General features: G+C 52.4%; 2 protein-coding genes across 2 annotated transcripts; both read right to left on the bottom strand.

Annotated features, from left to right (window-relative positions):
* Nucleotides 1-43,606: 43,606 nt before the first annotated feature.
* On the bottom strand, nt 43,607-49,739 carry TMED3 (transmembrane p24 trafficking protein 3). The gene is made up of 3 exons (XM_021680607.1): nt 49,501-49,739; nt 48,022-48,270; nt 43,607-44,303 (listed from the first exon to the last, which is right to left on the bottom strand). The coding sequence occupies exons 1-3, from the start codon at nt 49,669-49,671 to the stop codon at nt 44,067-44,069; spliced, it is 657 nt and encodes a 218-aa protein (XP_021536282.1). The 5' UTR covers nt 49,672-49,739; the 3' UTR covers nt 43,607-44,066.
* Nucleotides 49,740-58,355: 8,616 nt separating this feature from the next.
* ANKRD34C (ankyrin repeat domain 34C) lies at nt 58,356-59,960 on the bottom strand. The gene has a single exon (XM_021680608.1). The coding sequence runs from the start codon at nt 59,958-59,960 to the stop codon at nt 58,356-58,358; it is 1,605 nt and encodes a 534-aa protein (XP_021536283.1).
* Nucleotides 59,961-70,862: the final 10,902 nt, after the last annotated feature.

Raw genomic sequence — 70,862 nt, forward strand, 5'->3', positions numbered from 1 at the left:
GCTGCAGGAGCCCCCCGCCCCCCGGACCCACCTGGCTAGTTAAGGCCCCTTTATCAGCTGGTCTCATACTGTTTAGCTCAGTGTTGCCCAGATACCACTCCGAGCTCCCGACCAGCCTGTCCCCACGTCACGGCCCCATCCCCACAAAGGGTGCGGACAAGGATCTCCAGCAGAAGAATCTCACCATGTCCCAAGCCACAGCCCGGCCAGATGGGTCACCTTAGCACTAACGTCCTCCTTGGTTGGAACATACCGTCTCTTTTGTAGGGGGCTGGCTTTCCCCGAATGTTCACTGGCTCTGAACTGGGTGCCCGTCCAGCTAGCTGAGACCCGCAGTCGGTTGACCGGCTGCTACTGGAAGGAGGGGGAGGACCTGTCCCCACAGAACGCACGGTGCCTGCAGGCTCCCAGGGCATCTGGCACAAGTGTCCTCTGTCTTCCCAGGGCTACCGGCCTTCCCAGTCCATTCCTCCCACTGGAGGAGAACGTTCCTGCTGCCTGGGGCAAGGGGAGAAGGTTTGCATGGTCCCGCCGGGCGGGTCAGACTCCCCACTGCCCCAGCTTCTCCCACCGGCTGGTCCCCTTCTCTGGGCCAGCGCTCACCCGTGTCCCCCGGCTGCTCCTGCTTCTGTGTTGGACTCTCAGGGCCCCTCCCAGTTCTAGACCGAGAGCATCCAGTGCTTCTCACAAGGGTGGCGGCACAAAAGCCAAGCTTCACAGAGGTGTTTTTAAAAGCCAGCTTAAACCTAAACATCTTATCTAAATAACATCTGTTTGGGTCTCTTACCCGGCTTTTCTGCGTGACTTTGGACAGTTTCACCTCCCGGATTCCATCTCTTCTCGGGCAAACGAAGGATCTGGCGAGAGGCTCTTAAGTTCTTTCCATCTGAAATCCCGTACTTACACTTTCAATGCAGCTGTGTGACCTCCACAGCCAGGCTTCCTACCCCCAGCCTCCCCGCCCTTTACCTCCAAGGAGAGCCCGCGACTTGTCCTGCCCCTCCCGGTCCCTGCCTTTGCCCCTGGTTTGGGGGTAAAACCTCACTAACTTGGATGACACTAATACAGAGTGTAGCATAATCCCACGACTGGACCAACGTTTATCTTTGTTTCCGTGGAACGTGCAGATAAACGGGGACAACGGTGCTGCCAAACCCGTGTTCAACATCCTTAAGAAAAAGCTATTTTTTAAGTCCCTGCAAGCAGTCCAACACATGCATTTATTGATTTTATTTTTTAAAGATTTTATTATTTATTTATTTATTTGTCAGAGAGAGAGAGCACAAGCAAGGGGAGGGGCAGAGAGAGAAGCAGGCTTCCCATGGAGCAGGGAGCCCGATGCGGGGCTCGATCCCAGGACCCTGGGATCACGACCTGAGCCGAAGGCAGACGCTTAACGACTGAGCCACCCAGGTGCCCCACCCCCAACACGTGCATGTGCATCTACCAGGAACCAGCTTTTAACCCAGAGCATCAAAAGCAAGTAGCCTGGTGGCCGGGACGCTCGTGTGCGTGAAGCCTGGCTCCTTAACTGCAGCCCCACTGTGTGCCCGCAGCACACTTCTGAAAATGGGGAAAAGCCCGCGCCGTGCAAAAGAGTGAGTGGCCCACGCTGAGGGGGGACTTGCACTCCGGGAACTCTGGTCCTGCAGCAGCGAGGAGAGAGTTTCTAATGGCAGCCGATGGAAGGGGACACGGAGGAGGCGAGGGAGAAGCCGGCCCGCGCAGGCGGCCTGCGCTGCCCTCGGCCAGACGCCCCTACGTCATTCCAGCAGGAAGCCTCTTGGCTCTGGGCGAGGATCCGACTGCGGGATCCCCACGTAGACGATGCCGCGGCAGGTGCAGTGGGTGCTCTCGCTGAGAAAGGCTGCGCGGTGAGGAGGGATTATCCTCTGGCGGTTAATGAGACACAGGCTGCAAAGGTCCCTGGGACTCATCTGCAGTTTACGACACGGATGCTCGAGTTCACAGTTTCCTAAATTGTGTATTTTACATTCTTGTTATGGTTAGAGAGACTCAGCTGCACCGTGTGGACCCAAACATATTTGCAGCCCAAACCCTGGTGTCCGGGGCGGGCAGAAAAGACAAAAGCGGGGGCGCCTGGGTGGCTCAGTCGTTAAGCGTCTGCCTTCGGCTCAGGTCATGATCCCAAGGTCCTGGGATCGAGCCCCGCATCGGGCTCCCTGCTCGGCGGGAAGCCTGCTTCTCCCTCTCCCACTCCCCCTGCTTGTGTTCCCTCTCTCGCTGTCTCTCTCTGTCAAATAAATAAATAAAATCTTTAAAAAAAAAAGAAAAGGCAAAAGTGGCCCCCGTGTGGAAGCGAGCTTGCACAGAGCACCTGCCCGCCCCGGGCGCACCAGCCTTCTCTGCAGGAGGACGTGGCCGTGCGAGCCCACGGGAGCCGTCTGTAACACGCATGTGCTGTCTGGCCGCTGTGTGCCTACGGGGACACCTTACAGTTTCCCGGGAAGACGGGGATGTCCCAGAGTCCCCGGGGAAAGAGGTCGTTGGCAGCCGGTGCTCCACGCCACCCTCTATCCAGACGGGGGGTTGGGGGAGTGTACATCGTCCACGAACGGGCTCTCAGACTGTATGAACCTGGGTGTGGACCCTCGTGGGCTAAGAAAGCAAACCCACGACGTCCCTGCGGGCCAGCCGCCAGGCCCCCAGTCTGTCCCACCATGTGAGTGTGCGCCAGGCAGGGGTACGTTGTTGGATTTATTCTCGCCTTTCTCATTTTGTATCCCCCAGTGTCTCAGCTTATTTCCATCATGGGTTCCCGTCCCCATCCCCAGATTGGCCTTGAAGATCAAACTTCACGAGGCACTGGGCCATCTCTCTGCAGCTCCAAAAAGCTGAAGTAAACGACCCCAGCGGAGACTGTCACCACCGTCGGCAAACTGACTGTCTCCCAGGAAGATGAGACCGGCAGCTCCCGGACGCAGGTGCCCATCTGGCACGCTGGGGACGTCCAGGGACAGGCAGCCAACCCTGGCTGGCCAGGATTTTTGGCCAAGAAGTCTGTCCCATCACAGATGAGGCCCTCCTTCCCAGATGTGTAGGCAAGAAACGGGCCAGAGGCTGGAGATTTCACTCCCAGCTGCCAGATTCTGGGCTCAGCTGAGAATCCTAAGACTGATTTACAAAATGTCAGAGGAGGAAGCCAAGAGAGACATTTCCCAAAAGCTGTCCATAATGATGCCGTGGCAGCTTCATCTACGACAGGAAAAAGTTTCCAGGGTTAAGGGGAGGCGTTTGGAAAGAGCGGTACGCCTGCTTACAGGGCGTGTCCTTCAGCCACTAAAATAAATTTAACAAGAAATCTGAAGGAGAAACAAGACTATCATACGCTGTATTTAAAACCACGAAAGGAATCCTGCATATTACCACTGCCACAGAATAAAACACCTCTGCGTATGGACAAGGATTGGAAGGTGGGGAGCGGAGGATAGAAGTTGTCAGTTTTTTTCCATGACGGGGGTGGGGGAATGGGGTCCCCGGGGGATGGGCATTAAGGAGGCCCGGGATGGAATGAGCACTGGGTGTTACATAAGACTGATGAATCACTGACCCCTACCTCTGAAACTAATAGAAAAAAATAGTATGTATTGGAAAAAAAAAAAAAAAATTCTTCAAAAGTATGACCTTACCACAGGGGGGCGAAAGGGAACAACTTAAAAAAAGACATTTTCCTGCCATGTCATTGTGCCTCCGTTTATAAAATCCCCGGAGCTGTCTCCAGGACTGTAATTAAAATGTGTGTTTCGTGTCTCTTGACCTTTGTGGGAGCTTCTACGGCTTTCCGGCTTTTTCTTCCTTTCCTCCTCTTCCTACGGCTCTGACACACATGGACGAGAGACCCCGGAGCAGCGTGGAGGGAAGGCCCCGCGGCCCCGGAGCCGGGTCTGAGCACGTCTGCACTGCCTTGTCCCCCCGTCTGCAGCCCCATCGAGCACAGACCTTACCCAAATCCATCACAGAATCTTCTAGAACCAGGCCCGCTGTGCAAAGCTTTTCTACCACTGCTAATGATTTGGGTTTGTGACTTTGGAAGAATTCCACCACCGAAGGTAGAAAAACAGTAAGTAATTAAATCCATTCCCAAATCATCATGACAAATGTGACCAGGAAATTGCTAGTAACAGGGGCCGGAGTCCGGCAGGCAGACTCCTCATGCTTTGGTGCATAATGGTGAGAAGCTACATTTGCTGCTTTATTAAAAATGACATGGGTCTGATCAAGGCACCGACTGGCCGGAAGAGTGTCCGTGGCTCCCACCGCTGACCATGTCAGTGACCCCAGCCCCCCAGTCAGGGCCTTCCCCAGGGGAGCCTGCCGGTCTCTGGCCGTGCCCGTCCCCATTCCAGCCACAGGCAACTCGCTTCTCACGTGAACCCTGTCTTCCCACCCTCCGCCCACTCCGCTCTGCCTGACCTTGTCCCACCATCCCCCGTGTGAGGCCCCTCCTGAAACCTCACTGGACCGAACGTCGTTTCTCCATTGAGTCCCCATCCTGACGTGAGCAACCTCGAAGATTCCATCTACGTTCTCAGGCCCAGTGCTGAAATTTGTGACTTAATTTTCTTAGACTTGCTGGAAAGCTCTGCATTTTACCATGGATGGGACCGGCTCAAGCTCTGGACCCCAGTGTCACCCCAGTGTGCTGGCTTGCGCCCCTCTTAAGCACCCACTGACACTGTGCTCTGCCAGGAGCTATAATGATTGGTGTCCTCCGTGTAATCTCCCATCCCACCCAATCTGACTGGGTCTTACTCAACCCCTGAACCCACAGTGCCCCCACGGGCACCCATGGCCACCCAGTAGGTCCTCAACAAGTGTCTATGAGCTTGAAGACGGCAGGTCCTAGGAGACCATGCTGCATCTCCAATCTCGCCAGGATCTCCCACTCTACAGCCCCCCACCCTCGTTCTCATCCCCTGCCTTACTGTCCCTGCCCCCTACTCCAAACCATGTCCCACCCAAACTCCACACAAAGGCCCTCCCTGCTGGATGTGTCCCCGGTACGTCTCTCGCCTACAGCCTCTGTCCTGTCCCTCCGCCTGCACGGTGCCCGTCCCCACACATGCCTGGACGCGTCCTCCCCTCTCTGCACTTACCGTCCATCCAACAGAATTTTTGAACACACACTATGCTCCAGAGGGGTGCAGACAGCAACATCGAAGGCATGCAGAGAAGTCGAGTTGCTTGCTGGGCATGGGTTCGGTGCACAGGGATCTTAACGTGTATGTCAGGGCTCCTTGTGCAATCACAGACGCTGACTTTGGCCGTCTTACGTGCACATGATTGACTTGCCAGTGAGCTGGGGTCTACAGCTACGGCCCTTCCCTGAGTCCCAGGATTGTTAGAAAGGATGAAAGGATTCAAACAATGAAATTCAGAACCACGAACAGCCCAGGATAAAGCCCTCGACTTGCATGCTGCATTTCTATTGGCTGCCCAGCTTCTTCGAGGAAGAACTTACCCTCAGTGGCGGCCCAGATTAGCCTCCCCTGGCTGGGAAGGATGCAGGCCCACCTGCCAGAGGTGGGGCGCTCTAGGCAACCATAACGTATATCGAATAGGTCCTTAGTTCTGCTTTGCCTCTGCTGGCTGGGCGACCCCCCGTGAGTTAGCCAACCTCTCTGAGATTGTTTCTGCACACAGGAGTTGATTAGACAGAATTATGAGCTCTGGAGTCCTGCAGATCCCTCTGCTTGAACAACCAGCAGCACTCAGGTCTCACATCCAAAAGACAAATACACAGAGGATGCTTCAGGGTCAGGGGCCAGAAAGACTCGGGTACCATCTTCCTGTCAACACATTCTGCATGAAAAAGGCAGGACGTGTTTCTGGACAGTTATTGTGATGGACTCAGGAAATCACAATTTAGATTGGCTCTCTTGCCAATCATTGCTTCCGAGCTGGTGCTGCCGATTTTCACGGTTTCGACCCTCCCTCGTGCTACGTACCATCACCCACAGGTGCTCATCTGTGAGGACACATATAGGTCTCACAGACATCCGACGTGTTCCCCACAGTCTGAAGCTGAAATCTATGGGAAATCATCAAGCATCGTTTCATATGTCCCACACAGCAAGCATTTCCTGTTAAATTAGGCTGGTGATGGAATTTATTACATCAGCTGAACCAGTTTCCACGTGAGTGAGGGACGGACTTTGCATGGTGTGCGGGTTGTCCCTGTGGGAGCCAGCGAGAAGGACCGCGCCTGCTTCTGACGGACAGACCTGGCCTTTGCACACTCGAGAACGACCTGAACCAGAACGGGATGGTCCTTTGTCATTTCGCTTAGGTTGGCAGAGCTAGTATGGTTAAAGTCTTGTGTATAACATCACACGGGCCATCAAGGAGGGGAACACTATAGACCATTCTAAGCCTACAGAATCATGGGCGAGAGATACAATGGTATGTTTTTGTTTCTGGAAGGAAATATATAAGCTTCCTAGGTCTGTGGGCTAATTTAATTTTAGGCATTTATGTCTTTAAGGAGCAGGGGGTGTATGTGTATAAAATGCATAGGGTGCAGTGAAAAGTACAAATCCAACTGAGTATAGCTCTTATCCAAATTCAGTCCTAAAACTGGTCGCCAGCTACTTAGTTTCTCTCTCCAGGGGCAACTAAAGTTACCGATTTCTTGTGTAACCCAGGGCTTATCCAGCTAAGAACAGCAAAATGATCAATCCAAAGTCCCAGGGCAAGTTGTTTGCTGCTGCTGGACTAGGACCCGGGCTCCTCCCCTCCACCGGACCACCTCTTCCCCCATAGTACGGGCTCGTCAGCAAGCCCCAGGCAAACGAAACACATTCGCTTCTTAAAATGCAAACCAAAATTTCTCATGAAACAGAAAGCAGAGGGCAACGTTCGAAGTGCTTTCATTTGGCTGAACGTTCAGTAAAAGCTGCAGGATGTCCGTTCCACCTATTGCAACGGCGTGGTTTATAGACGAGGGAACCGAGGCTCACTTGGGAAACCGACCTGAGCAGACCCGCGGGCAGGTGCTCCTCGCAGTGCTCCCGACCTTGTGAACACTGCGGCTTGCCCTCGCCCCAGCCCGGCGGCCATCGCTCGGTTCACCCGGCCGTATCTGGGGCATTGCGGCTGAGTTATAATGGAAGCTGCAGGAACACATTGATTTCCTATAATGGTTTTATCTATAGAAGCTTGTGAGGACATCTTTTGGCTACAAGATTTGGCGTGGAGTATCTGAAAACCTTGAGGGAAATGGGATGCTCCAGAGTGGTACCTCCCAACCGTGAACAAATAAACCTTTGCTCCTCAAGAAAAGCCTTCCTCTGCACCTGCAGCCTGTAACACCTTGACCCGTCCTTATCACAGGATGCATCACCGAGTTGGAAGCGGTTGCTAGGCATTAGGGACCTTGTTCCCTTCTGAGTAATGCAAGGTAGAGGCTTCAGGAAAATGCAATCACAGAATCAAGAGAAGCGATGCACTCACAAAGAAATCTATACAATGTCAAGTTCTCTCCTATCTTTCTAATTTAGCTCGTATGAGGACAACGTAATTCCAGAGACCAACAGGGAGCTTGGCAGCCAGATGAGAAAGCAAACCCAGCGAGGTCGTTCACCCTCCCTCCCCTGCCCCGGGAAAGATCTGAGCTTCAAAACCCTGCCTGCGGCGAGACTACGTCCTCTCCTTTTTGAATCTCATGACAAACCTGGGAGGCAGGAATTCCCACCACTTCCATTTTAAGGGTGAGAAACACTGAAGCACAGAGAAGTCAAGTGACTTATCCAAAGCCACACAGCAAAGGAATGACAATCCCAGAATTAGACCCAGGTACCATCCTTTCTGAGTCCCCCTGCATTTCCCACCCTTCTCCTACTGCTTGGCACAATCCTGTCTTCCTTACACTCGCTAAAATGCAGGCATCCTTGAACTTCCTCTCCTGGCTCACTTCTATTTTCTCCCCTCAAACGCTGTTGTCAGTCCCTTTTGCAATGTCAGATAGCAGCTCTTTGCAGATGCCCGGTCCCTCCCACGGCCCCAAGCCTGTGTCTGAAGCTCAGAGCCCTCCTCTGCACCCCTATCCCAGACACTGGGGTTCTCTGAACAGGTTTCCAATAGGAGCCAGCAGAAGCAGGTGAGGCCAGGGCTGGCTGGGAACCGGGTGCCCCAAATCCCCCATGATGGCCTGCAAACCAAACCTGCACGAGCAGGGCCTTGGTGGGATGATGTGGACACACAGGACTTCACACACAAATGTTCACATGGGAACAGGGCCCACCGAGGTCTCCACGCCATGGAGCAAACACTGATGCTTCCCATTTTTACGGCAGCGCGCAGCTCGCCAGGGGATGTGGTATCCGTGGTCTTCTTCGGTCTTGCCCGAGACCTCACAGAAAACAGCAGTGCCGGGTCTGGTTCTCTACCCCGGCCCGCCTAGTAACTCCTGAGTTGTTAGGTCGGGCAGGTGTCAGAAATCCAGAATGGACTACCCAGCGGCTGCAGGAAAAGGCGGGTGCTGGCAAACTCTCTGTAAAGGGCCCGATAGTAGATCTTTGAGGCTCTGTGAGCTGGAGAGTCTCTCACAACGATTCAGCTCTGTTGTTTTGGCCTGAAAGTGGCTCTAGGCAATACATACACAAATGAGCAGAGATGCGTTCCAATAAAACTTTATTTACAAAGACAGGGGGCGAGGCAGGTTTGTTCTGCAGACTGTCATCTGCCAACCCAGGGCACAAACCCCTGCGAGACCTGCCCCCACCTCTGCTCCTTGCCTCCGGACCCCCAGCATGGCCAGAACAGGAAAGCAGGCTTCCTCTTCTGGGAAGAAGCCCTGTAGGTACTCAAACGTTTCAGGACCTGGGGCAGCACCTGGCCCGCCGCGGGAGCCCCTGAACAGCCCCTCGCCCTGACCAAGATAGTGAGTTAGAAGCCGACCACCTCCGGGGTGAGATGGTAAACCTTAGTGCCTCTTCAACAGATGTCAGAAGTGCAAGGGCGGTGGTCCTCACCACATCTGCTCTTCAATCCACCTGAGTGGCTTCTGTGAAAGTTGGATGGGTTCAATGGATGCGGGCAGACTATTATGACCTGAGCCAGACCATAGCCCAGTCACAGTCGCTGTGCTGAGTGTGGTGTCTTTACTGGGAGAGAGACACACAGCCTCAGCAACCGGGAAGGCTGCTAGAGATCCGGCAAACACGTCCTTCTCGGGCCCCGTCAGTAACAAGAATGAAAAGCAGCTCCCCTTCACGTGGGAAGGACAGGAGGGCACGCACACTGCTGGGGGGCTCTCCTGTCTCAAAAGAACCTGGAGATCTTGATCGTCCTGGCATTCACAAAACGTCAGGACGGCGTCCTGTACAGAGGACATCACACTAACGGGACCCAAGGAGCAGGGAATGGAGCTTATTTTAGATTCTCCACTGATGTGTGTTGCCAGAATATGGGGGAGAAAAATCCAGGGCAATTCAGAGTCTGGTCACACTGGTGCTGTTTCCAGGCACTCAGTGGTCTGAGGCTTGCCAGGATATCCCCGCTAAGGTGCACTTTGCACCCCCCCACACCGAGAAAGATGTTCTGTAGGCTTCTTTGGATTTTGAAAGCAGCATATACAACAGCCCCTAGGAATTACTCCAACCAATTTATCAGGCATGCTGGGAGGCTTCCAGTTTTGAGCAAGGCGAGAGCAAGAGGATTCTCTAGCAGATCCAAGGGTGCGTGGACACCAATTTGCCTGGAGCTCCTATCCCTCGGGCCGTATGACTGGAGGATCGGATGGGGCTGGAAGGATCTGTGGAAGGATACTCTGTGGATACCTGGCAAGCCCTACAGGAGAGCTGCCGCTGAGACCCCTACAACTCTAGGTCAAGCTCACACTGGCTGCAGCAGGGGGCCACTTGCCCTTGGAAGGCACCTTCTGGCACAATGCCAGGCATGCCTGAGCAAGCACGAGCTGGTTTCTCGGCTGCACAAAGTCACAGCGGAAGTCACAGATTCAGAATTGGGTCCAAGTTGGTTCAGCGGTGGCCTCAATGGGAAGCCCAAACCCCAAATCTCTCACCTTTGATGCACCAGTGCCTCCTTCTGGACTTGTACCCCCGGCCTGCAGCAGGGAGCAGAGGAAGCCTACCTGCTTGGCTGACAGAGCAGGAAATGCTCGGCCTCGTTCATGAACGGGCTGGCCGCCCTCTGTTGGTGCTAACCGAGGCAGGGATGCTCCTGTCCACACCCCACTCAGGGCTGGCCTGAAGGACATCTGCGTAGGGAATCTTGGCGAGCAGACCTGTGCACACCATGCTTGCTGGTCAACTTTGCACAGAGGGAGAAGTAAGCCGAAGGAAGAATGGACATGAACTTCTGGGCGGTGGCAAATGGTGCTGGTTAGTGGCCAGGGGTCCGGAGGGAGCAGGACTGGGAGACCAGAGAGCAGAAAGACTGAGGAGGACACCTGGGGACAGGAGGGGTGTACACACGCCTCCCATCTGGGCCCCCCGTGAGCATGCAGGGTGGGAGGCATCCAGCGGCGTGGTCCTGTGGGGGCCGCGTGGGCGGTGGATGGAGAGACTGCAGAAGCAGGGGACAGGCTTCTTGGGCCCCTGTCACCCCTGTGAGTGTGACCACGGCTGCCGCTGAATGTCTGTCCTGTCACCAGCAAAGGCCGACACTGAGCCTCTGCCACGGCACTGTTCCTCCAGAAGATCAAGCGGCCCCACGGTGGCGGGCAGAGGACGAGGCACCCTCGTGGGGGCAGTGATGCAACCTTACAGGAACCGCCACCGAGGCCACGTAGGGCTTTGACTCTCCTGCGCAGGGTGCCCCTTCCGGCTCCCCCCACAAGACAGAGCCCCTGGCATAATCTCTTGAACATGACTGCTTCGGACCAAGGGACACACTTGGGATGGAGGAGGTGCATGCACACGTGACAAATGCCACATTCTTGGACGGTGCCAGACACTTGCCGGAAGACCCGAAGTGCCACAGTGGAGACGGCCTGCAGAACTGGGACTCCTCCCTCCAGAGGGCACTATATGCCCTGGACAGCCCCCCACCCCACTGCTGTGTCCCCAGGATCTAGAACGGGCACGTTCAGGAACCAGGAGGCAGAAGCAACAGTGACCTCACCACCATCCCCAGTGACTTTCTTATAAAATGGGTGCTTCCTGCGTCCACGTCGCTCTCGGTCCTGCTGGGCCATCGGCGGCGACTCCCAGCAAGGAAGGGAATTCTACCGGGAATGCAGCAAGGCTCCCCTGGACTGCCGCCTGCCCCATGCTGGTGGAGAGGGGTCACGGGCATAAACAGAGCTGGAGAAGCAGGGGAGGCCCTGCCTGCAGGGGGGCCCGGAGCATGCACCAGCCCCACTGGCTTGGAGTCACACCCCCCGCTTCAGCTGTCCCTGCAGGTGAGAGCAGGATTACATTCGACAATTTGTGCAGACACCATTCTTATTTAGCCTTTCCAGAGCCCGTTTAGGTTGGCATTTGAGTAATACCAGGAGTGTTCTGCCCACAACAGGAGGCAGGTCGGAGACCTTTCAAACGTGCAAATCAGACTGTGCCTCTCCCTGGCTTAAAGCCCTTCATTACACGCTGGGTGCAGACGCGGGGACTCACGGCCCTCCTGCAGGGCCAGTCCCGCTTCCCCAGCATCTCACAACAGCTTCTGGAATTCTGAGAAAACGAAAGAGATGAGGCAATAGAAAGATGGTAGATGTAAAGTCAGAAGGTGAAGAGACACCTGGCTTTTGGCGCCGTGAGGTGGGTCTGGATCAAAGCGACGTTAGCGGAGCCCAGGGGGAAGGACTTCCCCAGCAGCCGACTGACATTTGGACGGGCCACCGACTTCTCATCAACGACAACCGAGCCAGAAGAAAACCCAGTGGTGTGTTCCAAGTGCGCGCCTAAAATGTCATTCTTCGCCATAGTATTTCAGGAGAAAGGGCAAAGCAAAGACATGTTTAAACACTGAAGACTATCATACGCAGACTTTCATTAAAAGCCTATTGAAGGACATATTTAAACACATGGGAAAGCAGGCCACGGGGGAAACAATGGTGAATACACTGGTAAACATGTTGGTAAGTTTGACTCAACATCTACTTTCAATATCTGATGTTTTGTTTTGTTTTGTTTTTTAAAGATTTTATTTATTTATTTGAGAGAGAGAGAATGAGAGACAGAGAGCATGAGAGGGAGGAGGGTCAGAGGGAGAAGCAGACTCCCCGCCGAGCAGGGAGCCCGATGCGGGACTCGATCCCGGGACTCCAGGATCATGACCTGAGCCGAAGGCAGTCGCTTAACCGACTGAGCCACCCAGGCGCCCCATCAATATCTGATGTTGTTATTTTAAAAAGTAATAAAAGCAGAATTCTAAATAACAGCAGCAGACAGTGGAGGTGTTCCATGAGTATCTGAACACACAAATCCTGAACCCATGATCGGGGGGAAGAGTGGAAATATGGTTTGTTCGTTTTTTGGGTTTTTTTTAAGTGTAATTAAATAGGCGTTTTTTTAAAAACTGAGAGTAGGTGCTGAATGCACAGAAACTTTGCAGTTTCCAAACCAAAAGAAACTGAAAACAAAAAAGGAATAGAAAATGTGATCAAGCCAACAGAAGGCAGAGCAAAGGAAGAGAGAAGGAAACAGGGCAGACCAGGAGAAGGGAGCCCAGCCGTCCTGGGGACAGGGCCCCACTTGCACAGCTCGGTTCTCAGAACTTCAGACTTGAGCTGAACCTTCCCGGGTCTCCGGCCTGTGGATACCAGATCGTGGGGCTTCTCCAGATGGTGGGGCTTCTGGGTCTCCATACGCTTCCGAGTGCATATGTAAGAACCCTGACTTAGTCACCCCTCTCCGGCACGCGGGCTTTCAAGAGCACAATTAAGCATTCTTTGCAGTGAGCTCCCCTTCGGCACCAGACCTACATTCGCCACTGTGAATAAATTAAAGCAGAGAGGAGGTGGGAGACTGGAATGCGTCAATGAACCCAACAGCTCTGCTGTGCCCCCCGGGCCTTCCTCACTTGCTCTCTCTGTTTCTCCGATCTTGAGTACACCCATCTGATCTATCCCTTGAGACCCAGCTCAAATAGTACTTCTGCTTGGAGCCTTCCCAGACGCCGCCCGGCAGAAGTGAGTTCCAGACGACTGGGTCTACATAAATACGTAAATCATTGAGAATGCCTCGCTTCCTGTGTGGCATTGTGCTCCGTGTCCACAGGGTCCCCCGGGCCCCCGCCTGCAGTGTGACCTGGGGACGACGCTGTGGTTCTCTCCTGCCCCCATCCCCCCGCGCTGAGAGGAGGTGCCCACGCGGGGCAGGGCCTCTGTCTGTCCCACCACCGCAGAGCTGAGCTCTGCCTCCGGCAAGCAGGGGCCAGCATGGAATCCAAGCTTAGAAGTACTAAGAGCTTCTAATTCTGGTAATTGCAGACGAGATCACTGGGGCCCGACCTTCCAAAGTTTTACTAGGAAGAGAAAGGGACTTCCTTTACGTGACAGATTTACAAAGAAAAAAAGAAAAAACAGAAAAGGCCACAGAGAACATTGTACTTAATAATGACAAATTACTGAAGTCTACCTTCTGAAATTAGGAAAAAGACAAGAATACCCACTATCACCACTTTTATTCAACATCTTGCTGGGGGCCTGGCCAGCCCAAAATGGTTAAGAGAAAGAAATAAAATATATAAAGATTGCAATGGGAAAAGTGAAATTTCTATAATATCAGGGGTCATGATTATGAAATTTCCAGAAGTTCTACAGATAAATTACCAAAACTAGTAAGATGGGCAAAAAAAAAAAAAAAAAATTATAGGAGATAGAATCTATTTTATGGGGTGCCTGGGTGGCTCAGTCGTTAAGCGTCGGCCTTTGGCTCAGGTCATGGTCCCAGGGTCCTGGGATCGAGCCCCGCATCAGGCTCCCTGCTCTGCGGGAGGCCTGCTTCTCCCTCTCCCACTCCCCCTGCTTGTGTTCCCTCTCTCACTGTGTCTCTCTCTGTCAAATAAATAAATAAAATCTTAAAAAAAAAAAAAAGAATCTATTTTATTTCCATATGCCAGCAACAAACAGAAAATGAATATTTTCAAAAATACTTATAATAGCACCAAGAAATATCAAGTTTCTAGAAATAACAGAGAACAAAAAAATGTATAAAACCTATATGGAGAGAAATATAGAACTTTACTGAGACAAACTGAAGGAGGATTCAAATACATGGGAAAGGAACAGATCAGGAAACTCTATTTCGCCAACGTGTGTTTCTGCCCGACCCACCCGTAGACACGGGGCTCTCCCAGTGAAAATCCCAACAGGGTTACATTGGTTTTAGATTTTCGTTTTTCGTTTGGCCAGGTCTTTCCAACCTGTAGGTGGAAATGCAAAGGGCCAAGGACAGCCAAGCACCCTGGAAGAAAAACAACAGAGGAGGATGGGTCTCCCGAATGTCGAAACGTATAGAGGGCTTCATTTATGAGGACACGGTGGCCTAAAGCTGTCCCTGACTGGAGACCTAATTCCTATAGGCCGGGCCCAGGGGAGCACATACAGGAGCTCATCGGGCAGCCAGAACAGGGAAACCCCAAATGATGACTGCAGCAGAATCCCCTGAGTGGTCTCGGCATTGGCAAAGCCGGGGGCCCTTGGAGAGGAAATGGACCATATCGATACCTTCGTGGCTGACTTCGGTCCATGGGAAGGAAGAACATCCTCTCTTGGTAGGAGCGAGTGCAGGAAGCACCCGTGAAAGATCCGCTAAAGCAAGTTCCCTGCCGCGGGGTATGAAAACACTACTCGGTAAGCGGAAGATCCCACCACACAATTCCAGGACTGGGGTGGCAGGCAGGACAGGAGGCTGGCAAAGCCGTGAGCGATGCTGGTAGACGTTCAGAGTGAGGTGGGGGACATCGGGGAGGGGAGGGGAGTGGTGTGGAGAGTACCCAGCCAGAGTAGCTGAGCACCAAGAGGAAGTGTGCAAAGATGACAGACCACAGCAGCCTCTGCCAGCTTGGGGAGGGCCCGCAGACCCCCGTGGGGGAGGTCCGGCCCGTGCGGACCACACATCCATGGCCGGGAGGCCTGCCTTCCTAGAAAGCGGGTCCCTCCAGGAGCTCTGCCCACCGGGCTGCTCGTTTCATTCCGGCTCCTGAGTGAAGAGTCAGAACCCAGCAGCATCGCGACCCCACAGCCGTGCCGTCGGCCTCTCCGTGGGCAGGTCTGCCGTTCGTATCACTGAGGGCGGCCAGGCGTTCCGGTGGTTTCCACATCGCCAGCGGCAGGACACAAAACCAGGAAGGGAGGACACTCCTTCTGGTAACGTCCAAAGGAATCCGAGCCTCAGTCCTGGGGGAGAGGATGAAAGCTCTCCTTGGATACAGTGCGGATAGTTTTGCAGGTGGGGAAACTGAGGCACGGGGAACTTGAGTCACGTCCCGGTGAGTGGCAGTGTTCCGGCTCCAGAGCCCCGCCCTTAGCGTGGCGAGCCGGGTGGGCTCTGGGAGCAAGGGGGAGGTGCTGTGGGACGGCAGGGCTCAGGGAGTCCGGCTGACTGTGCCGCAACACAGCTCAGGGAGACTTTCAAGCAGCCAAAGAAGCATTTGTCACCCCCAAGGGTTAGCAAGCAGCCCCGACGGGGGGCAGGGGGCGTGGCTGTGGCCTCATTTGTTTGCTCTTTTCTCTCCCAACGCTCCGATGACAAAGACCACATCTGGCCCCGCAGCCTGGGCCCCCCGGTGCCGCGGAACAGACCTCGGTGACATTGAGCAGTTGTCCTGGATAGAAGGAGCCCAAGTGAGTCAGTCAGGCGCTCGCTCGAGGTGCAGAGCTTGCCCACAGGGAAGAATTAAGACTGTTCCTGCAGATCACCTGCTCCCTCCCCATTGCTCAGAGAACCTTAACCTTCATCCCGTTCTGCTACGTGTGCACCTCCTGGGCCATAAAGTGAGAGCTGAGCTGAGCAGAAAGGGAGACCCAGATGCGTTCACCTCGGCTCCCGTCTGTGCTGGGGTTTCTCCTCCTGGTTCAGGGGTACTGAGTGCACTTCGGCTGGGCTCTGGCCCACGCGTTCAAGGCTGCGGAGGTTACAGACCTACCGGTTTCTCCTCCTGCTTAAAACTCACCAACACCCGTAGAATGCCGCCCCTCCGCGGTGGAACTGCGCAGGTGGAAATCGGCCCCTGAGCATCAAATTGTGATAAAAGAAAAATAAAACATAAAATTCCCAGAGCAAGAGTGAACAAAACAGTGAGTCGGCAAAGTCAAGCAGATGCGCTGAAAGCACATTCGTGTGATGCTTGTTTGGCCAAGAAAAGCAAAAGCTTAGTATATGGTACAGATCTCTCTTCTTCCTTTGGCTAGGTCGTTCATTCCTTATCGTGATTGAAAAGGGGATTGTAAGGACATATTCTTGAAGATCTGAAAATTCAGGTATCCGTGAGCAAGCGAAATAGATCTTCTTTTAATTAAAGCATCTCTCTGCGTGATACTGGAATTTAGAAGTTCTGTTTTGCAGAAAGTGTTTCTAAAAGTTTTAACTTGTCTGTTAAACTTAATGAATTCAACTTGATAGGTATGCAAACCGTGTTCAAATCCCCCAGAACTGGTTTCTAAGACTTGCCTCTTCAAGGGTGTGGACTCGGCCTGGCCCAGATAATTGAGCTTTACGTGCTGATGAGACTCTCCCCTGGTCCAGGAAGGAGGAGGAGAAGCAAGGGAAGGGGAGCGGGTACCCCTTGCCCAGAGAGTTTAACATGTCCGCTGCTGTGTGCACCTGCCCGAGGACAGGTCAGAATGCTCACATAGCTCCTTCCCACCCTCCCCGTGCACAAGGGGCTTTTCTGACAAAAGAGAAAGGCACTCACTCGCCTCCTGAGTCTTACTAGTGCTCCTTGCTCTGAGCTGTGAAAACCTGCAGGTGCGGAGCAAAGAGACCTCTTACGATGTCAGACTTTTGTCCTCTGATGACAGACGGAGGCGCCGTGGGCCTGCCTGGGCCTGGGGCTGGCCGGCGTCCATGGGGCCCGGAGGCACCCGGCTGAGGGTGACTCGTGGCGTTGGCACTGCTTGTCGCCAGGGAGGATGTATTGTAGGGCCAGGTAGCGAGAAGGCTTTCATCTCTTCCATCCCCAAACGTGATGGAGAACCTCCAGAGCAGAGCGTGCGTCCGCTCCCACGTTTCCAAGTAAGCCGATCTTTTCTGAGACATTTGCATCCAAGGGCCTAGCGGCGCAGCCAGGACGCTCCCCCAGCATGGGGGTCTTCAGCAGACGCTGATGAAAACCTTCTGCAATCTTTCAGGTTTGGTGTGCCTCATTCAATGGGAGTTACAGCCTGTTTTGTTTTTTTTTTTAAAGATTTTATTTATTTATTTGAGAGAGAGAAAGCACATGAGAGGGGGGAGGGCCAGAGGGAGAAGCAGACCCCCCGCCGAGCAGGGAGCCCGATGCGGGACTCGATCCAGGGACTCCAGGATCATGACCTGAGCCGAAGGCAGTTGCTTAACCAACTGAGCCACCCAGGCGCCCCAGCCTGTTTTAGTATATAGTCTCATGAAATATTTATTTCCAATTAGAGTCTGACATCCTCTTATTTCATTTCAGAAAACGTTTGATACTCTTCTGTCTCCTTTTAACAAAAAACACAACTATGTGCTAGTTGTCAGGCTGATTCGTTTTCACACTTTAATTAAGTACGTAGGAAAAATTTGACTGTGGTCTCTAATGTGACTGATCACTTCTGATTCTTACACGTGATTCTTATTTAACGATCTTAAGAAGCCAGATGCTGGTGTTTGATCCACAAGCGCGTACACATCTCCCAAAGACCATGCTTCGTATGCTCGGCTTCGTAAATCACAGTATGTAGTTTCCATACTGCACTTTACTAGATAAAGGGGAAAAGTATACTCCATATGTGTTCTTGGCTACTGACGGCTTTTAGTAATACATCCTACAAGATGTGAACTGAGGGATTTCTTAATGGTTCTTTTAAAATAATATTCTTTATAACACATGGGAAACAAAGTTGGTTCTTTCTAATTTTATTGAAGAAAGAAAGCAAGGCTGATGGGACGGACTGGTGGGCCAGCGAGGACTGGCTTTGCTGATTGCACCATGTGGCAGATACTCTCCGTGAGCTTGATAAAGCTAAATGTGCCCTTCCAACGTTTCACCCAAAATAGAAATAGTTACAAAGCAGGCAAAGCGAAGAAAACGTCTCATAAAATAATACTGTACTGAAAAGTTATATTGAAACAGGAATTGAAATTCTCCCACCTGTTCCTGATTCAGCAAGGTGCCTCTGAGTGAAGAGGTAACAGTTGTCACGAACGGTCACTTGCTGCGTATTACAAAGGTTTTTTTGGTTATACTTCCAGAAGCTTAAATAAGGAATAACTTGAATCAATGGGTGACATTCACATGAAAAACAGGGGGCTCCAGTGAGTTGGACTGAAACAGCATTGCAGGTGGGCCTAACGACGTCGTCAGCCGGCTCTGAATTGAACAGAAGACGTCGGTCGACGAGGGCGCCATTCCTGATGTGACTCAGAGGGAGCTCCAAGAATCACGCAGCAGCTCTAGGATGTGATTTCTGAGACCAAGGTTTCTCAGCGTTTGGGTCTGTAGAAATGGAAAACAGGAACGGAAGAGGTGCCAAATCATGTCACATTTCAGCAACAAGTAAACTCGTCAGCGGAATAGGACGTAATTTTTTATAAAAGCCATCCATCACATTAAGAGATGTGTTTTCAACACACTTCGCTTTGTATTTTGTACTTTGTATGTGTGTTGCTTTGTGTGCGTGTGTGCCGCCAAAATGTGTGCCCCGCCTGCCCCTGTCCTTCAGCTGGGGCTGTCCCTGGGAAGCACGGCTCACCCCGGACCCGTGCACGGAGTGCTGGCCTACGGGAAGCGAGGGTCCTGGGGCCTGTCACTTCCAGGCCAAGGCTTCAGAGAACGGGGTGTGTGTCCCCTACACGTCCCCGTCACTTCTCCCTGCTGGCTCGGCCCCTCGAGGAGACAGGAGCCCCAGAACGGAGCAAAGCCGGGCTCTCCGAATCATTGAACGGAGGGTGCACACAGACCGAAATAGCCACCTGAGCCTGGCAGGTGAGTGAAAGACAAACTTCCGTGGTGTTGGGCCACTGGAATTCCGGGATTTGGTTAAGCAGCCATCACCACTTTAAATAATACAATCTTTAAGCATTATTTATCATATTCGTCATACATCTGTGTTGCTTTTTTTTAAATGTGTGTTAATAATGAATTATATTGAAAACTCAATCCAGAAGAGATTTTTAGCACTTAGAGCCTTGTGGTCATGGGAAATCATTTAAAAAATTCAATTACCATTTATATTCATAATCTTAATATAGAGAATTTGGCTGGACTGACCAATAAATAAAGAATATATTAGGCTAAAATTGTGCAATGATGGGGCACCTGGGGGGCTCAGTCAGTTAAGCGTCTGCCTTTGGCTCAGGTCATGATCCCGGGGTCCTGGGATCGAGCCCCGCATCGGGCTCCCTGCTCGGCGGGGAGCCTGCTTCTCCCTCTGCCTCTGTCCGCCACTCTGCCTACTTGTGCTCTCTCTCTCCTTGTCAAGTAAATAAATAAAATCTTTTTAAAAAATAAATAAAATAAAATTCTGCAATGAAAGGGAACTAGCAGAATGAATCTGAGGAGATAAAAGGATGATATAAGATATCCTAATGTTAAAAAAGAGTTTGTTCATATACAATTTTTTTTTAAAGATTTTATTTATTTGACAGAGAGAGCACAAGCAGAGGGAGAGAGAGAGAGAAGCAGGCTCCCCGCTGGGCAAGGAGCCCGATGCGGGACTCGATCCCAGGACTCTGGGATCATGACCCAGGCCGAAGGCAGCCGCTTAACTGACTGAGCCACCCAGGCGTCCCCATATACAATTTTTAATGGATGGTGGCCTGCCTTGAGTTACTACCAGAGTCTCCTCTATAGCTTCCTTAAAATTGTTCAATACTTTAAATATCTACGTGCTGTAGTGAAGACACAAAATGTTATGAAAGCATGAATTAGTAAGTGGTGAATCTATGTCTGGAGCTGGGATACCTTTATAATGATTCGCTACACGTGCATTCATCAATTTCTCTCCATGTGCATGAGTCTGTGTTAGAGGTTTGTAAAGGCACAAAGGTAGGAGTTAACACCGACCCCCGGAAATACCCCACCCGTTCTCTCTCTCTCCCTCTCACACACACACACATGCTTAGAGTTTGCTATTTTTAAAAATTTTTTATTTATTTATTTGATAGAGATAGAGCACAAGCAGAGGGAGAGGGAGAAGCAGACTCCCCGCCGAGCAGGGAGCCCGATGCGGGGCTCGATCCCAGGACCCTGGGATCATGACCTGAGCCGAAGGCAGACGCTTAACCGATTGAGCCACCCAGGAGCCCCTATTTTGTTTTATGTTCTTATTTTTTTTGCAGATTTATCAAGGTAGGATTGACAAATACAAACTGTATTTTTTTAGGTTGTACAACATGATTTTTGAGGTGTAGAACATGATGATTTGATGTATGTCTATATTATGAAATGATCACCATAATCAAGCTAATTAATACATTCATCACCTCATGTAGTTACCATCTGTGTGTGTGGTGGAAATACTGAAGATCTCCTCTCTCAGCAAATTTCAAGCATACAATACAGTATCATTAACTATAATCACCATGCTGTACCCTGCATCCCTAGAATTTACTCATCTTGGCCTGAAAGTTTATACCCTTTGGCTAACATCTCCCCACCCCCAGGCCCTGGCAACCACCATTCTACTCCCTGGTTCTATGAGGTTGACGTTTTTAGATTTCATGTAAGTGAGATCATACAGTATTTGTCTTTTCCTGTCTGGCTTATTTACCTTAACACAATGTCCTTCAGGTTCACACATGTTGCTGCAAATGTTCCTTCTCTTCTTTGGCTGAATAATATTCATATATATGAGATATATATATATATGTATATATCTCCCATCTTCTTTACATTCATCCATCAGTGAACACTTAGGCTGTTTCCATGTCTTGGCTGTTGTGAATTACACTGCAATGGACACAGGAGTGCAGATATCTCCTTCAGATTGTGATTTCATTTCCCTCAGATAAATCCCCAAAAGTGCAATTGCTGGATCGTATGGTAGCTCTATTTTCAACTTTTTGAGGAACCTCCATACTGTTTTCCAGAGTGGCTGCACCAGCTTGCATTTCCACCAACAGTGCACGAGGTTCCCCTTTCTCCGCATCCCCGCCAACATCTGTTGTTTCTTGTGTTGTTGATTTTAGCTGTTCTGACAGGTGTGAGGTGGTATCTCACTGTGGTTTTGATTTGCATTTCCCTGATGATGAGTGATGTTGAGCATCTTCTCATGTAACTATTGCCCATCTGTATGTCTTCCTTGGAAAAACGTCTATTCAGATTCTTTACTCATTTTTTTTTAAGATTTTATTTATTTATTTGAGACAGAGAGAATGAGAGAGCCAGAGAGCACATGAGAAGGGGGAGGGTCAGAGGGAGAAGCAGGCTCCCCGCCGAGCAGGGAGCCCGATGCGGGACTCGATCCAGGGACTCCAGGATCATGACCTGAGCCGAAGGCAGTCGCTTAAACAACTGAGCCACCCAGGCGCCCCTCTTTACTCATTTTTAAAGGTTATTTATTTATTTGCTATTAAGCGGTGAGAGTTCCTTATATATTTCAGATATTAACCCCTTATTGTATATGGGGTTTGAAAATATCTTCTGCCATTCAGTGGGTTGCCTTTAAAAGTTGTCTTAAAGTTTCTGTTGCCATGTGGAGCTGTTTAACTTGATATGATCCCACTAGTTTATTTTTGCTTGGGTGGCCTCTGTGTCTGGTGTCATAACCAGAAAAAATCATCGCCAAGACCAAAGTCAAAGAGCTTTTCCCTCTGTTTTGTTCTAGGAGTTTCATGGTTTTAGGTCTTACACTTAAGTCTTTTATCCATTTGGAGTTCGCCGTTTTGAATAACTAAGAAGGCACATCCACTCCTTCCCAGAAAATGGGCCTGTGGAAACAAGCAAATGGCCCGACTCAAAATCGTTAAGAAAAGAGCTGCCTTGTACGTCTGGACATCCTATGCTTTGTCCTCATAGCTGTGACCCCGAGTCCCCTGTATCTCTCCAGTTCTCCCCAAAGTGGTGAAGCCAGTGGCCCATCCCAGGCTCCTTGGCTTCATGAAGACCCCTAGTGGCTGCAGTCACAGCCTCCACCCCAACTCCCCCTGAGCCACTGAAAACAATTCACACGTGGCCTAGCCAGGTGGCCTGAGGCTTTTCTGGATGGCAGGCTTGGAGTTCTGCAGAACTATACAACTGATCCGATCTCAGCCAGCTCGATGAGGCCAGGAAGGGGGGAGGAAGTCTGAGCCCCCACTAAAAAATAGCAAAACCGGGCGCCTGGGTGGCTCAGTTGGTTAAGCGACTGCCTTCGGCTCAGGTCATGATCCTGGAGTCCCGGGATTGAGTCCTGAATCGGGCTCCCTGCTCGGCAGGGAGTCTGCCTCTCCCTCTGACCCTCCTCCCTCTCATGCTCTCTGTCTCTCATTCTCTCTGTCTCAAATAAATAAATAAAATCTTTAAAAAAAAACAATTAAAAAAAATAGCAAAACCAACAAACAGTAACAAAAGGGGCTAAACGGAAGATATTTTGAGATTACGGCTGGTGTTTAACTCAGTACGCTAGCGCCTCAAGGAGCCGGCCAGAAGATCAATGCGATTTCAGAAACCGTAAGGAAAGTCTTCGTTCCAAATCAGAAGAGGGGCTGCTTTTGATCCTCCTGTGCTGGTCAGATCACCTCTGTTCTGGATGACACACTCTGTGCGCAGCCCTGACAAATTCCCTCCACGACCCCACTCCAGCACACGGGTAGCCGGGCACATTATTGCAATGCTGGGGTTTCTTTTTTTTTTTTTTTAAGATTTTATTTATTTATTTGAAAGAGAGAATGAGATAGAGAGAGCATGAGAGCAGGGAGGGTCAGAGGGAGAAGCAGACTCCCTGCCGAGCAGGGAGCCCGATGCGGGACTCGATCCCGGGACTCCAGGATCATGACCTGAGCCGAAGGCAGTTGCTTAACCAACTGAGCCACCCAGGCGCCCCGCAATGCTGGGGTTTCACAAGATCTTCTGACACTGTGTAACTCCCCTGAAATACAACATGAAAAACGACCATAAAACCTAGCTCTAAAAGGCCTCTGTCTCTGTTATTCTGATTTGTTACCCAAGAACCCTAAAAGTGATCACACATAAGGTCCTGATCTTCACGGCATGGTCTACAGAAATTACAGGCCACTGTATTTTCATTTAATGTAAGACAACATCTTTTGTTAAGTAAATAAAGTTTTACGACAGTGAGTCCCCCTAACTTGGAAGAGATAAGTACAGGATTTATGGTAGGAGGGCACCTGGTTGGGTTAGATATCTCCAACTCTAAACTCCTGGCTCTCTGGGAAGGCTTATGGAGAGGACACCTTCATGAGACCTCAGCAACCAGGGCAGGGATTGGAGAAGATGCTCCCTCCAGGAACAGAGGGCACTGGTCTGTTTGAAGCTTCCCCTAGACCCTGTTTCTTGAGGCTCAGTAGCCAGTCGGCAACCTGACAAGGAGGCAGGGCCCAAAGCCGGGTTGGTCTGATCTACCTGTTCAACTTGGTCCATGTGCAAATCAGCCTAAACAAGAAGGTCCTCAAAATCAGCCATACTTGTTTCAAAAGCATCCCTAAGCCCCCCAGACCCTTGTGTTTTTTAAATTTTTTTATTAACATATAATGTATTATTTGTTTCAGGGGTACAGGTCTGTGATTCAACAGTCTTACACAATTCACAGCACTCACCATAGCACATACCCTCCCCAGTGTCCGTCACCCAGCCACCCCATCCCTCCCACCCCACTCCACTCCAGCAACCCTCTGTTTGTTTCCTGAGATTAAGAGTCTCTTATGGTTTGTCTCCCCCTCTGGTTTCATCTTATTTCATTTTTCCCTCCCTTCTCCTATGATCCTCTGCCTTGTTTCTCAAATTCCATATATCAGTGAGATCATATGATACTTGTCTTTCTCTGACTGACTTATTTCGCTCAGCATAACACCCTCCAGTTCCATCCATGTCGTTGCAAATGGCAAGATCTCATTCCTTTTGATGGCTGCATAATATTCCATTGTATATATATACCACTTCTTCTTTATCCATTCATCTGTTGATGGACATCTTGGCTGTTTCCATAGTTTGGCTATTGTGGACATTGCTGCTATAGACATTGGGGTGCACGTACTCCTTCGGATCCCTACATTTGTATCTTTAGGGTAAATACCCAGTAGTGCAATTGCTGGGTCATAGGGTAGCTCTATTTTCAACTTTTTGAAGAACCTCCATACTGTTCTCCAGAGTGGCTGCACCAGCTTGCATTCCCACCAACAGTGTAGGAGGGTTCCCCTTTCTCCACATCCCCGCCAACATCTGTCGTTTCCTGACTTGTTAATTTGAGCCATTCTGACTGGTGTGAGGTGGTATCTCATTGAGGTTTTGATTTGGATTTCCCTGATGCCGAGTGATATTGAGCTCTTTTTCATGTGTCTGTTGGCCATTTGGATGTCTTCTTTGGAAAAATGTCTGTTCATGTCTTCTGCCCATTTCTTGACTGGATTCTTTGTTTTTTTGGGTATTGAGTTTAAGTTCTTTGTCTGATGTCATTTGCAAATATCTTCTCCCATTCTGTCGGTTGTCTTTTGGTTTTGTTGACTGTTTTCTTTGCTGTGCAGAAGCTTTTTATCTTGATGAAGTCCTGATAGTTCATTTTTGCCCTTGCTTCCCTTGCCTTTGGCGATGATTCTAGGAAGAAGTTGCTGCGGCTGAGGTCAAAGAGGTTGCTGCCTGTGTTCTCCTCAAGGATTTTGATGGATTCCTGTTTCACACTGAGGTATTTCATCCTTTTGAGCCCCCAGACCCTTGTTAATGAGGCAGGGGATTGGGCAGGTGCGCAGCAGAAAGAGGTCGGGGACAACAAAGCATGCATTTGCATCTCAGCAGTCCCCACCTTGCTCTGACTTTGTTTTCCCTGTGGGAATCTTTAACTGGATCCACCTAACCCTGATGCATTGTCCAGCTGCCCAACAGATTCTTGCTCTAGGCAGGAAAGGCCTCAAACCAACCGCAGAGCCCACGGAAACTGCAGGAGCACAGCTGAAGGCCGCCTGCCATGGCTCTGGGAGCCGACTTTGTCCTCATGCGGGCACTTCATCTTGTGTCCATTTGCAGCAATGAGAGGGACGGATGATTAAGTATCATGGGGAGGCGTGATAAATTCACTGGAAGATGGGCTTGCTCACATTAAACCGTATTTATAACCTTTTGCAGTTGAGGACAACTGAACAGCCAAAGAAAATAGCCCAAGAGGGAAACCAAAGAGATTTAAGATGCCTTGATGGAAGGTTCTTGACAATGCTCCCAGACTGATACAATCTCATTGAAAATGCAACCCTTTCCCCCTCTTTACCGGGAGAATCTATGGATAAAAGAGAAAACAGCCCAGGACTGGTCTTTTCTGCCTGATTAGTGGTGTTTACAAAACACACATTCCTTGTGTAGCCAGGGAATGTCTGGTGCGAGCTTGTGTGCGGATGGAACGTGGGCAACACACGGGCTCCATTCTCCACCATCCCCCACTCCTTTACGGGTCCACGGCTGGCCCAGAGCTGGGTCCTGAAAATCCCAGATGAAGGAATCAAGAAAGGGTGGATGTGTCCTTTCAAACGGATCAGACAAACCTGAAGAAAGCTCCTTGTTCAGACTCACCCGGCAATTTCACTCGAAACGGCACACGTCATGGGTACAGCCGGGGCGCTGATGAGAACAGGGGATTTGGAAGGATTCTACTGAACTCTCGTCACCCAGCTGGAAGTGAAGATAAAATCCCGGAGGCAGGGACAGGGAGAGAAGGGACAGGAGTGCTGGGGTGTGGACAGGGCTCTGGAGGGGAGGGAAAAGCTCCCGGGACAGGAAGAGAATGTCATTCAATTCAATATGTCTGTGCCCCACACTCAATGGCAGCTGTAACACAGATTCTCTACCCCACCCGCTGCCCCTTTCCCTCGGGGCCAGTAAGCCATCCGTTCCCCATGGCTCCTTTCCCCACTTGGGGCCCCGATGCGGCATCTCCTCCATGTCTCAGCACCACCCCGAAAGCCCCCAGTCCCCAACTATCACCAACAGACGGCATTTCATATGGATCTGCAGGACACGCTGCAGTCCCAAGATTCGGATGTAAAATGCGTTTGTACACATCGTCCCATCTTCGGACTCTACCCGGGGAGCTCAGTGGTGAAACATGCAGCCTAACTGATCCCTTTAAGGACACACATTTTGGCCTGTTTGGTTTTCTGGAAGTAGGGCCAACTTGGCAAATTAAAAGACACAGTCTCCACTGTTTTAGAGTAAAAGATAAGGTGGCTTTGAGAGAGCCCAGCGGATATTGCTTAAATCTGATTACCACCTAACCATTAACAGTCCATCTGCCTCTCTAGGGGGGGTCAGACACCTCTGCCATCCCTGTGACCGAGCTCTGATCAGTGGGGGGCTGCATGCACATTCAGGGGGTGCATGAGAAGCCCAAAGGAGCGGACTGACGTGTCCACGCCCAGCCAAGTGCACAGGCAGATGCTCGTGAGGATGGCGGCCTGCGCGGGGCCGCATGAGCCACGGGCTGGACCAACCCCGGAGGATGCCTATGGGTTCCTCCAGATCCGCGGCCTCAACCCGAAACACACTGCCTTGATTATTAAATTCCGTCATGAACGAGGTCACAAACGCAGAGGCATGCATTTGACATCGAATAGCAGGGCTGGTTATAAAGAGAAATCAGGGTGTGAGAAGGGTTGCAGGGGCAAAGGGAGTCCCCCCCAAACCCGCCAGAGCAGTGAGGCTGGTGGAGCCCCCAAGACAGCTTGGCCATTGCAGAATGCCAGGAATGTGCGCTCCCTTGGAAGCCGGGCGAGCCCGGGAGCCTGGGAGCCAGACGCCACCCTGCTGAGCCTGCCAGCGGCTGTTACCACCTGCCGGACGTGACTTCAGATGCAGGGAGAGAGAGGGGCGGAGGCGGGGGCCTCTCCCTTCCTTTTGAGAAAGAGAGCAGGAGCTCCTGACGTGGCACGCGGGCCGGGCACTCACAGCTTGCCCGTGAACGCGAGCCATTCACAGAACACCCACATCAGACAAGGCCGCTCACCTGGGCCAGGCTGGGGCAGGACAAAAGCAAGGCCACTCCGTGAGCAGGTGTGAACACGGACCAACCCTGAGCACAGCCCAAGCCACAGACTGCCCGGCCACCCCCCCACCCCGTGCTGGCTGACACCGTTACCTGGGACGGTTGTGGCCTCACGTGCTCTCCTCCCAGATCAGACTTGTTAACACATCCCCATCACGGAATTACCCCGCTTCCTGGCAGCATCCACCCCAGGGAAAGCCCCTTAGACTCTCCCCAGAACCACCTGCCACAAGCCCAGTCCCTGCCGTGGGTTCTCTCCAACACTGTCTTGCTGAGGCGCCCGCGTTGCCATCCCTGCCCCGAGACAGGTGCTAATGGAGCTGGCCAACCCCAGGGGAGTGCCTGCTGGTCTCCGGCCTGCCGCCAGTGGGGGCACGTGGACCAGCTATCAGACCCAGCCCGGGATACCCGACGAGCACCGGATGGAACCAGGGTGGCTGACTGGCCGGCCTGCTGTCTCCGCGTTACCAGGGTGGCTGTAACTCGCCAGGATGGTCCTCCACCTCACCACGTTTCCGCGTGTCTCCTCTGTCCTCGCCCTCTGAGTGCCGAATTTCCACTTCACTAATTCAGCTGTGGGACCTCCTGCCTAGCCCTGTTGCGGTACATGCATCCTATAGGACTCTGCCAGGTGCCAGGCGAGACCCACTCGGTGAGAGATGCCTCTAGGTCTCCAGCCATGTCCTCCACCTGGGGGAGGTTGGCAGCTCTGGGACCCAGAAGCCCGGGGGATGAAGGCGGAGCCCGACACCAGCTCTCCTGGAACATCGCGTGTCCTCCAGAGCCCCCTTCACGGCGGCTGCTGTTAGCGGACCGACACTGGGTGCCCAGCTGGGCGTTCCTGTCTTAGGCCTCCTGCCACCGCTCACACCAGGGCAGACCCTCCCATGCCACCACCACGTTTCTGCTGGTCACTGTCCCCAACATCAGCGCCGACCGTGCTCTATCACGGTCATTGACGGATTCCAAAATGCGGATGACCCCATGCCCCTCCCAGGGTAACAGGTGACAGTCGGATCTGGCTCTCTCTCTATTTGCATATTTTATTTTTGAATGTTTGGTATTTGGGCTTATCATTCAGAACTAGGTAAAGAACTCCAGAACCGAAGGATAATCCTGGGAAGTTGAGGACCGATGAGGGGTCTTTTCCCCTAGACATACTGCAATATTAAAATCCCCCTCTCAGCCACCTGGACCAAATTATTTGCCTAGGAACCTGACAACATGGAAGGTTTTATTTTTGTCCTCTTTGTGACAAACACAGAAATGAAAGCAATAATGTAATTTGCTCGTTACTAGATATCATTAATATTCATGAAGATGCTCCCTATTTCCTTCTCGAGGACCAAGAACTGCTCACGGCTTTCAGCAAGCATGGTCCCTGTGCACAGAAGAGGCTAATCACTCGAGCACTGAGTCCATTCTGCATGTCGGGCTGCCACGCCCGCTCTGGAGTGGAGGAAATCTGTGGGACGAGGGTGCACTCGTGGAGAACCTGACCCTGGGATGAGTGTAAGGCGCTGGTTCTGTTGGGGAAACCACACAAGCCCGTGTGACGAGGCACACAGTCCCCTGCACTGTCCTCACCCGTGGAGGGGCACAGAGGGGCCAGGCGCGTGTGCACAGGGGAGACCCTCCCTCTGCCACCCCTCCTAGGGGAGCCAGCATGAGAACGAGCGGCCCCACTCACAGACCTAGCCCCTCCACCCAGGGGAGGCTGCATGGGGCTACCTTCTGGGTATGGCAGAGAGAAGTCAATGTTGGGGTCTTTGAAAGTAATGTATCTCCCACTGATAGAAATATCGGGGGGGGCAGTGGTCAGAGGCTCTGGGGTAGACCCACGATCTCCTTCTGGGCCCAGCTGGGGATGACTTTGTCCTTGACCTCCTGACCTGGAAGCTGAATCCCACAGGTGGCGGTCATGAGAGATGGATTCCAGCCCCCACTCCCCTATCTGTGGGTCGTTTGCCTGTTCACATCCTGTAGGTCTGGTCCCTATTACCCCAGAAACAGAGGGACACACCTAAAGGTTTGTGCTTGGAAGGGACAAAATGAGCGTCCCACCCACTCGTTGTGGCTGCTAGCCCTGGCCCCTGTCCGTCAGGCCACGCCGCCTCTCCTGGCTGTTCACAGGGAGCCCAGACCCACAGGCCCGTGCCCTGGGCCTGTGGTGGAGGACAGAGGGCAGGCCTGTTCCCCCGGGGGTGCCCCCCACACCCCAGTCTTCCCCCCAACCCGTCCATAGAAACCGGCACCCTTCAGGGTCTGATCCCTTGGGGGTCTGCTGTATGGTTAATAAGCGAATCCGTGCTTCTGTGGAAGCTGGGACAAGGGCTCTAATAAAATATTAGAAGAAGGACATGGATGCAAAATTTTCAAAGGACAGTCAAAGACTCAGAATCCTGGGGTGTGACAGCATGAAGCGACCTCAGTGACACCACAGACAGACCAACACACCCATTCCCCAGATGGGGAAGCTGAGGCTCAGAAAGCAGAAGGGATTTCTGCAATGCTCTGCAATCATTAAGAAGTGGATCCCACCGTTCCTGATGTCCAGGCCAGTGTCCTTCCAACTGCCTTGGACATCGAGGGGACCGTGACTGCCTGGTGCGACAGCCCCCTGGGAGGGGCTGAGGGTACCTTCACAGACAGCAGGACCCCGAGGACAAGGACAGACGAGGACGTAAGTTCAAGAAGAGCATGTTTTGTTTTTTTGGTTTTTTTGTTTTTTGCTTAAAAAATGTGTTAAATTCCAAAACTAATAACGTACTTGTTATTTTTTTCAAGTGTGGAAGTGTGTAACACGGAACATCGACCTCCCTGCCGGGGTCCCCACCAGTAGGGGCTGCGTCCTCTCAGACATTTCATACATACGCAAACATACACAGAGCGGGGTTGTGTGTGTTTATAAATGTGTACACATAGTTTTCATACAATGGGGCTCAGAGGACACGTTCTGCTCTGCAGTTTGCTTTTCTTTAGTCTGGACACAGGCTTGGCCGCCTGTCAGCCGTATAGACGCCCTCTTCCGAGACGTCTACACGGAAATGCACGGTGTTGCCATATCCTACCTTATTTAACTCAGCGGTGGATACTCGGGCTGCCTCCAGCTTGGGGACGTGCTAGGGACGAGCAAACGGGTCACCAGAATGTTCCATGAAGGCCACCGCTCCCGACAATGAGGAAGAGTGGGCTGAGAAGACTGTTAAACCTCACACTTAAAATGTAAAAAGTAAATTGCATTTTCTCAAACACTCAGTGAATTCGTAAAAAAAACCCAGCTGTGATGTGGGCAGCAGATGCCATCCTGAAAACCACAGCTGGGCAAGTAAAGGACCGGCTCAGGGAAGGGGAGGACGAGCCGGGCAGGTGAGGGCCGAGGCCGGCTCGCTGAAGCGGACTCTCCTGGATGGCACGTACGGGCCGGCGCCCCCGCCCCAGACCCTGAGCCAGCCGCAGACCATGGGGCGATGACCGCCGTCTCCTCTCCTGCTCTCACACCTGCCGTACCTTCGGCAGGGCTCCAAGTGTGCTTCCCGGCCAGTGTCGGACGCTGGAGAGGTCCAGCAGACAGGAAACTGGTTGTGGCGGGTCTGAACTGCCAGCACCCCTGGGGACTGGAGTCCTGCTTTTGATGGCAGACTGGTTTTCTGGGACTCTGAGAACCTTCTTTCTGGCTGGCATAAGCTGGCGTGGCATTCATGTCTCCAGCCGGGCTGGCCACCTACCCCCCACCCGGATCCTGGGCTGCAGGGGACCCTCCGACCGGACCACCGGTGCTGGCCACCCCCACCACCTCCAGATTTGGAAATACGTCCATAGGGCCCTTCGGGCAGCCATCACCGTACCAGTGAGCCACGGTGTCACGGGGTAGCTGAATCGTCCCACCGGGTGGGCTCTGAAGTCACAGCTGACTTCCTGTCTCGTGCACATTGTTGACTTGATTGATCCAAGATCGCAGCTCATTTCCGAGGATCTGGGGCCTCGGCAACGGGATACTGGCAGACGCTTACTTCCCGCACCACTGAGACCAGGTACGTACGCAGGCCCAGGGACAGGGGTGGCAAAGGAAGCCCCACCGTCCCGCCCCCCCCCACCGTGGATCCGTCATAGCCTTTGGAAAGGGAACTCGTGGAGGGCGCCTATGAAATGTCTCTCTACCCCAGCAGAGGTCCTTCCCAAAGAGAGCAGAATATGCCAAAAATGAAGCCACGGAGCCCGCTGACACTTGGAGCTCTGGCCCCGGCAGAGTGACACCACGTGGGGTTTCTCCACCTCCATCCTGCTCCCTGCGGCGGGCAGCGGGATGGGCCTGGGGCTCCCTGCACCTGCAGGGCAAGGCCCCCTCCTGCGTGCTCCTTTCCTTTCTTTTCTCAAAACTGGAATGGTTTTCCAGGGAATGTGAAGCAGGAATAAGAGGCCAAGAGTCCAGTTGGCTCGCTCTGAGCAAAGGCCGAGGGCCTACCATGGGCTGTCCGGGCTTCTGTCGGGGGGGGGTCACGCTCAGGCGTCGGGTGGGAGGGGGACGGGCATGTCCTGGGCTTGCCCGCTGTGCAGAAATCTTCCCTGGGCTCTATCTAGCTGTAGTCAGTGTCCTCGAGGAGGCTGCTGGTCAGGGGACGGGGTCTTCTGGTCATCTCTCTCCCGCTCGCTCTCCCTGTCCCCTCCCCATCCGCCACCCTGCTCCAACCAAGAACAACCAAACCCTGACTTTCATTTTCTGGACAGAAATGAACAGCAACACTGGGGCCTTTGTATCAGGCCAACGAAGAGTTTCACACATTCCTACTGTCTGAGCAGCTATGAGCCCCAATCCTTGAAATTTCAGAAAACACGCCCCAGCTGTCCACAGGAAGTCCTTTTCCTGCAAGTCGGGTTCTTCGCTGTCACTTCAAGCTTGTGCAGGGGAAACGGAGGGGCTGCCCACCATCTCTGGGATCCCAAACACATGCTTCCAAATCGGATTCGTGATCGTCCAGGCGAGGGTCCACGGGAAAGCCGGGGTCACTGGCTTCTCGCTGAGAGGTCGAAGAAGCAGGTGACAACACGTGGATTTGGGGGCCGGCAAAATGAGACAGTGGAATTGTCAGGCTTTGCTGAAGGGAGTGATCTTGTTTCTTCCTTTTTAGATTTTCTTCTATTACGCAATAACATGTTCACTTTATAAAGAGCAGAACTTTATAAAGAGTAGAAAACGTAGATGAGCAAAACACAACACAAAATCGGCAAATCACACGTGATCTGCCATCGAGGAACAAAACTTGGTGCTGTCTTGAGGATATTCCCTCTGGACTTCTGTCTCTGCAAAAAAATGTGTATGTGTGCACTTTGAACCCCAACTGGGACCACACTCTGACCATGTTTTATATCCTTCTTTTTGGCTCTCAAGAAAGTTGTTTTCTTCATAAAGTTCGTGCACGTTTTAAAAAGCTTTTTTCTCTAGTGGTAGAATAGATATAATTTTTTGTTGTTACAGCAATTGGGATTTTTTTACCATTAAGTTTTCTAACCAGCTATCCTTAGTTTGTAAGAATATACTGATTTTTATACATTTTTAAACAGCCTCTTTGTTCTTATTAGTCCTAATAGACTTTTAGTTAATTACCATGGGTTTTCCACATCGAGAATCATCTCAGTGACCAAGATTATTTTGTTTCTCTTAAAATCATGACTTTACTTTTCTTTTCTTTGGAGGGCTTGAGTGCAGAAAAAAAATCAGTTCTTGAAAGGAATGTGACCCAGTAGTAAATGTCTTAAGTGTTCCCCAGCATGGCTGCATCTGAGACCGTATTGATTTGGGATTGACCGCAGGACACCCTACATTCCGGCGCCGGGCAGCATTCATCTCCTGAAAAATGGCCGCAGATTCACAGCAGGTGAGCATCAAGGCCGGACTGTTCGCCGGGGATCAGAGCACGAGGGGAACGCCGGCCTTCAGGGGGTGCCTCTGGAGAGTCTGGGAATGCGGGTGAAGCCAGGTCTAGGGGAAGTTTACTGATTGTTCCGGGGTGGGGAGAACCAACAGTCTGTGCCAAAGAGGGGTTTTTTAAAATCAATTTTCCCATTTCACTTTATGAAGTATTTTTTTCAGGGGAAGAGAAGAGAATCTATTGTGAAGCCCTGGTGATTACAGATTTTTTTCCATCTTTTCAATAAGCAGATACTGAATTGACCACCAATCCTAAAACTGCGCCTGTCCTGGATTTGCCACTTCTCTGGGGGCGTCCCTCTCGCTGCAGCTGGTCCTGGGAGCCGGAGGGCTGGAGGATCCAGACTTCTCTATCCACACTCGCCCACAAGGGCCCGCGTTGGCACACGGTCATCTACATGTATGCGAGTCCTGTAGTCCCCTCTGGCCTGACTGCCACCTGGTACCGCTCTCAAGTCGACATCTCCCTCGGTAGCTCATGGGACCCCAGACCCGGGGTCTGCCCCCACCACCTCCCACCCGAAAACTCTCCTTCCCACGGGCAGGCCCACCTCAGTAACTGGGACCACTTTGCACCCAGCCGTTCCAAGTCGTGAAGTTGTCCTTGACGCCTCCTCTCCTCCTCTGGTGCCTCCAACCCAAGAGCCCGACCCTCCACCCTCACCCCTGCTGAGGTCACTGCCACCTCTCCCCAGACTAATATGGTGGCCTCAGCCCCCCACCCCCGCATCCACCCACAGCACAACCAGAAGGACCCCTTGGAATATAATCCCACCCGAATGGGCATGTTCACTGCACTTCTGTTGGAAAAAGCCCAACATTGAAAGAAGCCCAATGTCTGTCCGTGTGTGAACCGTTAAACCGCGGTACATGCGCACCACGGGGCCCTTACTACACAGACCCAGCGGGAGCACCCACTAAAGGCACCTGCCAACCTCGCTGGGTCTCAAGCGCACTGTGCTGAGTGAAAACAGCCAATCTCAACAAACTGCACGATCCCATTGATACATCTTCAAAATGACACGGTCCCAGAGATGGAGAACGGGCAAGTGGCTGCTGGGGGTTACGGATGGGGGGGGGCGGGGGAGGTCTTCGTGGTGAGGGAACAGTTCCGGATCCAGGTGGTGGTGGGGTTCCATGCACCCGCGTGTGTGACAGGATGGGCTGGGGCTGTTCACGCGGCGCCGACGTCAACGCCCGGGTTTGAAACTCTCCTGTAATTACCCGGACGCGACGATCGGCAGAAACTGAGCAAAGGGGATACCAGATCTCTCCTAAAACTGTATTTTTAGCCTTTTCTTTTAGTGCAATTTTAGGTTCACAACCCAACTGAGAGGGAAATCCAGAGATTTCCCCCAGACCCTCCACCTCTACACACGCACGGCGTCCACGTCACAAATCACTCACCAGAATGATTACATTTCTACCCAGGATGAACCTACACTGACACTTAGTATCACCCCAAATCCACATTTTCCCTCAGGGCTCGCTCTTGGTGCTGTATGTTCTATGAGTTTAGATAAACATTGAACAGCCTACATCCATCATTATCCTATTTCCACTGCCCTAAAAATCCTCCATGTGCTGCCTGTTCATCTCTTCCCAGCCCAGCAACCACTTGCCATTTTATTATTTCTGGTTTTGCCTTTCCCAGAACGTCCTATGGTTGCAATCATACAATACACAGCCTTTTCAGAATAGCTGCTCTCACCTGGTAATACGGTTTTAAGGTCTCCTGGCTCATCTCCTTTTGGTGCTGATAGTCCGCTGTCTGGATGCACTAGAGTTTTCTCTCCATGCCCGTGAAGGGCATCTTGGCTGCTCCCCAGTTTTGGCAATTGTGAATAAAGTTCGTGTGCCGGGTTTTGTGTGGATGTAAGTTTTCAACTCCTCTGGGTAAACGCCAAGGAGGGAAGATGCTGGATGGTGTGTGTAGTTCTGTAGGAAAGCGCCACCCTGTCTTCCAGGTGGCCGCACCACATTGCATTCCCAACAGCCACGAACGAGTGTTCCTGACGCTCCACGTCCTCACCAGCGTCTGGTGTCGTCAGGGTTCTGGATTTGGCTATTCTCATAGGTGTTCTGTAGTACTTTTGAAACTTCCTGTGAATTTATAATCATTTCAAAATAAAAACATTAAAAAAGCAAAACTTTAAAAGAACAATTTGGCCATCCTATCCCTCTGCTGGCTTCCCATGTCAACTTGGCATAAAATTAAGTACATAGTCTTATCACAGTCCGGAAACTCTACATGAGCTGGCCCACGGCTACCTCTCAAAATTCATTTCTTACCACTAGCCCCGTTGCTCACTGCCACACCTATTCTTATATTCCTGATGTTCCCCGAACATGCCCTGAAAATTCCCACCTCAGGGCCTTTGCACTTGCTTTTCCTTCCAGCTGGAAGATTCCTCCTCAAACACCACCTCATGAGTGAGCCCATCCATACCCCGATCTCACTAATACCTTTCTGACTCTGTCTCTGTCTCTACCCCAGTGTTGTCTGTCTTCACAGCACTGTCACGACCTAACATCACACACATTTACCGGGTTATCTGTCTATTTTGACTGTTCCATAGAATGTAAGTCTCGCCAGGACAGGAACTCTGTCTATTCATTATTATCTCCCCAGTGCTTAGCAGTGCCCAGCACCTAGCAGACGTTCAGTAAGTGGTTAGCGAATCGACTACTTAATTGGGACGATTGGACTTTTTCCTTGTGAGTTGCAACATGAGTCTTTCCCAATCTTGTCTTCGGTTTTGTTTATAGCGTGTGTGTGTGCAGGTTTCACCATGCAATAACCTAAAATCCTGTGTAGTCAGACTCATTTATCTCTCCTGGATATTGTGTCATGTTTTTTTTATTGTTGTTGTTGTTGTTTTAAGATTTTATTTATTTATTTGACAGAGAGAGAGACAGCGAGAGAGGGAACACAGCAGGGGGAGTGGGAGAGGGAGAAGCAGGCTTCCCGCGGAGCAGGGAGCCCGATGCGGGGCTCGATCCCAGGACCCTGGGACCATGACCTGAGCCGAAGGCAGATGCTTAATGACTGAGCCGCCCAGGTGCCCCAGGGCACCAGTTAAATTTTATTTTTATTTATTTTTTAAGATTTTATTTATTTGACAGAGACACAGCAAGAGAGGGAACACAAGCAGGGGGAGTGGGAGAGGGAGAAGCAGGCTTCCCGCCGAGCAGGGAGCCCGATGCGGGGCTCGATCCCAGGACCCTGAGATCATCACCTGAGACGAAGGCAGACACTCAACCGACTGAGCCACCCAGGCGCCCCTTGTGTCATGTTTAGAAGGATCGCCCCCACCCACCCACCAGGCAAAGCTTATTTTAATTTTTTTCTTTTTAATGTTTAAATTTTACATCTTTCTGGAAATTGTTTGGCATAAAGTAGGAAGCAAAGATTAACTTTTTCTGATCTTGAACTTGGGACCATCACTTTATTTTCCTGTTTTTTATTTACATGGTACACCTCTGGCAACCCTTCTATTCTCAAGTTTGCGGGATAACTTTGTTCCAGCTGTGTTTCTAGCATGCAACATCTTGCACACATTGTCTACAATGTAAACTGTAGGAGATGTTTGCTTTGTGAGCCAACGCTTTGTCTTCAAATAGATGAGTTTAGCCCATTTACCTTTGTCAGATAGATGCGGTTAGCTCTTTATCACTTGTATCTCTGCTTCAAACTCTTCTTTTATAAAGGCAATTGCTTCATTATTTTTTAATTGATAATGACATATCTGGCCATAATTTTTATCTGCCCCTTGCCAACATTTTTGGTGTTTTCCATTTTCAATGTGTTTTTCCGGGTTTCCTTCCTTTTTATTGCATTGTATCTTTGGATAGACCAGGGCTTCTCAACCTAGGCACCCCCGGCATCCTGGGTCGTCCACGGCTTTGCCGTGGGAGCCGTCCTGCACCCCATCGGATGTTCAGCAGCATCCTGGGACCCCCACCCACTAGACCTTGCCAAAATGTCCCCTGAGGGGCAAAGCCCCTCCCTGTTGAGAACCCCCAGCATGGATCAGGAGTTCCTGCCTTCGGTTGCTCATCTCTGAGAAAGAAAGGTGCCTTCTGCCTGCGTGGGGATGAGCCCTGCTCAGGTCAGGCAGGACCTTCCCCGGCGGCACCGGATGAGGGAGCGAGCGACCAAGCGCCCATGCACTCTGCTTCTCCAGCCTCCTGGGCCTGGAAGCTACCACTCTGCTCACATCTCTCTCCTCCACCAGCCTCTCTGTGGGGCAGCCAGCGGACTTCCCAAAGCCTGCCCCTAAAATCCCTCCGAGGATGAAGCCCCACTCCCTGCTAGCCCTCGCTGTCCCCCTCATCCCCACTGCCGCTCGCACACCCATCCCTCTCCCCTCCTATGGTCGGGGCAGCCAGAGTCCTGGCTTCCAGAGCACTCAGCCTGCGGGACACCCCTGTGCCTTTGCTCCCTCCCACTCTCTTCCTTCCCCACTGGCTTCCCAGCCTCAGCCCAGGAGCCACCTGCTCCAATCAGGTTCTCTGGCCCTCCACCCAGCAGGCCCTACCCTGCCTCCAGCCCCGACCTCGATGAATCCACGGGTGCATGAAGTAGTGAGCAGGGGCATGAATGAATGGTTGGCTTTTCTTACTGACGTCATTCTTCCCAGCAGTTGCGCTTACTGAAAAATGAATGAATGAATGATGTCGCTTCCAAGTTAGGTCAAATTGAGATAGAGAAAAATGATCACACTTAAGGAGGGAAAACCGAGAAAAACGACTTCCTTTGTACTCAGCAGCACCTGCACAGCTGGCTCATTCCTGACAGCATGGCCGGTGCATCGGTCACCTTCTACCGCCTGACACACTAATCCCAATTCAGCAGTCTGCAAACACAAATGTGCTTATGGCGCTTTCCAGGGTCAGGAGTTCAAGGCTGACTCAGCTGGGAGGTTCTGGCTCAGGAAGAACCACGCAGTTGCAGCCAAGACGTTGCTCAACGACCCTTATATCCTCTGATATTCTGGGATACACTGAAGAGCCCTGAATAGTGCCCGTCAACCGAGTTTCTCTGCAGAGACCCATTTCTCCCTGCTCGGAAGCAGACTGGTTTATACCAACCGGACCCTTAAAGCGAAACGGAGCTTCACTGGTGTTTCTATACTGTCCTCTTGTGGTCACTTCTTACATCGTTGCAGTTCTAGGCAAAAGATGAAATTCGCTTGGTATTTATGGAAAAAAACAATTCAGGTACTAAATACAGTACTTAGAACAGTGTCTGCTGGGAGCAGTGGAGGGTATGCATTTGTGCAATTTCCCTTTGGAGAGTTTATTCTCACCGCAGAAGTAAGACACGCAGCCCAGAGGTGCATGACACCGTGCGGCCACGCGGGGGGTGGCGCAGCTGGGGCAGGGGTCTGACTCTGCTCCCCACACTTACCGCCCTCACCCCGCCGTGGGGGAGGGTGAATTTGCTCTCGGCTTGAGCTGGGACACTCAGCCTGCCCCCGCCCTCAGACGCGGTGCTCCCTGTTCTCAGGCTCTCGGGCTCACATCAGGATTCGCAGCACGGCCCCCTCGGCCTCAGACTGACCAACACCCCTCGCTTTCCTGCTACTGCAGCTTGCATCTGGCAGGTCCGGGGACTTCTCAGCCTCCACGACCGTGTGAGCCAATTCCTATAGGAAATCTCCTGTAATAAATCCTATTGTTTCTCTGTTTCTCATGAGCCAGCCTAGAAGAAATGTCCCACCTCACTGGAACCAGACTCACAACAGATAGAATCAGTAGCTCTCTCTGTTTAAAAAAAAGAGAAGAAGAAAGGAATGGATTTTATTAATCCATTTATGAATCCAGCTTCTTTTTCAAGGACTCTTGAGAAGACTAAAGAGCATCCCTCATTTTACTCTTACGAGCTAGATGGCTTCAAGGAAAGCTGAATAAATGCTCTGTGCCTCAGTTTCCCCACTATAAAACAGGAATGGTAATAGTCCCCATGTCATGGAGCCGTTTGGAGAGCTCAAGCGCTTCAAACGATGGTTGGCCCACAGTAAGAGTGCAGTGTAATTTCTTCTGTGGTTGTCATGATGAAGATTATTTCTTAAATTCGCAGCAGGAAAAATAAGGAAGTGAGCATCTGCACCTCCCCCATCTCCCTCACTCTCTAGTTCTCAATCTCAACTTGCTGTATTGTTAAATCACTGCTCGGCGATGGGGATTGATACAATGTATTCTGACCGGACTTTCCCCGGCTCCCCAGCCCCCAGTCCCAGGTGGGCGTCATCGTGGACGAAGGCCTCGCAGAAACACGCATGCCCTTGGTGCGCTGCTTCTCTCCCACACTGGGTCGCGGGGCTCCTCACCGGCAGCTTATTGCAGAATGGGCGCGCTGTCCTCCTCAGACCTTCCAGTTCTAAAATCGTCACCTGCTGCCTTTGTATCTGGATGGCAGTGAGCAGTTCCCAATCTTCCTGGGTCTGCATTCTTTCCTGCAGTTCCCTGGACACCACTCCACGGTCTTCTCCAGTAAATGTCCTGGAAACGTTGGAAATCACAGATTTCTTCTCGTGGATCACCTGCTCTTTGGTCTTTGCTGTCGTGGTTCTGTTTTCTTCTTCAGGGACACCCAGACCTGCATGATGGACTCGCTCTGGTGTACAAATGTTTGTCCCCAGTAACGTCCAGCTCTGAGTTCTCTGTCCGCTTTATTCGGGGCAGTCTTTCTGGGCTTTTCTCCAGCCTCCCTCCCTGAGATTCTGGCCGCACCTGTTCCCTGGCATCTGCAAACTGATGACCCCTTCTGTGATGGTTTTTTCCTCTTCTACGTTTCCCTGAATCTTGACAGCTCTCTCTCATCTTTTCCGTTGTAGTATAACCTCGTCTATGAGTTCTTGTAACTCTTCTCTAAAGCCCTGTTGCCTTTTTCCTGCCGGGGGGCAGATTTGGTGTGATCCTGGCTACACAGCAGATTGCCCCCAGGGCCCCCACCCTCCACCTGCCACGTCTCCTGCCCAGCCGTCTGACCAGCTTCTCCTCCAACCGCACCTGCCCCGCCCCTGGGAGGAGAGGACTAGAGTGGGGGCCACCTCTGCCGCTCACACGCGGCCCCTGGAAGTACCATTCCAGGTTCTGCTGCTCGGCCATTCAGGATAAGGCCTCCTTCTCTTAGGAAACTCTCAACCCGCTACAACCGCTCCAGGCATCTCCCCCCTCCCCCAACCCTTTCGTGTATCACCGAATTTGACAGCTAGTGATTCGGGACTGTGACCTTTCTCTGGTTTCAGGGATTTAAATTCTATTTTACTCTCACCTGCTTGGGTTGATCTCACAGAACAGGAGGTGGGAGGGGGAAGAGGAAGGAGTCTGCCTTCTTACATCAGAAGTCCAAGACCCTTCTCTTAGCACGGTCACTCTTACACCATGACCTCTACTAAGAGCTTACTAGGTAAACTCGTGTGTCATCTACAAGCCTGCTCCTGACTCGCGATCGCAAGTGCTTAGCGGGACATATTTTCTCCAGTGTCTTATAGCTCAGGAGAGTGCATATCAATTAACCAGACTGGTTTCAAACCGGACCATGCTTGAAGGAGAAGCCACCTGGATGCCACTCTGTTTCGTTTCATTTGAGAATGTTCTATTGTCGCTGCTCATGCTCAGCGAGGTTTCAAACCCAGAGGTTTGGGAGCCTCAGAAACCAGAGTCTGGCTTGAACACACTCAGCTGAGACTGCATTGGTTCCTATGTGCTATCGAAAGCTGAAAATGGACCTAAAGCCGAAAATAGACCTACAAATGATGAAAACAGTCTGATCAAGTTCTTGGAGGATTTCTCCAGGATGTGATAGGGAATGTGAAGAAGCAAGCCATATGTGAAACCTGTTTTCTCCTGTGGCCAAATATTGGACTGAGAAACACAAACCAGCAGAAGCAAAACAGCATCAAGCTGTGTCAGAATCAGGAACTGCAACGGCTCGGCAGTTCTGAGGGTGAAAAGGGCTGATGTCTAGAGTTACATGAAGCAAAAGATGGTTGCTTCCCACGTAACCCAGAAGGTCCGACGGGTGGGTCCCAGGGGAGCAGGGAGGAGTGAGCCCGAGACTGCACCAGAACTGGAAAAGCAGGTGCTCCCCAAACCTGTCCCATAACCTGTCGTTCACCTATGTTAGACTATGCTTGCATGTGAGTCTGGCCAAGAACGTTCTGTGTGCATTATAATTCTGCATAAAGAAATGTCATAGGGGAGTGGCCTTCCCCGCGGATCTGCTGCAGGTGAAGTCCTAGTGTGTGCACACCCTGGCTCGCGGCTCCCCAGAGATGAGGACTCTCTAGAATACAGAGGATGGGGCTTTGTGGGGTTTAAAGCCAAGAAGGAGCACATCCAGGTGCGGTGGCGGCCCGGCGGACCGGGAGGCCCACAGGCTCCATCCACATCATCCACAGTTCTCCTGACGGCCAGAAGATGGACCCGAAACTCGGACAGTGAGGCAGTGAAGCTTCTCCCTGCTCCGTATCATACACTGTGAAAGCCCAGAATAAAACACCATAAACAGTAGACCAGAGGCTTTTGCATCCAGGACAGAGACTGGATCCTTGGGACCCGGGGCGAACAAGAGACAACCGCTGACCCCTCGCAGCTCGGTCACAGCTAGGAACAGGGCGCAGGCTTTGACTTGTCTGGGGAGTTGCCCGTCCCACCCCAGGACAGTGGCCAAGCCTCTCCGAAGGCAGTGTGTTCCCGATGACAATCAGCTATCCAGTGATTGCGGTCCGCATCCGGGCATGAAAACTGAGCACTGTCCTTAAGAGAAAATCGATCCTTTGCAAGAGTCTTAAAAGGAGGAAGGTTCTAGTAAAACAGGAGCTTCGTGTGCCCTGAGGGCCCCCCCCCCAGCTCATCCCCGTTGCTTCAGCGGAAGAACTCCTGCACCGGCCGCTCTAGAGCCTGAGGCCTCGGGCATGCGGGGCTCCTGCGGGAAAGGGCTGGATCTTCTCCTGAGCAGGGGAGCCCTCGCAGGTGCTTGCGTGCTGCTCTTCAGCCGCATCCGCTGATAATGGGCACCATCTTGCACACGAGACACTCACAGAGCTTCTGATGGCAGGCGGTTCCCCATGAGCAACTCCGCGGCACCGGCGGGGTGTCCTATGGGGTCACTCCCGTCATCCACCCGGACACAGCGCCACATCCCGCAGGCCACGGGCCCCGCCCCGCCAGACCGTCCCCGTCCCACACGCCAGTCGCAAGGCCAGGCTGTCACCCGTGCTTCTGACCCCCGGCTGCAGCTCGGTATTTGATGGGATAAGCACTGGGTGTTATATGCAACTTTAAAATAAGGGAGAAGTACTCTCAAACACACATGAACAGATAAGCAGCATTTATCTCAACTAAGCTCAGCAAGCCTCATGGAGTCACTCCCAGGCGACGAGTCTACGAAGCATCACGCACACCTGCCAGGCAGCTCGGAAGATGTCCTTTAGGGCGGGCGTCAGATCTTCCTTCGAGACCTACTTCAGAGACGCTTGCTCAGTATGCATCAGCTTCTGACAGGCAAGGCTACTGGTTCAGCAACTAATACGTGTGAAGACCTCGGTACGTAGCAGGCGTCATTCCAGGGACCGGGGATGCAGCCGCGAGCAAAGTCAGACCCCCGCCCCCCCAACCCCATCATGGAGCTCACATCCAATGGGGTACGAAGGACAGTAAACAGACAAGTAAACCTATGTGTCAGCAGTGATGTGTAGCCGAGAAGTAAAGCAGGGACAGGGGAGACAAGAGGCCGGGGCAGGTGGGGCAGCGCCATCCTGAACGGAGTGGTTAGGGTTAACTCGCGGGTAATGTAGGTTATCAGGGAGAGAACGTTCCAATAGGACACTGCAGGTGCAAAGGCCCTGGGGCAGAGGCATGGCCTGGTGGTTACAGGAACAGTGAGGAGACCTGCTGGAGTGGGAGGACATGGGGCAGCACAGCCTGCACACAGACGAGGCAGGACTTCACAGCCCCCAGTGAGGACGCTGCCATGACCTGAGTGACACGGGGAGCCACAGGACGGTGCTGACCAGGGAGGACACGGTCTGACCTAAGCTTGACAGAGACCAGCGTGGCTGCTGTGGACACAGCACAGGACAGCCGCTGATCGCTCTGTCCCTTTCTGTGCTCAGCCCCCCGTTTGGACTCGAGGATCAGCTGTTTTCGACAGTGACCTCTGGAGTCTGAGACGAGAGAATAACCAGCTCCCCACGTCACCGCTCTCGTTCCACTGGGAGGGGGGCAACAGAGCCCCAGGCCGCGTACGTGTGTGCACAGCATCATGCACATGCCTCGAGGGCCACGCCTGCTCTCCCGCACGCCCTCTGCGCACACCCACGTTCCCCAAGAAGCTGCGCGCTCCTCCAGGGAAAGAAAGAAAGGCACAAGCCTGCGCAGTGCTCCTGCTTAGCTTTTATTAACCAGAGTGCTGCCTCCGGGAGACACACGGCTCACCACGGGCACCCTCCACGGAGGACGCCACCTCTCTGCAAAGCCGCTTCGGGGCGCGTCTCCGGCAGATAGAGAGCTCCAGGAGACAAGCCAGCCGACTGCCCCCCGCTCCTCCACAGAGGGCGGGACACACCCGAGCCCAACGACCCATGCACCGTGGAGCAGAGGTAGCCGCCCCACGAGGCCGGGGCACCTAGGCTTCCCCTGCGGCCAGACCCCGGGCCCCCCACAGTCAGGGCCTGACTGTCCGCTTTTCTCGGTGTGACCCACATAATGCGGCTAGCTGCCTCCAGATCGCCGGCCGCAGGGCTCGAGGAGTAAGCAGCTGGGTACCACCCCAGGGGCTCAGCCCCACCCCAGGGTGGCCCTCGGGCCCAGCAGGGGCCTGGGGGCAGGAGCCGGGGCCTAGGAGTGCAGCGCCTGCGGGCTGGCTCGCTTCTCCGTGAAGAAGGCCTTCAGCAGCAGCACCTGGCTGAAACTGACCACCAGCAGGGCGATCACCTCGCCGACGGACCAGCACGAGACCCGGCTGCTGAGGTCTTCGGCCCGGGCCCGGTCCTGCGCCTCGCGGAGCCGGTAATGCGTCTGGGAGTCAATAACCGTCTTCAGGGCCTCGTGGATGGTCACACAGGCGGACTCCATCTGGGCAGGAAGAGAGAGGCAGTCCCGGTCTCCGCCAGACAAGAAGGGAGGAATCCACGCGCGGCCGCCGCAGCCCCGGGCGCGCGTGCTGAAGCGAGCGCTGTGTGTGTGCGCTAAGGAGGCCGCGGCTCAGCTCAGCCCCCGTGCTCAGCCCACCCGGGACTCGGGGGGCTTAGGGCCCTCGCCCAGGCTCACGGTAAAGGCCTCAGGACAGACCCCTCACTGCAAAGTGCTGTGAGCAGGACGGCAAGCTCAGAACCCCACTTTACGAGGCCCCCGGGAGCCAGGATGCTGAGAGGGGCTGGCGGGAGCCAGTCTGGAGGGGGCTGTGCTCTGTGGGGCAGAAGAGCGGACCCGGGCGCTGAGAGGACCTGGCGGCAGGCAGGTCATCCTTGAAATAGGGGGTTGGATGGGGACACACACACATACGTGTGTGTGCACGTGTGTGAGTGTATGGACACGCACACGCACTCAGTATGCATAAATACACAAAGAGTTTGTTTTTAAACACGAGAAAAGGGCTCGTTTGGGTCTCCAGGCTAGAAATCCACTAAGTTTATTTCCGTCCCAAGCTCATTCAGAAACTCTGTGCACGCTGGGCTCACCTGGCCTGGGAGCACCCTGGGGGCCTGGCAGTGCGGGCCGGCGTGTCCAGCCTCCTCCCAGGGTCCAGAATCACTGCAAACGGAGGGAGGGACGAGGAAGAGGAACAGGGAGGACTCACAAGCCACAGATGCAGAGGACACATCAGATGCCATGTGAGGCACCACCTTCAGGCCCGGGTCGGAGGCCACAGGCCAGAGACCTGCACCACGGTTCTGGCAAGACAGCCGCGGCGACTTTAGAGTCTCAGATCAGATCCGTGACAGGGAAGGAGGCCAGTTCCCAGAGGGCAACAGGTGCTCACACAGCCTTCCCGGCGCGGGCCCCACAGGAGACCCGAGAGCAACATGTCACGGGATTCACAGACCCCCTGGCAGCATCCCCCTCCCGTAAGAGCGGGCTCCGTCCCACCCACTGGGATCTTCCGTCAGACCTACTGTCTGAAAGGCACCTCCTAGGCCTGTTACCACAACATTTCAGTTCGGCAACCCATCCAGCCTGCTTCCCACTGGGCAGGAGGCCAGCAGAATCGCTTCTCCCTGGAAGAGCCCTGCCTTCCCAGGGCCGTGGGCCCTCCTGGGTGGGGGCGCAGCCTTCTGCTCTGCCAAGACCACCAGCCCTGGCTGCTGTCCAGAGTCTACGAGCCCCCCCACCCAGGGATTCTGGTCACTGCTCCATCGGGACAGTCAGTCCCTGGAGACACCATGACCTGTCCCCCTCCCGGGGCTGTCCCCTCCCTCCACTGCCACACCACCTCACCCTGTCTCTACCACCTGGCGATGCAACCCCCAGCAAACTCCCCCAGGCCTCGCCTCCACTGGTAGGAGAACTTGGTTCTTTACAGACTTCAAGAACGCAGAGACAGGCAATCATGAGCTGACCTCAGAGCAGACACAGGGAAACACCGACCCCTCCCCAGGCCACCATGGAGGCAGCCCCAGGCCTGTGACCTCCGTTGGAGAGTTTCAGCCTCCGCTAGGATCTGCCCAGACCCTCAGGATGCCCTGAGCACCAGAAGCTCGGCCGCCCTGGGGACATCCTCCCAGCCCATGCCTCTCCTGGGAGCCTGGTCATGCTGGAGCCCAAGCCAGAGACAAGTTCCCATGGCCTACATCCACGGCCTGGACCGTGGTCACTCTGGATCCTGCTCTTTCATCCTAGTACGGATTCTGGGGCCAGAAAACATGGCCCCTAAGCCACCACCGAGCTAGAAGAGGTCTGGGGGCAAGTGAGAACACCATGGCCAATGGGGGACACACACCGAGCAAGGAAAATAAGGACCAGGGAAGAAAATGGAAGTTACACCCCTACATTTGCACCTGCTGGTCCCTGACTCCCTGGGATCAACTGGCCCCTCCCGAGAGCCGTCCCATAACCCACAGCTCTGATCACTGCGCCCCGCGGCTAACTGGTTTTCAGGGCTGTGTTCCATGCGGAGCTGCCCACGCCAGGGACACGACCACTCATCTCAGGCTGCCCCCAGCCAGCACCTTGCGTAGACGGCTCAAGTGCCCAAGGGGCGGGGGGGAGGCCCGAGAGCTCTCAGGGTCACAGACTCCCATTCAAGGCAGAGGGGTCCGGGGTTACACCGTGGAAGGAAACCCCTCATCTGAGGCTGGGCAGGGGAAAACATGAGGTCCGGCGATGTAGGGGGGGGAAATGTCATCAGTCTTTCTGCAACAAAACCAAATCTAATTCTAAGGCTCCAGGAAAGAATTTCTCTGTTGCACTGACCAACCATAGAGGCTTTTCCCTACCGCTCTGTTTTCCACTGGTGAGAGAGGGAAAGCCTTCAGCTCAGCTTCTAGAGAGCTTCAAAATCTCCAGCATGGAGGCTGTTTCATCAGCGACAACAGAACTCTCGAGTACAGGTTGTGAAAGCTCCCACACAGAACCCGCCTGGGCTGGATCTTCCACCAGAGCTCACATGGCCAGGCTCAGACCCAGTGCTGCCCAGCAGGACTGTCCGTGTGTGGCCATCTGCAATACCGAGCACCAGAAATGCTCCTATACGGCGAGCAAGGAAGGAAGACTTTTGATTTAATTTTAATGCGTTTAAATTAAAATAGCCTTACGTAGCCAGACCACGATACTGGAGAGTGCAGCACTAACCTTCCACCACGCGCGGGGAGGGCAGACGAACCCACGGGCAGAGCCACAGAGAAACGGAGTGGGGACCCCCTGGAGGCAGCCCAGAAGGTGCTCTGGCCCCGCCTGGAGACTCAGACACTCTGGCTTTGGCTCAAGAACAGTGCAGCCACCACAGTCCTTGCTGTCTTGCAGGATTCCCTGGGCCCTGCCTCTCAGTGATCTGACAAATACTCGATGCCAAGCTCCAAGCACTGGGACGCAGGGACAGGACACGGAATGCGAGCCTCAGGAAGCTGAGAGCCTGCACACAAGAGGCAGGAGCTTTACTAGCAGGGGGGAGACCGGTGAAGGAGCCCGGGGTCAGATTATCATTGACCCCGAGAACCACACACGACAGAGATGATGATCTGCCAGGCCTCCCTGCATGCAGATGCGCCCACCATTTGTCAGCAACGGGATGTGAGTGCACGTGCTGTGCATCACTTCTGGGCCAGGGCGTTTAAGAAACAGGTGGGGCTTTCTCGCTGCCCCCTTCTTCTGGTGGCCAGACGCAGAGGGGTCTGAAGCCCTGACAGACAGCAGACAGATGACAAGAAGGAGAAACCCCCGATTCTTGAGTCAGTCCCTTAGGCCGTCGACACCTGGGGCGTAGCGGCTCACATTACCTGAGCGAGCACGCCATACAAAGCAGGCCTTTGGCCTTAATGATGCAGACATATGGTGTAAGCAGAGGGGGGCACGGCAAGGCCCTTCCACAGTGGTGCTGTGTGGAAGACTGAGCCGGAACCCAGGAATGCCAGAGGAAAGTCCTGCAGGGATCTGGCAAAACAGTGCAGGGGGCTCAGAAGGGGAAGGTGTCCTTGAGGACCGGACGTGCAAAGAGGTAAAGCGACCCTGAGCCTTCCAGCCCGGGGGCTGGGGGTAGTGGAGGGGGTGGTGACGCTGAACATCGGCCAAGACAGGAAGAGAAGAGGAGGAACAGGCTGAAGGCCGAGCCGGCCCGGGCCGGCTGATGTCCACTCACCTGGGTGAGAGCTGTGACCCTGTTCCCCATGTCTGGGAGAATGGGGGGCTCGTCGCCCACTTGAAAGTCAAAGTAGACGGTCTTGTGAGAGAAGGTGGAAAACTCATTACTGAAGCAAAACTGATAAACGCCCTTGACCTCAGCCTGGTGCGTGAAGCTGTCATACTGCTTCTTGGTCTCCCGGTAGATGGTGTTCCCCAGGGGGTCCTCCACGTAGCAGTCCACGTCGTAGTGGCCTCCGGTGATGACCTACAACCACAAAGACACCCACAGTCTGCCATGACCAGCAGGGCAGCCGACCAGACACCAGGATCAGACTTTATGAACTTTTTTTTTTTTTCCATGTAATCTTCACAACTTTCTGAAGCAGGTGCTAAGACCCTCTCTGTTTTACTGGGGACTAGACTGAGGCTAAGAGAGATTCAGGAAATCGGCCGTGGTCACACTGCTTGAAAGTAACAGGGCTAAGATCTGAATCCCTGACTGCCTGACTCCCAAAGGTTTTGCTCTGCAAGGGTGCAAGGAGCTTGATTCTTCTCATTTTACAGAAGAGGAGACTGAGGCTCCAAGCTCAAGTAGATTGCAGAGGAGGTCTAGTAAATGTTCCTATTATTACTGATCGAATGCAAGAAGGCAAATACAGATTAAAGCATTCATAGACTCAGTGGCCATCAGAGGTGAGAGGGTCCTTGGGAATTACCTAGTTTAAACTCGCTTTATAAACCTAAGAAAAACGTCATACAGCAGGGTCATACAGGCGGTCAAGGGCTATAACCAAGGTCCACCAAGGGACACAGTCCCTTGAACCAAAGCAGCCTCCATCTGCTTCCAAACTTCAAAAGTTCCTTTTTGTGCAGATGGGAGGAGAATTTACTTTGTGAAGTGGTGAGTGCCCTCCTCACCTAGCAGTGACCGGGCGACCTCCCAAGTCCCTCTAGCCTCATAATGATCATTTTGAAGTGACTGTGCCTGGGGGGGTGGGGGATTAACCCAGCCACAATTTGTATGTTGTGCAACCCAGCGGCCGTCCCACACCATGCTGTCCCCAAGCACACGCCCCTTTTGATGGCTCTGGACAGCGAGGACCCATGGAGCCCGCCGGCCCTCACTCCTGCTGCCCCGGCCACTTCATGCCCGGAGCGTCCAGGAGCAGGTGGCTGCCCTGGGGACCCTTCCCACTCAGCCCCCAGCCCTAGGTCTGCCCGCCCCCCGGACCCGCCCCCACCGCGTGCCCTGAGGTCTGAGAGAGGGGGGCGGAGGGCAGAAGCCGGCGGCGGCGTGTGGCCACAGCTCTGCTCACCCCACGTCCAGCTGTAGATGCGGAGCAGCGCGGAACGACACCCCGAGCCCACTTCCTCCCCACTGGCGCACGTGAGTACACGCGGGACGAAGGACCCCAGACGCTTGGCACGGGCGCGCCGGCGGCCAGTGTGGCCGCTGCCCGGCCACCGAGCGGGGCGCCGCGGGGGCCGGCCTCACCTGGTAGTCCAGGGAGAACCTGGCGCCCCGCTCCACGTCCTCGTGGAAGCACTGCTTGGCGCTGTCGGGCAGCTCGAAGGTGAGCTCGGCGCCCGGCAGCCGCTCGGCCCGGAGCAGCACCAGCAGCAGCAGCAGCCGGGCGGAGGCGGGGTGCGAGCCCGCGCGGCCCATGGCGCTCCGCTCCGCTCCTGTCGGGTCCCCGCCCGGCGGCGGCGGCGGCGAAGGGAGGCGGGGCACGCGGGGCGCGGACGTGGCGCGGCGGCAGCCCTTCCGGGAGCACGGGCGGCCTGGTGCGCAGCCGCGCGCGCGGAGAGCACCCCGCCCCTTCCCCGCTGCGCGTGCGCGCTGGCCGGGCGGGCAGGCCACGCCCCTTCCCCCGCGGCGCCCTGCTCCGGGTGGAATGGCGTGGCGGGCGCCCTCGGCTGGGGCCCCGCGGGTCAGCGTGCCCCCGGGTCGGCCCAGGTCCACGTCCCCCGCCACCACCACTAGGAACCACAGTGGCTGCACAAAGCACGGGGGACCGCCGCGGCGGGGTGGCAGCCCGGCACCCTGCGCGCGGGCCCCGCAGACGCTGTCCGCACCTCCGGGTCCCGCGGGGTGCAGCGTCCCCTGGGCTCGGACCAGGGCCACACGCCCCCTCCCGCACCAGCCACAGCGGCCACACGAAACGCGGGGGGCTCTGCCGCGGAGGTCCCGCGCCACCAGAAAGGACCGGCCTCGGGGTGCAGCAGTGGGCGTGCCCGCACCGCAGGAGGCTGCAGGAACCAAGCTTGGGGGCCCGGTGAACACGCCTCCTTCACTGCCTTCCCTTCCCGGGTGCAGGGGCTGCCGCCGGTGCTGGGAGCTGACCCGCGCTCCCACACCTGCACTCACGTGGATGCCGACAAGGGTCTTACCCTCGGCGACGGCCACGCAGATGTCCAGCGATCAAGACAAGGTGAAGCTTCTCCGGGGATAAAACCCTCTTTCTTTCCCTTTGCCTTCTCAAAAGCCCTGAAAGCTGATAAACTGATTCACTGCTTTATCCATTACCATTGGCCCAAGAAGATATTTTGTATGATCATTACTACAGGGTTTTATATTCTATGATCAGGTAAAACAAAGAGAAAAAACACCGATTGTGGTCTGGCTATTCAGTTAAGAATGTTTTCAGGACAGCGTTATCAGATGGGTGTCTTGATTTCAGCCAAGAATAGTACGGCCCTTATAGACCTCCACGTGGATGAGAGGGAAGGGACTGCCACCGGGCACACTGGACTGTGCGTTAATATGCTAAGCGATGTGAAAGCAACCTGTACTCATAATGTCGTTGTTAATATTTACTGACTCTGTACCATACTCAGAGAAGGGGTGTGGAGGGGTGTGCCTTGAGGCTCTTTCCCTGGCTCTGTGCTGTTGAACGTTATTTCTTAGTTCCCGATTTAAGGACACACGTAAGACGCACCAAGGGAAGAAACAAACCACAGATGTAAGAGCAAGATGAGCTTGGCCAGCTGGAGTAAAAGGAATTTTGCCGGGTTTAATGTTAAGTCCCATGTTTAAGTTCCAAGAAAACACCTGCATATGTTCAGAGGCGGGAATCCTGACTTGGCATTCGCTCAGGTCAGAGCATTGGAGGATTGATCATCGACAGGTGGCAGAACGTCAGACGGTGGAAATGGATGAACTGGAGAAGGAGCCCTGACTTGCGCGGGGTTAATAAAGAAACAGCGCTATTTCGGCACCTGCTCCGTGGAAGGCACTGTTGCTGGAGGCGACCGCTGCGCGGTCACAGGCCATGATCAGAGCACTTTTGTTGTGCTACTTTAGGAAACATAGTAATAAAATGGGGGGGGTAATTAGGAGGGGGCCAGTACAGTAAATTGCCAGGAAGGCTTCTCAAACCAGGTAAAGTCAGAGCAAACTGGATTCAACCTCAAAGAATAAAAATCTAAGGGTGAAGAAAGTGTTAACTTTGCGTTAACAGTTTGCATTAACAGCAATCATGACAGCTACCTCTTATTTAGCACGCAGTGCTAGCTACATACGCACTTTACGTATTTTGCATTCATTAATTCTCACTAGCAACCAGCAAAAAAAAAAAAAAAAGTATTTTTTTCCTTTGACAATAAAGACACAGAAGTTGTGGTTTTTTTTTTTTAAGATTTTATTTATTTATTTGAGAGAGAGAGTGAGAGAGAGAAAGAGCACAAGAGGGGGGAGCGGGAGAGGGAGAAGCAGACTCCCCGCTGAGCAGGGAGCCCGACACAGGACTCGATCCCGGGACTCCAGGATCATGACCTGAGCCGAAGGCAGTCGCCCAACCAACTGAGCCACCCAGGTGCCCCGACACAGAAGATGTTTAATGAAATCACATTTCTGCTTCTGTCAGCCTTTGCTGTGTGACAAACTACCCAGTGGCTTAAACCGACAATGACTCACAATTTCTCATGGTTGCATCGGCTGGCTGGCTGGTTCTTCAGCTAGTTTGGCTTGAGCTTATTCCTGCAGCTGCCTTCAGCTGGAGGGTCTTCTGGGCTGGAGGTCCAAGATGGCCCCACTCACATGTGTGCCAACTGATGGGGGCTGTTGGCTAAAGCACTCAGCCCTCCATGCATCCTGTGCTTCTTTGCAGTGTACCTGATTTCCTTATATGGCAGGCGTGGGGCAATGTCCCAAGACAGCCAGGGCAGAAACAGCAAGCCCCGCCCCCAAGAATTACCCTCCAGTATCACTTTTGCCACATTCTGTTAGCCAAAGCAAGTCCTGAGGCTAGCCCAGATTCAAGGTAAAGAATTAGACTCCATCTCTGGTTGGGAGGAGCTCTAAGTCACATTCAGAGGAGGAGCGTACTGGGGTGGCAGGAATTTGTGGCCATTAAACAAACTGCCATATTGCCCAAACTCAGCTTATTAATGGTGAAGCCAGCAGCCGAACCCGGATCTGCCTGACTCTAAAGATAGCATGCTTCCCACCAAGCACACTGTGTCCACCCGTACCTCAGGGTACATCTGTCCTGCATGTCCCATCTTGTGTAACTTGGGACAAAGAATGAATCTGACAGTGAGGTACATTTCAACTCAACATAAGAAAGGAATTTCTGGCAATTAGGGCTTTCCAAAAATTAATGAACAGGGGTACTGATATATTTGTCATATTAAAATATTCAAGCAGGGCGCCTGGGTGGCTCAGTTGGTTAAGCGACTGCCTTCGGCTCAGGTCATGATCCTGGAGTCCCGGGATCGAGTCCCACATCGGGCTCCCTGCTCGGCAGGGAGTCTGCTTCTCCCTCTGACCCTCCCCCCTCTCATGTGCTCTCTCTCTCTCATTCTCTCTCAAATAAATAAATAAAATCTTTAAAAAAATAAAATAAAATAAAATATTCAAGCAGAGACTGAATAAACAACCAATTCACAAGGTGTCCCAAGTAAATGAAAAACCAACTCTAACTAGATTAAATGACACAAGAATATCTTGTTTCATGTAACAGAAAGTTCAGATGTGAGTCAGGCTGCAGGCATAGCATGATCAAGGCTCCGGTCCACTTTCCTCCCAGCTCTTCATGTTGGCTTTATCCTTAGACTCTATTCTCTCATTGTCAAAGGAGGGTTGTCAAACCAAACTAATAAGCTTTGAGACAACATGTTTATTTGGTCATGTCTAGTGGAAGGAAGAGAAAATCTTTCAACCATGGGATGTATGTCCTTTCCTTCAGTCCAGTTGGCCCAATTAGGCCATGCATCCATCTCTGGATCTAAGGCCCTGACACGAAAGCCGCATGGTGGTTGGCTTAGGCTAGATCCTTTAGCCAGTCGCTGATAAGGAGAATGTCATGATTAACTCAGACCAATCAGGACTTCCCTTGGAGGGAGCTGGGGATGGAGCAGCTTAGCTTCAGTCAAAAGAGAGGCAAGGATATTGAGTGACTACATGAACAAAATCAGGATCTAACAGAAAGGAGGAGAAGGGAGGAATCAAACCAGATAGGCAACCAACAGTGCCTAAGGCAGCAAAAAAAAAAAAAAAAAAGATGGATTAAGTCCTTATTAAATTCTAATGGGATAACTAAAAAATTAATTTAGACCCTTACCTCTCACCATATGAGAAATCCTTTGTGCTCTAGATCAGGAGTGTTTGTGATTCTGGGTCCATCATCCCGAGTGAGGCAGAGGACTCCAGAATGGAGATCCCCGGGGGTCTTCCTTTACGGGCTATTACTTTGGGCTGGTTCACACTGGCAGGACTTTGACCTCTTAGGTCCTTTCATTCCCTCTCCCCTTCTGTTCCTCTTCCTTCCCCATCCTTCCACGTAGTGCCGACCTTTGTCACCAGTGGGTGGTGCTACATTTTTACTGTAGGACTTCAGACCCCCTGTCCACAATTAGTCGATCCCAGAACCACCTGCACCCAGGGATTCCCAGGGAGAACTGTCAACACTAATCCCTCTGTGGACCTGACCTGGTATTACCACAGCTGGAAAACAATTACCTCCCTTTTGTTCCCTGAAGTCTGAGGACCTCCGCCCCCCTCAGGCAAATTCCAAGTGTGATACAGGTTTTTTCCTTCCTAGCTGTGCGTTCCATGGGCTATAGAGCACGGATTACTATGAATTTCATTTCATTACCATTGAATGTAAGAAGCATCACACTTCTTTACTTTTCTATATCAAATTAAAATGGATCTTGCCCCCCATCCCCCACCTTAACAAAGACAGTAAGTGTGTCCATCTCGGTCCTGGAGGAGCCCCGTTCTGTGACGGTCTTCAACAGTGCACAGTGTTCGGGCTCACCAGTCATGCTGATGTGTGCACCGTCCAAGCTGCAGCGTTCTTCAGGGCAAGCAGCTCCCATGCCCTCCTGCCCAGCTTGACCCCCCGCCCAGCCGCCCGGGATGCATCATGCAGCCTCTCCCCTCTGTGGTTTTGCTCTGGAAGGAGACAAGTTCCATTCAAGGGGCCCCAAGTTTCTAACCTTCTATGAATCTTGGAAATGCCCCCTCTCCCTCCAGGTGGACCCCTGTGGCCTCATCCCTCATCATGTCTCCCCCACCAGTCCCATCAGTTTCTCCTCCCCCGGTAGGGTCCCTCATAATCTCTCCTCTAGGGGTTTAGAAATGACGTGGGCCTGCCTTTCCTGAAGACAGACGTGGGAAACAGACATACTGAAACTAGTCCTTTTTTTTTTTCTTTTTGTTAACATAAGTTACTTCAGTAGTCTAGGGGAGAACCTAAAGGTAAGGTTTGAACTGTCCAGAGAATCGGGGAGTGCAGATGAAATGTGAATCTCAGACCCCAGACTCTAAGAGACAAGGGCTAGTCCGCTTGATACTTATGCTCTGTCTTTGAGGAGGAGCTTATGTTAACACTCATCGACATTAGACGTAGGACCCAAGGAGGGAGCTCCAGCGACGGCAGCGTGTGGTAGCCCCCTCTGACCCCAGGGAGCCCAAGCAGTGGGGGCAGAGAACAGACACCCACCTCTCACTGTGGAAATGCACCGTCTTGTCCTTTGCCTTTGGTTTAACCAAGAAGAAACTATAATACTTGTGTAAGTAAAAATTAATTTTTAAAATTATGCATGCATAAAATATCGGGCATCTGCTAAGGTTGACATTCCCAGGAAGTCGTGTCAACCCCGTCGTAAGGAAAAAGTAATATTTGTCATTGAGGTTTCACTACCAAAAATGGGGCATGCTATTGAAGGATTGCAATATATCCTTTATTGACATGTTAGAAATATCTAGACAGTTCCGTTACTTGGATTTGGACACGTCTTTGAGCATGTCAGCTTGAGACTAGAGTCTAATGCCACAGAGAACCAGTTCAAGCAACACACGGTAGGTCCGGAGCACCAACACACACAAAGGAGGAGGGTCACTCACAGCCTGCACTTCGCAGGACACTGTACTTGATGAAATTCTAAGAGAATCAAGACAGTGGGTTTAAACAAACAAACAAAAACCGGCTTCGGGGCGTCTAGAAATTAAACTGAAGCTCCAGACTTTTAAACTTGAGACTCCTGCTCTAGAATATATTTTGATGAACACTCCAGGAAGTCTTAACTACAGTTTGCAGCTAACATTAGTAGTGACACTACGGTTTGGGGAAGAAAAGCTCATCTCTGATCTGGAAAACATAGTTGAATCTAAGCATCCTTGTGAGGTGCGTTAACATGGACAAAAATTGCCTATTTCTGCATTGAGCATGATGAAGTATTGTGGTCGTACTAGTCTGGAACAATCTAATCCAGCTGATGCACCATCAAACAGGGATGAAGGTACTGCCCTGGAGGCTGTCCCGAGAAAGGCCAGTGGACAGGTCACAAGTGACGGAGGCAGGCATGAGGGCCCTGGAGCACCTGCTGTGGGCATTCATGGGACCGGCAGGTTATTCCGGATGAGTAGCCATCACGTTCCTTGTTCTGCCTGAGGTAATTGCTATGAATGTGCCTCATTCACTACTTAGCATAAATTAGGCTTTCGAATCTTAGCTAAAGGTTTGGAAAAATGCACGTGTGCAGCGTTAGATCTAATAGCAGGGATCTAGTAGATTCCCACAGCTAGATCTACCAGCAGAGGTCAGCTTTAGCAGACAGTAACAACAGTTGGAAGGTACGTGTGTGTGTTTAATGAGCTGCTGAGATCAATTGTTGTCGGTATGATTCTCTCTAATGCGTTGGAGAATTGTTTCCTTGCCTGCAATCACGTCCATTTGGTAAGGACCGTTTGTGACTCAGTGGTCCTGAGAAGCATATGGATTTTCCACCCTAAACCAAGTTCGTGAGCCCTAGCTTTTCACTAGCTTATGTGCTTTTCTTCCCTCCCTGCAAAGTACAAATCTAATTCTAATAGCACTCCCCTATGTGTGCTGGCCAAGAACCCCAAGGGCCCGAGTTATGGATCGATTAGTCATCCTACTAAAGCACAATTCAGTTGGCTTCAAGTCAGTGGGAGGGCTGACCCTGCCAGACCCACACCTTCATGCGGCTGTGTTGGTCTTGACAGATTTCTGCCAGGTATACTGTCATCCTCCTCAAGCAGCGGTGATCAGCCGAGGTGATGTTGCCCCCAGCAGCATGTCTGGAGACATTTCTGGTTGTCGCAACTAGGAGGAAGATGCTACTGGTGTCTGGTGGGTAGAGGCCAGGGATGCTGCTGAGCCTCCTACCGCACACAGGACAGCCCCCCAATAACAAAGACCCATCCGCCTAAAATTTCAAAAGTGCCAAGTTTGAGTATGGGCCTGCCCGGAAGGAATGATTAAGAAATAAACATTCGGTTTATTTGTAAGCATCGTCCGCACTTTTGTTCGGGATATTCAGATAACCATCTAGCAGATGTCATTATAGAAATGCTGTAATGTGTAGAGCCGATGTGGCAGAATGTAGTTTACTCTACCAACGTACTTCGGGCTCAGTACTAGGGCACGACTGGGGATCTCAAGGAGACACTTGAATTTTTCAGCTGGACTTAATTCCATCTTGTGTGGGGTATTATGTATTATTTGGGACTTGGAAGCTTCAGAGTTCTGAAGATGTGAATCAGAATTAGCTACCTGCCATCCAGTTACTTGTCTGTGCCAGGCTCAGCAGCGGGCACTTCAATCCCCCTCGCCCTTTCAAGGTGGAGCACTGCCAACCCCATTTTGCCGATGCGGGAGTGGAAAGTTGGTGAATGATGAAACAGGGATGCAAATCCAAATCTCAGAGCCTTTACTCATTCCTCTGAGGGACACAACCCCCAGGGACCACCAAATTCTTCTAACCCTAGAACCAACATATCTGAGCAACAGGAAAGGTAAAGTAACTGGGAGATAACCGGGAACATCTTTATCTGAAATATGCCTACATCACTCCAAATATGCTGAGTCTCTGCTTCCCTCCTTGGGTGTGTGCAACGTGGCTGGAAAGGGTCGTTCGGGTCATTTCTACAAACCTCCCATCATGTGGATAATTCAGGCAAAGCAGAAACTGGATTTTTCTTGAATTACCTAGACAAGAGTAGCTGAAAGGACAGTCCCGCACCCTTTAACATGATCAGGCTACAGAATTCAATGCGGTCCCGTGGCTTCCGGCCTGAGAAGCACCCACTTGTGCTCTTTGTCCGTGCCTGTCCCATCATTATTTATCATTCTGGCTTTGGGGGAATCTCATCAAGTTTTCTTAAGAACAAGCAAGAAACGAGTCTATTCTGGAAATTGTATCACATTCAACTCCAAATTAATTAACAGCCCCTGACTTTTTTCACAAGATTTCGGCACAGAGCTAGTGTCAGGGCGGGAGGGAGACAGGCTGTGTCTCCCAGGCGCCCCCGAGTATGGCCCATCAGGATTCGGGGGACACGTGGTTACGATAGTTGGGGACCCGCCGCACACTGCACATCTCTCTGATGGGGAGGTCTGCTTCTTCTTCGAACGGAACACAGCTACCAGATTTCAGAGCTCAGGGGGTGGTGTTGAGCTTCTGCACATCCTGACAGACGTGAAAGCTTCATCTTCTCTGTAGGCACTTTATAGATTTATTACAAAGGGCGTGCCTTGAATACCATCTTGGGATCTACGTTCTTATTCGTCTGGTGGAGAAGAGCTGGTATCGGGGGCCTGGATCGTTGTACTTGTGTGTTCCCTCCAAACCCCGAAGGCTTCCTTCCGTTGGAGAATTTTGTTTTGGTGATTTTGTGTCTAGAGCCCAATTATCCTGAGCTCTTTTCAAGTAAAGCTGTACAAACCCAGAGACCATTTCGGCAGGGAAGCTGCACCCCGCTCCATCCCTGCCGCCAGTGCTGAGGGACGCACAGGGTCTGCCCGGCTATGCTGCTCTGGATGGCGGTGCCTGTCGTTAACTACACAGTCTGGTTTTTTTAAACCCCTCTGAAAGCTTCTAGGTCATGATTTCTTCAAAGTCCGACAGCTGCATCATCTGCTCCACTTGCATAGAGTGCCTCCTGAGGAGCTTCCTTTTACTTCTCAAGTCAACTCTCTTTGGTGAACTTGGAGCAACGGGAACCATGGGTTTTAAGCCGCTCGCAAGTGGAGCAGGTTTGCCGCTAGATCTGATGTCAGGGACAGGTGGGTTCACACTTACATTTAAAGGCGGAAGGAAGCCGGGCCTGGTGTGCGAAATTCGGTCCAGCAGCAGAGTTCCAGAACCTCGCCTTTCCAGGAGATGCGGTGGCCTGCGGCGTGCCGAGTTGGGGGACGTGCTGGGCGCAGCGTCCAGGGACTCCCGCGAGCCGTGGAAGAGAGCCAGGAGGGAGCCGTTGAGCCTCTTCCTGTCCGAGGGCCCTTTGCTTGACTCCAGGGAACCCGAGTTGAGCTGGTCAGCCCCTGCCTGTAAGTCTAAATCATGCAGATCACCCTCTAGCCGTTTGAGGGACACTGAGTCTTTGAGAACAGGGGGCCCTGCTGGACTGACACCCGCCTTCTCCTGGTCGACAGGGAGAGTTCCTCTTCGGGCCAGACGAGGGTGGGAAGACTGACCCTTCTCATAGGCTGCCTTCCAGGATGCTGGTGCCGGGGAGGCTGGGATCTTCAGAACCTGCTCCATGACTGTGGGAAAGAGGGTGGGGTCTTTGCCATCGATACTGTTGGTTCTGGAGAGCGGCCCCCTTTTGGGGAAGGACACATCGCTGATGCTCTTGATGACCTCACTGTCCGGGCTGGGGCCGTGGGTCTCGTCCTGACGCATGTTAGCAGCCAGCACGGACGGCGCAATCAGGCCCCAGGGTTCAGACTGGAGCCTCTTCAGCTGGGGCAGGCGGGCCCTCTTGAGGTTCCCTACTTTCCTGGTGGGTGACCCAGGCTCATTCAGAGACTTGGCGGTGTTGCAGCCACTCAGATGCCCTGTTTGGAGGCTGAAGAGATCATCTTCCCTCTCACTGGGTGGAGAGCCCAGGCCTGGAGCCTTCAGTTCGATCTCCGAAGGAGACATGCACAGTGGAGGTGACCGCCGGTCTTCCACTTTGGGGGAAGGAGGGACATTGAGATACTGCTTGGTGGTTTTGGTGCCTGATGAGGATTTATCTGTTGTTATAATAATCACCTCCTTCCCTTTGGCTTTGCAGGCATCAAGCAGGTGCTTCAGGGCGTCTTTGTCATCTGCGTTGATCGCGTAGACCAGGGCCGAAGCCCCAGTGCGGTCCTCAAGGCTGGGGTCCGCCCCGTTCTCCAGGAGTAGGGACACCACTTCTCCCCCAGCCCTCCTGATGCACGCGTGGATGAGCGCCGTCTTGCCAGACTTGTCCTGGATGTTGGGGTCCGCCCTGTTGTCCAGCAGGTACTTCACCATCTTGGACTTGCTGATGCTCTGCTGGTCCACGTGCTTGGTGATGCACGCCACCATGAGAGCTGTCTCCCCTTTGTCATTGCTTTCGTTGATATAAGCGCCCCCTTCCAGGAGGAGCCTGGTCAGCCTGAGCCTCCCTAGCCACACCGCCTTTAGGAGTGAGTTTCCATCGGTCCTCAGCTCCGTGTCGTCGTCCATCATGCGGGCCTCAGCGCCTCCGAGCCACCGTGGCGATCAGACCTAGCAAGGGAAGAAGAGAGAAGAATGTCGTGTGCTCTGTAGGTGACCTGAGTGGTGTGGCTGGTACAGGGCTGGATGCAGTCGTATCCCACCTGGTCCCGAGTGATGCCAGGTGATCCGGCTTGTCTGCATCCGTTTCCTCATCTGTGATGTGTGTGGGGGAAGGGGGGTCGGGGATGATGGCAGCGCCTCATAGAGCCAGGGTGGAGCTCGAACAAGAGCACGTACAGAAAACCCTCACCACAGTAAAGCAGCTGACCCGGGGCTAGCGCAGAGTAAGCAAGACAAACGGCCGTCGCTGGGCTCCCCGCCCGATGCTTACCTGGAATGTCGTGTGGGAGACCATCCTTCGTGCCTGTGGGCACACCGGCGTCACATCCCACAAGGAAAGGTGTGTGTCTGCCTTGTTCGCTGCCGTAGCCCCAGCACTGAGCAGCGATACACACCTCACGGGTCACCTCGTAAAGGATCGTTCACTACATTGTTCTGCCAGCAGGAAACACACCAGAATGGTAAGAGAATTATGGACGGTTTTCATCTTCTTCTTTTTGCTGTACTTCCTGAAATAAGCATGCATTACTGTTGTAATAGGGAAGAAATCAGGGGGGAAAAAAGTCATTGTAAAGCAAAATCAATCTCGCTACCCCCTTCCGGGTTGCAGTCGCTACTTTTCCAGCAGATGTCAGAATCCTCTCCATCCTCCTCCTAGTCTTCCAGAACGATGCCACACCACATCCTTCCCAGGAGCAGGTAGGGGGCAGAGGATGGACGGGACTGCCCGCCTGCCCACCCCGGAGCCCCCTCAGCTGAGTTCTGCCAAACCCGGCTTTTCTGGTTTGGTTGTCCCCGTGTCCGTCCCTGAGTTCCTGCACCCGGAGCCCCCAGACCCGGTGCTGCTGGAGAGGCCTTCTGCAGATAAGGAGGGGGGGCCCTCCCTGGCCCACATCTGTGCCGGCACAGTCCCTCCACGGGGACTTCGTCCCTCCAGGCTCCTGCTGAGCAGATGGACATAGCTCCTCACCTGAGGCACATCGTTCCTCCCCTGACCCCACTACCCTGAGCAGTTACTGATCAGTTTACAATCCTCTATTACATTGGAAGTCAAAAGCCTTTCTTGGCTGAAGTTGAGAGACAGATCCATATCCTTTATAAATTCTTAACACATTAAGAGGTACTTGCGATTTTCTTAAAAGCCCAAACCACACTTAAGTATGTAAAGAAGAGGTCTCCTTACACACGCATACACACGCGCGCACACACCTCCAAGAAGCCACTCTCTTCAGAAGAAAAGACTCTGGTTAACCGTCCAGGGTGTCTCTCTGCTTCTCACGAGGCACTGTCCTAAGAGCTACACCTCAGTGCGATCGCGTTGCCGTTGTGTTTGTTCCCACAAGATCTTCTCTAGAAATGTTACCACCCAGGGACACTGCATGGCAACTGTCTCCCCATCTCTGTGCTTCCTTCTTCAGGCTCCTACTGATGTGTGTGTGCACGTGGGTGTGTGTATGGGGGTGTGTGTGCGAGCGTGAGGTATGGCCTTTCTCTTCTGTTTCCACCATCCCCACTCCTCTCTGGTCCTGCATAAATAAGAGCACTTTATTAAGGTCTTAACGTGTTAGGTGTGTCCGTCCCCACACGCTGGACATTTGAAGCAGGATTTCCATGCAGTGAATAAGGGAGAGGGAATGAGCAGTGAAAACATTGCCTTCTGCTCCATTGAAGGCCCCTCGCCTCCCGCCCAGCCCTCCCCAGCATCACCCACTGCTGCTCCCATCCCCTGCACACGTCTACCTCAAATCTGGCTGCTTCTCAAATGCCCGACTTTTTTGTCCCTTTTAGCACTCTTCATGTTTCTGACTGCAAGGCCCCCTGCTCTTCTTTAATTATTCATCATCCTGCAAACCTCAGCTCAAATGTTACTTCCTTTTTAATCAAGAGGAGAATCACTCAGGATCGAAGCAGGAGGGCGGAGTGAGATTACAACTGACTCATACCCAGGCTATATAAAGAACTCCCACAAATCACTTCCTCCAAAAGAGGATACGCAAATGGCCAATAAGCACATAAAAAGGTGCTCCGCCTCATTAGTAGTCAGAGAAAATCAAATTAAAGCACAATGAGATACCACTACACATGGTGTCTAATTCAACGAGGCTGAAATTAGACCGGCTCGTCTAATACCAGGGATGGATCAGGACGCAAAAGCAACTGGAACCTGTTGGTGGGGGCATAAACCAGCCCTCCAACCCGGTGATTCCGTGCCCGGGCTTATATCTGTGGTAGACGGAAAAGCGTCGCCACAAAGTCCTCCCATCCCCGAGCACCTGCAAAGAGATACTGCCCCTCCTCCCGTCAAGACCTGCTTTGACCAAGGAAACACAGCCCGAGTAACCATGTGTGACTTGCGAGGCAAGGCCTCTTGCAGCTTCCGATTTCCTACCTTGTAAAGACACGTGGGCTGTCCTGCCAGCAAGAACACATGGAGCCCCAGCCGACCAGCCCCGCTGACCGCCGCAGTGTGAGCCAGCCGGCCCCCAGCTGGGTACAACTGCGGGAAGGAACCCAGGTGAGGCCGGCGGAAGTTTCCAGAGCCTGATCCAAGTTGCAGAAATATGCACGAATTAGTGGTTATTGTTCTAAGCCACTCATTTTGGGATGGTTCGTTCACATCAATAAATTACCAGTAAATCCGTGTAGCCAAACATGTACAAAAATGTTCCCAGCAGCACTATTCATAAAAAGCAAAACTAGAAACAGCCCACCAAGGAGAAAATAAACTGTAGTGTATTCATATGCTGGAATGCTTTACACGATCTTTGCATTCTCTCTCTTTCTCACACTCACACACAGTACACAGACACTCACCCCCCCCACACACAACACAGAGACACACTGACCCACACTCACTGTCGCACTCACGCACACAATACAACACAAGAAAAACTGGATACTGCATCTCCCCTGGGCTCCTTAGTACTTTGCAACCTTCTCTGCTGAGCATTGACTCTTTGATCTTCTGGGTCAGCCTCCTCTGAGCGCTGAGCCCCCTGAGCCCACTGAGCCCCCTGAGCTCCCGAGGCAGGCACGGGGTCTTCTCTCCCTCATCGGCTGTACCATAATCGGAAGGAGGGTAAAGGAAGAGTCGGAGGAAAGGAGGACGAGACAGGAATAGGAGGGTGGGAAGGCCATGAGGATGGATTGTCGGGTTATGGCTCTGTGTCACGTGTGGGGCAGATCACATTCCTCCAGACTCCTTCAAGGTCCGGGTGGGGAGGGAAGGAGGCAGGAAGGGAGGGAAAGGAGGAAGGGCCAGAGGGAATGGACAGGACGGGATCTCTAGGAGATGCTTCTCTCCCTGCACTTGGAATCAGTGGCTCCCTGCTCCCCTGAGCTCAGGCCTTGTCCCAAATCCCAGCGCCTAAGGAGAGAACAGAACGGAGACAAGGCGTTCTGGTTGTCATACCCATGGATGTATCCATACGTGTATGCACACGTATCCATAGACACATATCCATGGGTATGACATGCTCTGCATGTAGGGAGGATTTTTCATATCATCTACAACCATTTTTTTTTCACTGTGCGCCTCCCAGCTGACATCCCTGAATGACAAAAATGCAAGGGCTTTGAGTGAGGACAGACTCAGACCCGTAGCTCAGCCTCACACTGGGTGACAAGAGGCTTGCCATCCGCTTTCTGCATCCCCCAGACAGACACGGTCAGGCCGACCTGCCCATCTCAGAGTGTTGGCCCCCTGCCTGGCTTTCCAGCCTGAGGGACCTGGCAAGGTGTGCCCCCCCCCCCCCCCCCCCCCGCCTTAGGTCAGGTCAGCACTACAGGTGACAGGTGGCCCGAGCCCCACCCCTGGTTTCAACTGACCAGGAGCAACGGTTTCCCCAAGGAAGCGACTGGGCGCGTCCCTGTGAGCGCATTAACCCTTTCTAGACCGGATGCTGACTAGAGGAGGTGGGGTGGGAGGTAGACGGCAGGCACTCTTCTCCCCTTCTTCCCCCGAGAGCCTCTTGTTGGTGGGTTTCAAGGATCTGGGGGAGATGCAGGAGACGATGTGACCTCCACAAGACTGAGCTTGCTGTCAGGCTACGGCTGGCTCCATGTCCCCCGTGTATTTGCTCCTCCTCGTTCCCCCCTCCACGTTTCATTCCTTCACTCCTACTCCCCAGGGTGCTATCACCCCATAAAGTGCTGACAAAGTGACATGTCTTTATTTATGAAACTGGAATGAATTTATATTACTTATAATAAAGTAAACCGTGGCTGGCACACTGGCATTCCCTGCTCATCCATTCATTCATTCATTCATTCACCATCAAATATATACTGAGTGTCAATATGCATGCTAGGCATTAAGGGTGGAAAAAAGTGGAGAAGTCAGGCGTGGAAGGGTCTGGCTGGAGGCTGGAGGTCACTAGGAGCCTCTGAGGGATGAAGAGGGTCAGAAGCACCAGAGTGAGGAGGTTAAGGAGCATCAAGCTGGAGAGGCATTCTATAGGCAGAACTGAGTAGTGATCCACTGGAGGGTGGGAGTCAACCAAGGTCTAATTTACTTGAATTTGGGAATTTATTTCCTGTTGTGCTTGGCAGAGAATGAATATTAGGAACACCTAATGCAGGAAAGATCGGATGCCTTTCGTGGTTTCTCAGCTTGTCAGAGGAGAGGAAGCAATCCTGACCGAACGGGGCTGACACATGCCCAGAATTTTGAAACCCCAAGCACTTTGACTGCGCTAGGCACCATGTTTGAAAATCAGCAACCCCAAAGTGGGGTGTTTTTTTTCACATGTTTCCGAAACAGAGTTAACTGAGAAGTGAGCAAAACTTGCCTGGTTCCTTCCCTGTTGTCTGCCCTCCGTGCCCATCCAACCCACCCTTCTCCCATTCACTCCTCAGGGCTGTTTTCTGTCCCCCTCAACCCCACTACAATGGGGCGAACACACCTTCTAAAGGCACAGGGACTGGAAGAGAAATGCCGAAAACTAAAACATCACCAACACCGAAAAAATAAAACGATGCTTTCTCTGATGGAGGGGGTGGGTGGGTGGAAATAGATGCCTTTTTTGTCCAGAAACCCTTGGATTCTTTTACTGTCCACAAAATTATGAAAGTCTAAGATTTTTGAAGCTGCGAGGAGCCATCTTGTCCAATCGTTCCCAGTTTAGACATAGGGAATTTAAAGACAGACTGAGTCTTTTATCTTGCTGAATGCAGGCTCTCTCCCTCCCGTGCCTCCCCACGTCCGTAGCCTGAGCCGCGTAGATCAAGGCTGCGCAGTAAAGGGCTGAGGGCCAAATGTGGGCCAGGGGGCCACCTTGCTTGACTGGCACAGGGTTTTAATTTTTTAAATGTGAATGTTTTAAGACAAATCATTCATTGTTCAGTTTGGCAAAGGCCTCGCCATCCTCTGTAGTCTCAAAGCTGGCCTGAGGCCTACACTCAGGCTACTTACCTCTGTAGGTATATGGGTTTATGACACTAGGCATAAAAGTAAAAATACTTGGAATACAAGTCAGGATGCTGTGTTTTCGTTCTTTCCATCACTTCCTAGCTTCTCACCTCTACAAGTTTGTTAGGAGGATCCAATGAGCTAATAGATGGAGAAGCCCTTTTCATGAACTTTTAAGTGGGGTGTGCTTCCGTGAGCCATCACCAACAAGGTAACCAACAACTGCTTCAGTGCAGCTAAAAAACCATCTGCTTTATCTCTTCTTCCTTGAGTCACCTTGGCATCGGGCTTCCAGTTAAACTTCCTTTGTTTGGCACCGAGGTAAATCAGAGGGTTGAGGCATTGCATTTGGTTTCACTACTACTTGTATTTGACCCTAGTGGGAAAATTATGCAAAAGGAGGGGGGCCAACAGACTCCTGCAAACGTCCACAAAGTGTCTCATATTCCCAAGAAAGGCACTGGACATACACATTACTGTACTTAGTGACCCAGAGCAAGTTTCCAGGACTCTAAAATACACATGTTTTGTATTCATCTTACTTCTGGTTATGGCCTTAATCTTGTTTCTTGCCTACTTTCTCCACTTCCTCTTCTCCTTCTCCCCATCCTCCTCCCCTTCCTCCTTCTTCTTCTTCTGTTGTTGTTGAAGAACATGTTCTACACAGTGCAGTTTCAACGAGATAAGCATATGGCTGTTCGTATATTTGTACACGTACGTTTGCACAAATTATATCTTAATGAATCTCAACTACTTTTGATGTGTGTCAAACTGACATCTTGTGGATCTTTATAAATTGCCTTAAAGTCTTTGTGGAACAAAATAAAATAGAATCGATGAGCAGGTATTCGGTTGATCTATACGAACTTGCTGTTTCCGTAGGTCAAACAGTGGTTTGCAAAATCATTTTCACGGGGTTGCACCTGATATTTACAGCGCTTCTCTAAATGCACTCTAGGTCTGTAATCGTTGCATGATCCAAGCTCCTGTGGATGTATGGTTGTGGCAGGAAGATTACGGAGGAGAGAGGCGGGCAACGTGGATTCTCATCTCAGCCCTGCTACTGGGTCGGTGGCTGTGTAACTACCAGCAGGTATCATTTGAATAGAAGAACTCCAACTCTGCCTTACAAGATCGCTGTAAGGATCAAATGTAGGCCAAATGGGAACCCTCTCTACGAAGTTCTGTAAATATCTAGGGAATTATGTTGAATCAAACTCATCCAGGATCCTCCCTCTGAGCCCTGCTCTGGGGTGCCCAGCCCCCACCCCAGGGCCACTGCCATCCATCACCTACCCTCTTCCTCTTTCAGTCACCTGCTCCCCTCTTTCTGGCCCCCACTTCCCAACCATAATCTGCAGTTTGCAGAGTTTTTCCGCATACATGATCTCTTTGACCATCTTGCCCTGCACTTTTGCAAAGGAAGCATTATTATCCTAATCTTACAGACACAGAGCCTGAAGTTCGGACAGGTTGGGTGATTTTGCCCCAGAGCACAGGTTTGTGAGTGGTACAGCTTTTGATTCAAACTCTGCCCTTCTGAACCCAAGTTCGGAGCTTTCAGGAGGGACTTCCGCGCGCTCAGGCACACCTTCCCACTGCGGCAGCCTGGCGCGGGGTTGCCCGGGGCGGTACACCACGGCCGGCTGTTCAGACGTGGACAGCTTACTGAGCCTCTCTTGCTCGCGTTCTCAGATCGGCAGAACAGGGATAACAGCACCCAAGCTCTCCGCGTGCGTAACAACAGCAGAACGCATGGAGGGCGCTTAGCACAGGGCCTTGGCACATGTGAGCGCTCAGTAAGTGCTAGATTTTGACGAGTTTGGGAACGCCTTTCAAAATCCAGGCGGCCACACCGTTCGGCGGTAGCGTTCGCGGAAGCGTGGGGCTGCTTTATACTCCGCCTCTTCCTTCCGCAGCCACGGGAAGCAGTTAGAGGCGGATCAGAAGCTGAGCGTTTGCCATTCGGGAGTCCCTTCTCCCGGCCCTGGAGGCGGCGACGCGGAGCGGCCCGGGCCGAGAGGGCGGGCGCGGGCAGGGCCCCGGCTCGGCTCGCTGCCCGGCGCTGTCCGAGGTGCTGGACGCCGGGGTCCCTGGGCATCTTCCAGAAGGCCGAGCGTGGCGGCGTCAGGTGCAACCCGCGCGGTAAGTGCTTCTCCGTCATTGCTCTGAAATGCTCACATTCAAACTCTTACAGTTTCTCGAATATTTTCAGGATCATAACCTCTCACCGCCCGATCCTCACAGGTTTCTGCAAAAATGTAGGCTTTGCTCCCTTTTCAGTCCCTGCAGAAATTCAGACGCCTATCACCGAGCCCCGCTCCGCAACAATTTCCTACAAAAATCCAGGCCCCTACGCATCTCACCCCCACGCGTCAATGCAAAAATGAAAAAATGTAAATCCATCTTCCACACCCTTCTCCCACAATTTCCTGTGATAAAAGCAGACTCTCCTTCCAGCCTCCCACTCCTGCCTTGGCTAAACGCGTGGACTTACTTCTAGGGAGCTCAAGATCCCTCCCACCCGGTGAACCAGGGGAGACCCCTGCGGGTGCGCTTACCTGGTGGGGACGCTCACCAAACGAGGCCACCTGAGTGAAGGCCACCTGTAGGGTCATTATTCCAAAAGCAAAGTCTGGGGGTGCCTGGCACGCCCGCCCTCGGCTTCGGGCTGGTTACCAAAGGGCACTGCCAGGCTGAACCGCGCCCAGGAGTTGGGATTACCCCGGGCCTCGCCGGTCCCGTTGAGTGACTTGCCCAGAACTTCGTCAAGGTTCACAAATAAAACCTCTGCGTCAGTGCCTTCTGATCACCCCCTTGCTCCTCCAAGTTCAAGTGAGAACAAGGGAGTTTTTCTTCAAAAGAAAGAAGAAAGCCTGGAAGAAGCTGAGAATTGCGCCCAGTTCTGCCTTGCAGGTCTCCTGCGCAGCCCGGCCCTGCGCTCCGTCCCGGGCCCCGCCGGCTGGCGAGCGCCGCTGCTCGCCCGCGCCCCGAGCCAGTCTCCAGCCGCGACGCCGGCGGGCTGTGCGGGTGTGTGTGCCGGGGAGGAGCGAGCACCGCGGGGGCAGCGGGGGCGGGGAGAGGCGCCCGCCGCCCCGCCCGCACCCCGAGAGCCGAGGTCAGACTGGCCAGACCGCCTCGCTGGCTGCCGGCGCCGGCTGGGGACTCCCGGGGTCGGGAGAAGGGCAGGCGCGCTCCGCGACTCCGACGCTGCACCTGGGGGACCCGGGGAGGGATTCGAACTCGTGTCTCCTTTGCTCTCCACGCGGCTCTGCCTTCCTCGGGTTTCCTTCGTCAAACGCCCTCGGATCCAGAATGTCCGTCCACAGCGTGGGAGGGAGAGGAAGGGAAGAGGGGGTACTGTGGCTGTAAGGCTCCGGGGATGTGGTGGGGGGTCCTGATTATCTGGTTTCCAACCCAGCTCCTTCCGCGCACCTCCTCCTTATTCCCAGGGCTTCCCGAGCAGCCCCTCGCCAACAGTTTCCTTTATAACAGAAGTAATTCGTGGTTGCTGTATGAGGTGCAAAGCACGCACGAGGCATTGTATTTACAAAGTGAAGCCCCCGCCCCAGCCTCCGGAGACCTTCCACCTCCAGGGAGGTAGCCTTGCATTTACAAACCACAGTCCTGCTGGTGCGCTGGTCTAGGTAAACATGCCCACCTGAGTGCCATTTTTCCTACGAAAAAGGTCCTACCTCTTGAGTCGATTTTAATCCTTTACATTTTCCTAGAAAATTGTCCATCTCATTTACAATTTCAAATTCACAGGCACAAAGTTGCAATTAGCATTACCTTATAATTTTTCATCTCCTCTAAATCTGTTCTTATACCCTTTTCATCCCTGATTTTGTTGCATTTCCTCCCTATTATTTTTGGTGTTTAATTGTACCCTTACTTTGTTGTGGTTGAATTATATGATCTACGTAATTTCCATTTTGTGGGCTATTCAATGACCAATTTAAACGCAAAAACCATTTTTCCTCATACTCAATGAAAGAAAAAATGAGCATTCTGTGTTTTTGCGTACAAACATACAAATACACCTGTAAAGTAAACTGCCTAGTATTACCCTCTACATCTTTACTAGTATATTGGTTAAGAGCAGAGTCTGAAGTCAGACTGCATGGATTTATTTTTTTTTTAAGATTTTATTTATTTATTTGAGAAACTGAGAGTGAAAGAGAGCCTGAGTAGGGGGAGAAGCAGATGGAGAGGGAGAAGCAGACTCCCTGATGAGCAGGGAACTGAGTGTAGGGCTCGATCCCAGGACCCTGAGATCACCACCTGAGCTGAAGGCAGACGCTCAACTGTCTGAGCCACCCAGGCATGGATTTAAATCCCAACTCAACCACTTAGCAGCCATGGATCTCTGGTGAGTCACCAAACCCGTCTGTACCTCAGCTTCTACCTCCATAAAATTGAATTAATAATAGTATCTACTGCAGATGGTAGCTATATTTATGGTGAGCATAACATAACTATAAACTTGTTGAATCACTATGTTATACACCTGAAACTAAGGGAACATTGTGTGTCAACCAGGATCTACTTCATGGGAGCAGAGAGGAGGGGCAGCTGAGTTAACACATGTACAATGTTTAGTGTGCTGCCTGGTAAGGAGAAAGCACTATGTTTGTCTACCTGATCCATTAACATTCATAGTAAACTGTTAAGGAGTTTCAGGATGCTCGGATTCATTTATTCAAGAAAAATATATTGAGTTTTGGCATTTTAACCAGATCTGCATTTTTTTGGTATGCACTAGAGTCAACTGTGAACAAGAAAGACAAGTTCTCTGCTTTCATGGAGGGACCTTCTAAAAATCCAGATTTGTCACATCTCTTGGGGTATGTTAGTGTGTGTATATGAACCAGTGTTTTGCTGTTCCGTGCCCCCCATTTCATGCAGGAGAACATGAGGTAAACATTTTGCAACCTCTTCCAAATCTGCCTTCTGGTAGAATCTCAGTCCCTTCCCCAGAGATGCACCCTGTACGCCAGACCCACTTGATTAATAATAATAATTTTCAAAAATAATCATCACTGATAGTAGCAATAAACAGCTTTGAATCCTTACTGTTGTCAATACCTTCCATCCAGGGACATCCAGGAACACACCTATAGTTGAACAAGTTGGATTTATTACTTGTTGCAGCAAGGGAGAATGCACTCCATGGAAAACACTGGGCATCTCAGTAAAAAAGTGTTAGAGAGAGCATGTTACAGAATTAAGGCTTTGGTTGGGAGATTTGGGAGAGTGTTTGGCCCGCTCTTAACAGAGGAGAATCACATCAGATGGTATTCTGACACCACAAAGAAAATTATAAAGTGATCCTTGGTGCCCTGCTTCCCATGCACTCTGTTTTTAGAGATGATTGACATATAACATTATTAGTTTCAGAT

Source organism: Neomonachus schauinslandi, chromosome 9 (assembly GCF_002201575.2).
Source record: "Neomonachus schauinslandi chromosome 9, ASM220157v2, whole genome shotgun sequence".
NCBI classification, from domain to species: domain Eukaryota; kingdom Metazoa; phylum Chordata; class Mammalia; order Carnivora; family Phocidae; genus Neomonachus; species Neomonachus schauinslandi.

Bases quoted from the DNA above. Each gene is read 5' to 3' on its own strand.
- TMED3 (XM_021680607.1), bottom strand. From the start codon at position 49,671: ATGGGCCGCGCGGGCTCGCACCCCGCCTCCGCCCGGCTGCTGCTGCTG. The intron at 48,271-49,500 runs GTGAGGCCGGCC...TTGTGGTTGTAG, and splicing joins GGTTCTCCCTGGACTACCAG to GTCATCACCGGAGGCCACTA. The intron at 44,304-48,021 runs GTGAGTGGACAT...CTTCCTGCCCAG, and splicing joins GGGTCACAGCTCTCACCCAG to ATGGAGTCCGCCTGTGTGAC.
- ANKRD34C (XM_021680608.1), bottom strand. From the start codon at position 59,960: ATGATGGACGACGACACGGAGCTGAGGACCGATGGAAACTCACTCCTA.